Raw genomic sequence first — 68,281 nt, forward strand, 5'->3', positions numbered from 1 at the left:
TATTATTATACAGTGGGAGCAGCCTGTGGTGTCCTGTTATTATTATACAGTGGGAGCAGCCTGTGGTGTCCTGTTATTATTATTATACAGTGGGAGCAGCCCATGGTGTCCTGTTGTTATTATTATACAGTGGGAGCAGCCTGTGGTGTCCTGTTATTATTATACAGGGGGAGCAGCCTGGGGTGTCCTGTTATTATTATACAGGGGGAGCAGCCTGGGGTGTCCTGTTGTTATTATTATTATTATACAGTGGGAGCAGCCCGTGGTGTCCTGTTATTATTATACAGTGGAGCAGCCTGTGGTGTCCTGTTATTATTATTATACAGTGGGAGCAGCCCATGGTGTCCTGTTGTTATTATTATACACGGGGAGCAGCCTGTGGTGTCCTGTTATTATACAGGGGGAGCAGCCTGTGGTGTCCCGTTGTTATTATTATACAGGGGGAGCAGCCTGGGGTGTCCTGTTATTATTATACAGGAGGAGCAGCCTGTGGTGTCCTGTTATTATTATACAGGGGGAGCAGCCTGTGGTGTCCTGTTGTTATTATTATTATACAGTGGGAGCAGCCCGTGGTGTCCTGTTATTATTATACAGTGGGAGCAGCCTGTGGTGTCCTGTTATTATTATTATACAGTGGGAGCAGCCCATGGTGTCCTGTTGTTATTATTATTATACAGTGGGAGCTGCCCGTGGTGTCCTGTTATTATTATACAGTGGGAGCAGCCTGTGGTGTCCTGTTATTATTATTATTATACAGTGGGAGCAGCCCATGGTGTCCTGTTATTATTATTATACAGTGGGAGCAGCCCATGGTGTCCTGTTATTATTATACAGGGGGAGCAGCCTGGGGTGTCCTGTTATTATTATACAGGGGGAGCAGCCTGTGGTGTCTTGTTGTTATTATACAGGGGGAGCAGCCTGTGGTGTCCTGTTGTTATTATTATACAGTGGGAGCAGCCTGTGGTGTCCTGTTATTATTATACAGTGGAGAAGCCTGTGGTGTCCTGTTATTATTATTATACAGTGGGAGCAGCCCATGGTGTCCTGTTGTTATTATTATACAGTGGGAGCAGCCTGTGGTGTCCTGTTATTATTATACAGGGGGAGCAGCCTGGGGTGTCCTGTTATTATTATACAGGGGGAGCAGCCTGGGGTGTCCTGTTGTTATTATTATTATTATACAGTGGGAGCAGCCCGTGGTGTCCTGTTATTATTATACAGTGGAGCAGCCTGTGGTGTCCTGTTATTATTATTATACAGTGGGAGCAGCCCATGGTGTCCTGTTGTTATTATTATACACGGGGAGCAGCCTGTGGTGTCCTGTTATTATACAGGGGGAGCAGCCTGTGGTGTCCCGTTGTTATTATTATACAGGGGGAGCAGCCTGGGGTGTCCTGTTATTATTATACAGGAGGAGCAGCCTGTGGTGTCCTGTTGTTGTTATTATTATACAGTGGGAGCAGCCCGTGGTGTCCTGTTATTATTATACAGTGGAGCAGCCTGTGGTGTCCTGTTATTATTATACAGTGGGAGCAGCCTGTGGTGTCCTGTTATTATTATACAGGGGGAGTGACCTGTGGTGTCCTTTTATTAATATTATACAGTGGGAGCAGCCCGTGGTGTCCTGTTATTATTATACAGGGGGAGCAGCCTGTGGTGTACTGTTATTATTATAATACAAGGGGAGCAGCCTGTGGTGTCCTGTTATTATTATACAGGGGGAGCAGCCTGTGGTGGCCTGTTATTATTATTATACAGTGTAGCAGCCTGTGGTGTCCTGTTATTATTATTATACAGGAGGAGCAGCCTGTGGTGTCCTGTTATTATTATACAGGGGGAGCAGCCTGTGGTGTTGTTATTATTATTATACAGGGGGAGCAGCCTCTGGTGTCCTGTTATTATTATTATTATACAGGGGGAGCAGCCTGTGGTGTCCTGTTATTATTATTATACAGTGGGAGCAGCCCGTGGTGTCCTGTTATTATTATTATATAGGGGGAGTGACCTGTGGTGTCCTGTTATTATTATACAGGGGGAGCAGCCTGTGGTGTCCTGTTATTATTATTATTATACAGTGGGAGCAGCCCATGGTGTCCTGTTGTTATTATTATACAGGGGGAGCAGCCTGTGGTGTCCTTTTATTATTATACAGGGGGAGCAGCCTGTGGTGTCCTGTTGTTATTATTATACAGGGGGAGCAGCCTGTGGTGTCCTGTTATTATTATTATTATACAGGGGGAGCAGCCTGTGGTGTCCTGTTATTATTATTATACAGTGGGAGCAGCCTGTGGTGTCCTGATATTAATATTATACAGGGGGAGTGACCTGTGGTGTCCTGTTATTATTATACAGGGGGAGCAGCCTATGGTATCCTGTTATTACTATACAGTGGAGCAGCCTGTGGTGTCCTGTTATTATTATTATTATACAGTGGAGCAGCCTGTGGTGTCCTGTTGTTATTATTATACAGTGGAGCAGCCTGTGGTGTCCTGTTATTATTATTATTATACAGGGGGAGCAGCCTGTGGTTTCCTGTTGTTATTATTATACAGGGGGAGCAGCCTGGGGTGTCCTGTTATTATTATACAGGGGGAGCAGCCTGTGGTGTCTTGTTATTATACAGGGGGAGCAGCCTGTGGTGTCCTGTTGTTATTATTATTATACAGTGGGAGCAGCCCGTGGTGTCCTGTTATTATTATACAGTGGAGCAGCCTGTGGTGTCCTGTTATTATTATACAGTGGGAGCAGCCCATGGTGTCCTGTTGTTATTATTATACAGGGGGAGCAGCCTGTGGTGTCCTTTTATTATTATACAGGGGGAGCAGCCTGTGGTGTCCTGTTGTTATTATTATACAGGGGGAGCAGCCTGTGGTGTCCTGTTATTATTATTATACAGTGGAGCAGCCTGTGGTGTCCTCTTATTATTATTATACAGGAGGAGCAGCCTGTGGTGTCCTGTTATTATTATACAGGGGGAGCAGCCTGTGTTGTTGTTATTATTATTATACAGGGGGAGCAGCCTGTGGTGTCCTGTTATTATTATTATTATTATACAGTGGGAGCAGCCCGTGGTGTCCTGTTATTATTATATAGGGGGAGTGACCTGTGGTGTCCTGTTATTATTATACAGGGGGAGCAGCCTGTGGTGTCCTGTTATTATTATTATACAGGGGGAGCAGCCTGTGGTGTCCTGTTATTATTATTTTACAGGGGGAGCAGCCTGTGGTGTCCTGTTATTATTATTATACAGGGGGAGCAGCCCGTGGTGTCCTGTTATTAATATTATACAGGGGGAGTGACCTGTGGTGTCCTGTTATTATTATACAGGGGGAGCAGCCTATGGTGTCCTGTTATTATTATACAGTGGAGCAGCCTTGGTGTCCTGTTATTATTATTATTATACAGTGGAGCAGCCTGTGGTGTCCTGTTATTATTATTATTATTATACAGGGGGAGCAGCCTGTGGTGTCCTGTTATTATTATTATACAGGGGGAGCAGCCTGTGGTGTCCTGTTGTTATTATTATACAGGGGGAGTGACCTGTGGTGTCCTGTTGTTATTATTATACAGGGGGAGTGACCTGTGGTGTCCTGTTATTATTATACAGGGGGAGCAGCCTGTGGTGTCCTGTTATTATACAGGGGGAGCAGCCTGTGGTGTCCTGTTGTTATTATTATTTTACAGTGGGAGCAGCCCGTGGTGTCCTGTTATTATTATACAGTGGGAGCAGCCTGTGGTGTCCTGTATTATTATTATACAGTGGGAGCAGCCCGTGGTGTCCTGTTAATATTATACAGGGGGAGCAGCCTGGGGTGTCCTGTTATTATTATACAGGGGGAGCAGCCTGTGGTTTCTTGTTGTTATTATACAGGGGGAGCAGCCTGTGGTGTCCTGTTGTTATTATTATTATACAGTGGGAGCAGCCCGTGGTGTCCTGTTATTATACAGTGGAGCAGCCTGTGGTGTCCTGTTATTATTATTATACAGTGGGAGCAGCCCATGGTGTCCTGTTGTTATTATTATACAGTTGGAGCAACCTGTACTGTCCTGTTATTATTATACAGGGGGAGCAGCCTGGGGTGTCCTGTTATTATTATACAGGGGGAGCAGCCTGTGGTGTCCTGTTGTTATTATTATTATACAGTGGGAGCAGCCCGTGGTGTCCTGTTATTATTATACAGTGGAGCAGCCTGTGGTGTCCTGTTATTATTATTATACAGTGGGAGCAGCCCATGGTGTCCTGTTGTTATTATTATACAGGGGGAGCAGCCTGTGGTGTCCTGTTATTATTATACAGGGGGAGCAGCCTGTGGTGTCCTGTTGTTATTATTATACAGGGGGAGCAGCCTGGGGTGTCCTGTTATTATTATACAGGAGGAGCAGCCTGTGGTGTCCTGTTATTATACAGGGGGAGCAGCCTGTTGTGACCTATTGTTATTATTATTATACAGTGGGAGCAGCCTGTGGTGTCCTGTTATTATTATTAAACAGTGGGAGCAGCCCATGGTGTCCTGTTGTTATTATTATACAGTGGGAGCAGCCTGTGGTGTCCTGTTATTATTATACAGGGGGAGCAGCCTGGGGTGTCCTGTTATTATTATACAGGGGGAGCAGCCTGTGGTGTCTTGTTGTTGTTATACAGGGTGAGCAGCCTGTGGTGTCCTGTTGTTATTATTATTATACAGTGGGAGCAGCCCATGGTGTCCTGTTATTATTATACAGTGGAGCAGCCTGTGGTGTCCTGTTATTATTATTATACAGTGGGAGCAGCCCATGGTGTCCTGTTGTTATTATTATACCGGGGGAGCAGCCTGTGGTGTCCTGTTGTTATTATTATACAGGGGGAGCAGCCTGTGGTGTCCTGTTGTTATTTTTATACAGGGGGAGCAGCCTGGGGTGTCCTGTTGTTATTATACAGTGGGAGCAGCCTGTGGTGTCCTGTTATTATTATTAAACAGTGGGAGCAGCCCATGGTGTCCTGTTGTTATTATTATACAGTGGGAGCAGCCTGTGGTGTCCTGTTGTTATTATTATACAGGGGGAGCAGCCTGTGGTGTCCTGTTGTTATTATTATACAGTGGGAGCAGCCTGTGGTGTCCTGTTATTATTATACAGGGGGAGTAGCCTGGGGTGTCCTGTTATTATTATACAGGGGGAGCAGCCTGTGGTGTCTTGTTGTTGTTATACAGGGTGAGCAGCCTGTGGTGTCCTGTTGTTATTATTATTATACAGTGGGAGCAGCCCATGGTGTCCTGTTATTATTATACAGTGGAGCAGCCTGTGGTGTCCTGTTATTATTATTATACAGTGGGAGCAGCCCATGGTGTCCTGTTGTTATTATTATACCGGGGGAGCAGCCTGTGGTGTCCTGTTGTTATTATTATACAGGGGGAGCAGCCTGTGGTGTCCTGTTGTTATTATTATACAGGGGGAGCAGCCTGGGGTGTCCTGTTGTTATTATTATTATACAGTGGGAGCAGCCTGTGGTGTCCTGTTATTATTATTAAACAGTGGGAGCAGCCCATGGTGTCCTGTTGTTATTATTATACCGGGGGAGCAGCCTGTGGTGTCCTGTTGTTATTATTATACAGGGGGAGCAGCCTGTGGTGTCCTGTTGTTATTATTATACAGGGGGAGCAGCCTGGGGTGTCCTGTTATTATTATACAGGGGGAGCAGCCTGTGGTGTCTTGTTGTTATTATTCAATTAGTTTGGAAAACTGCTTTTTTTTTTCGACATTGGTGAAATCGGACAATTTTTGACAAAAGAAACATCGGAAATGGCTGATTTTCCCCAAATAACAGCGGAAACAGCAAACAGGTGAAAATGGAGAAAGAAGTTTTCTCCATCCGAGATCAGGAGAGAAATAAGCCAAAAGTCTGGGGATTTCTTTCAGAAACCTTTGGACACCCCCCTCCCCCCCTTCATGATAAATTAACCCCCAAAAAATTTTTAAGTTGCGCACATTGGTGAAAAATGACTGCGCAAAATTTGGGTGGAATTGTTTTTTTTAAAATGATAGAGCTATTTTTTTTCCAGGAAATTACTGTCCCACGTAAATTGGGGGAACGTTAAAATGGGTGCAAGTATATTTTCATGTAGTAAAAATGCAATTTTAAAAACCTTTAATAAACCGCCTGCTGCGTCTGCATGTGATGTTTAAAACACTTGACACATCCATATCGCCCCCGAAAAATTAGACCCAATACACTAAAACCATTTTTATTTATTTTTGTTCTCACCCAAGATTTGCGCTGTAGTTTTTCGCCAAAGTACGCAGCTTAAGAAAAAAATTGAGTGTAATTTATCATAAGGGGGGTGTCCAAAGGGTTCTGAAAGAAATCCCCATATTTTTAGCCAAAAATAGGGATTTTTGTTTTTGCCGTTTTCTGGCGAATGTCGACCAATTTCGCCAATGAAGAAAAAAACTTGTTTTCGCCGCTAATTGAATACGGCCCTAACTCTGCAGAGTGTTCCTGTAACAGAGTATTAGGATTCTAAACCAAAAAAGCGAGGAGAAATAGACTGCGCACACAAGCGGCAGCAGTAAAGGAGTGCTAAAAAGAGGTTATCCACCTCTCAAAAGGTACAATAAAACAAAGACCAAGCACCCCTACTCCTACACACAGCTAATAAACAATTCAATATATATTGATCAAAGCTAATGGTATTTGAGTGAACTAATCAATATAAAATAGATGGTAGGCGCTCTCAGGGTATTCCTCTAACTTACTCACTAGCAGCTTACTCTATGAGGTGTTCCAACCTCCTATGATTATGGTAGTAATTATGGGGGAAGGGTAAGCGCTCTGTGGTATAATACATAATATGAATGTATACTATGACATTACAGCCAACACACATAATTTCATAGTATACATTCATATTCTCTATTATACCACAGAGCGCTTACCCTTCCCCCATAATTTCAGTGAACTAACTCTCAAAAGAAACATATAATAATCTCTATATCAAAGTCACTTCTTTTCAATTTGCTCCATATAATGTCGTTGGACGATACGGGACTTCTCTTCTGTCAAATGTATAATGACCCAATCTTCAAAAGGTGGGGTGAATCTCAAAATATCCTCAGGAGAGGGGAAAAGAGAAGAAGGAAAACCAATGGTACAGTACTTCCAGAGCTGTAACTAGACTTTTTGGTGCCCTGTGCCAGAAAGAGCATTGACGCCCCCTCATTTTTCAAATGGACATAATGCACCCAAAAAAGAGCCAAACAGCGCCCCCTGACCTATGGTGCCCTGTGCGATGGCACCGGCCGCACTACCCTAGCTACGGTCCTGAGTACTTCTCAGACAGGCATGTGGCTGTAATGATTCTCTACTTCGAATATTTCAGTATATCAATCACATACCGTACTCACGTTAAAAACAGTGTATATACCACCCAAAAAGGTGAGACACACACTCGACTGGTGAGTGACCTGTGGGGTGGTCTGCAGATCGAGATAAAGACCCTAGGGAGTCCTACAGATCCCTGACATATCATTCCATTCTTTCATTGCAGGTAATCATATATTTGCACCAGGCACCTATTATAGAAAAACCAATGCTGTTTGGAATTCTCTGATTTGCTGGGTATACTGTCTTTATTTAATATCTGTAAACACCAGAGTAACTTTAAATTTAATTATATAGTCAGATCTTATCTCCTAGCTTCATGGGATGCTGTTTTGGCCTTGCTTGTTTGTATTAGAATTTTATGACTTGTATCTGGTGTGGGTGAGGGTAATGAGGGTGGGTGTCATCAGTGACTACACATGTTATGCTTAACTATATAATCAGTAGGTCACAAGGCTTTAGGCTTGTACAAGGCTGCTAGGTTTTATTTCAAAGTGGGTTTTTTCTAAGTGGGACTACATGTACAGCATAACTTAGAGTTAGTCAGGAGGAAGACAGGAGGACAATATTTTAAAAGAACTCTCTATAACTTGGAAAAAAGCAAAGGATCTTCTGAGCTTCTGGAAACCCTGCTACTCAGCCACCAGCTTCCATTATAACCTGGACCCACCTTTTGCCAACACCCTGCTCACTGAACATTTAATACTTGTATGTTTGTGTTTCTTCTCTACATTGTTTCAATCATTCCAATACCACTGTCAATTTATCTTTATACCACTGTAGTACCTACCATTGTTTCACACCTATACCTTTTTTTTTTTTATATATATATATATTCTTACTTTAGACTAATTCTCAAGTCTTGCTACTTTAACAGCTCTAAACTCCTTTTTTGGTTATAATTTACTATTGTAGTTGTGCCTTTACATCTTCCTGCACTGTTCTTTCTTTTATCTGATTTTGACCTTTGACCTGTACTGCTCCCTCATCTCAAACTCATTACTACTACTGACTTTTTCACCCCCAACCGCCTCATCTACACGATGTCTCTTTTATTCTACTCCACCCTCACTCAGCCGCTACATTATTTTCTCCTCTACCACCAGTTTTCACCTCTTTTCTCCATCCATAGTGCCCTCTACGTTCTCCCCCTCCTCTGTCTCTCTTCATCACATATAAGTCTCTCAACTGCATCTCCCACAACTCCAGTATTATTCACTTCTCTTCCACCATGGTCCTGCTGCACCACCACTAAACCCTGCACCCTCTCTTTTCTCCAAGTTACCTATCCTCTCCCCCCCCACACCACACTAAACCTCCACCTGACCCACCACCTGCTGTCACCCTTCCTCATTCGGAAGCCAGCCACATAACCCCACACTCCTTATTCCCCTTCTCTAGATCAGTATCACCTCCACACTGCATCAACCCTAATAATCTCATTCTCCTCTCACCTCTTAACTCTGTCCCTCTCTCCTGTTCCCTCTGGAAAGCCAGTTTTGTCTATAATAAACTGGTCTCCGTTCATGAGCACTTCATCTGCAATGCCTTGATTCTCCTAGCCATCACCAAACCCTGGATTTACCCCTCTGACACCACTGCTCCTGCAAAATTCCTCCATCACTTGGCTTCCTGGCTCTTAATCTTCAAATGGGCCATCAAGACCCATTTCTTCCTCAATGCTTTCCAGCGCTCATCCTAACCCACTACTCTATGCTCCTTCCTCACTATCTAGCCCATCTGTGTCACCCCTGTTTGTCTGACCCTCCCCTCAGAATGTAAGCTCTCGCGAGCAGGGCCCTCTTTCCTCACGTGCTTCTTCTTGCCATACTTTTACTTTCATTCACAATGGTACCTAAAACTGCTTACTGACACCCTGCTGCTTATTTAGGTGTTATGCAGCAATGTTTATAAATCATGTACTTGCACTGCATTGTCTGTACTGTTAATAGCTGTTGTCTTGTGTGCTCATTTGTTTCTGTACTTTGGAAGGCGCTGCGGAACCCTTGTGGCGCCATATAAATAAAGGATAATAATAATAATTACCCATACAGTACAAGCTGACAATAAGGACATATCATTACCCATACAGTACAAGCTGACAATAAGGACACATTATTACCCGTACAGTACAAGCTGACAATAAGGACATATCATTACCCATACAGTACAAGCTGACAATAAGGACACATTATTACCCGTACAGTACAAGCTGACAATAAGGACACATCATTACCCGTACAGTACAAGCTGACAATAAGGACACGTCATTTCCCGTACAGTACAAGCTGACATAAAAGAACATATCATTACCCGTACAGTACAAGCTGACAATAAGGACACGTCATTACCCGTACAGTACAAGCTGACAATAAGGACACGTCATTACCCGTACAGTACAAGCTGACAATAAGGACACATTAGGACACGTCATTACCCGTACAGCACAAGCTGACAATAAGGACACGTCATTACCCGTACAGTACAAGCTGACAATAAGGACACGTCATTACCCGTACAGTACAAGCTGACAATAAGGACACGTCATTACCCGTACAGTACAAGCTGACAATAAGGACACGTCGTTACCCGTACAGTACAAGCTGACAATAAGGACACGTCATTACCCGTACAGTACAAGCTGACAATAAGGACACGTCGTTACCCGTACAGTACAAGCTGACAATAAGGACACGTCGTTACCCGTACAGTACAAGCTGACAATAAGGACACGTCGTTACCCGTACAGTACAAGCTGACAATAAGGACACGTCGTTACCCGTACAGTACAAGCTGACAATAAGGACACGTCATTACCCGTACAGTACAAGCTGACAATAAGGACACGTCATTACCCGTTGTTATGTTCTGGGTTGTTTGTGGACCCGGGGTGGTAGCAGGAGCAATCACAGAAGCAGATTTGAAAATAAAACTAGGATCTTTAATAAGTGCTTGAGAAGACATATAATGTGGCAGTAAATAAAAGTCCAGGAATATATAAATGTGCACAAGAGTTCTGTGGTGGGAGCAAAAGGGTTAATGTCCAAGTAGAAACAATTAGAGCTGTCCAGGTGTGCAGGTAGTGAAACTGAAAATAATCAAGCCAGGTTTGCAGGTAGTGAACTGAAGCGCAGGATGTCAGCAGGCTCAGGCACTCAGGTATGGGCAAGGGTTATGGAGGAAGCGGGGTAGTCCAGTGGGAGCTAGGAGCTGACAGGCAGACAGCGAATACACAGGAACAGGAAAGCACAAAGAACTCCCTCTCAGCTAGGCTGAGATACACGTTGCACTGGCAAAGAAGGAAGGCACTGACCCTTCCTAAATACCCCATGCCGTGCTGTTACTGGCCGGAGGGAACATGTGACTCACCAGGATTGGCCAGCCGCATCACATGGCCAGAAGGCAAGATGGCGGCGCCCATGCCAAATGGAACGGAGACGCCGCCAGGCCTTACCAGCGCAGAGTGACAACAGGCCCGCACAACAACGCGCGCAGCCAAAGCCCCCCGCCAGACACCAGCTCCGCCACCAGACAGCCCGCGCCACAATGACCTCACAGGTAACACTCGCCTAGCGCCATGCTGGAATACCCTGGCCGTGACAGTACCCCCCCTTTTGGGGTGGCCTCAGGACACTCACCAGGCTTCTCTGGATGGGCAGAATGGAATCTCCTGATGAGCGTGGGAGCGTGGACATCACGAGCATCGGTCCAGCAACGTTCCTCTGGACCGTAACCTTTCCAGTCCAGCAAATACTATAGATGACCTCTGCGTAGACGAGAGTCCAAGATCTGGGCGACCTCAAACTCAACTCCTCTCTCCGTCTGGACTCGAGGAGAAGCAGGTAGAGCACTATGGAATTTATTCAGGACCAGGGGCTTCAATAAGGAAATATGGAAGGAATTAGGGATTTTTAGGTATGGGGGTAACTGTAGACGATAGGCCACTGGATTAATGACTTCTGTTATGGAGAAGGGACCGATGAAGCGTGGTGCAAATTTCATAGAAGGAACCCTCTGACGAAGATTCCGGGTGGATAACCAGACCTGGCTTCCAACTTGCATGCGTGGAACTATTCTACGCTTCTTATCGGCCTGGGTCTTATAGCAAGAGGATGCCTTCAACAAATCAGACCGTACTTGAGTCCAAATGGCAGCAAAATTCCGCACCGTGTCCTCCACGGCCTGAACATCGAAAACAGGCAGGCTTCGAAATTCGGGAACACGAGGATGAACGCCATATACAACCTGAAATGGCGTTTGGTTAGTTGACGAGTGGTAGGAAGCATTATGTGCAAACTCAGCCCACGGCAGCAAGGCAGCCCAATTGTCCTGGGAAGATGACATAAAAATTCTTAAGAAAGTCTCTAGATCTTGATTAACTCTCTTGGTGGAGCCGTTGCTTTGCGGATGGTAGGCCGTGGAAAAGTTTAACTTCACTTGAAGAACAGAACACAAAGCCCTCCAGAATTTTGCAGTAAACTGCACACCACGGTCAGAGACAATTTCAGCAGGAAGGCCATGTAGACGAAATATGTGTTGGACAAACAACTGTGCCAGGTCAGGGGCAGAAGGTAACTTCTTCAACGGTATATAGTGGACCAACTTAGAAAATCGGTCTATTACAACCCAGATAGTGTTGAAACCTTGAGAGACTGGCAGGTCTGTGACGAAATCCATGGAGAGATGCGTCCATGGACGTGATGGAGTAGGTAATGGAAGCAATTCCCCAGCTGGAGCTTGTCGTGATAATTTATGCTGGGCACAGGAGGAGCAGGAAGAGATGAACTCCATTATATCTGCCTTCATAGAAGGCCACCAATAGTGTCTTTTCAGGAACTCCAATGTCTTCCGAGTGCCTGAGTGCCCTGCGAAGCGAGAGGAATGTGCCCAAGTGAGAAGCTGCTTCCTTAATTCCGGGGCCACAAATGATTTTCCTGTAGGAGGCTGAACTTGTAATGAGGCAAAAACTCTTGATTCCGAGACAGGGGTATTGCTTTGATTTTCAGATTGATCATCACAGAGGAGAGATCTCGATAGGGCATCAGCCTTCTGATTAAGTGCTCCAGACCGGAAGGTCAGGGTGAACTGAAATCTGGCAAAGAATATTGCCCAGCGGGCCAAACGAGGACTCACACATTGGAGGTTTTTGAGAAATAGGAGATTTCTATGGTCCGTAAATACAGTAAATGGAAACTTGGCACCTTCTAGCAAATATCTCCATTCCTTCAACGCCAACTTTACAGCTAGTAGTTCTTGCTCACCTATGGCGTAGTTCCTTTCGGCAGGTGAAAATTTTTTAGAAAAGAACCCACACGGATGGACTCGGTTGTCCTCATAACGTTGAGACAAGACTGCTCCCACAGCTTCAGATGATGCGTCCACTTCCAACAAAAAAGGCCTGTCCAGATCTGGTTGTCGGAGAACTGGTGCTGAGATAAAGGCCTGTTTTAGAAGATGAAAGGCAGACTCTGCCTCAGGTGACCATTGGGCAGGATTAGCACCTTTGCGGGTCAAGGCTGTAATGGGAGCCAGCAGTGTAGAAAATCCCTTAATGAAGCGTCTATAATAATTGGCGAAGCCCAACAATCTCTGGATGGCCTTCAGTGTCTGAGGTCGGGTCCAATCCAGAATTGCTTGTACCTTCTTGGGGTCCATTTCTAAACTGGAGCCAGATATTACATAGCCGAGAAAAGGTACACTGGGCACTCCAAAGACGCACTTCTCCAGTTTGCAGTAAAGGTGGTTTTCTCTCCAACGGGTCAGAACTTCTTTAACATGTTCTTGATGTTTAGCCACAGAGGGTGAAAAAATCAGTATGTCATCCAGATAGACAACAACCGAAACATATAACAGATCCCGGAAAATCTCATTAACGAAACTTTGAAAGACAGCAGGGGCGTTACACAATCCAAAAGGCATTACTAAATACTCGAAATGTCCATCTCTGGTATTAAAAGTGGTCTTCCATTCATCGCCAGCTCGGATACGAATGAGGTTGTAAGCCCCTCTCAGATCTAATTTAGAAAAAATGACAGAGCCCTTGACCCTATCAAACAACTCAGTAATCAGGGGAAGAGGGTATCGATTCTTTACAGTAATGTCATTAAGGCCTCGATAATCGATACATGGTCTTAGACCACCGTCCTTCTTGCCAACGAAGAAAAACCCAGCTCCGGCAGGTGAAGTAGAGGGGCGAATGAACCCCTTTGCCAGGTTGTCCCGGATGTACTCGGTCATGGCTTGAGTTTCAGGCAAGGACAGCGGATAGGTACGACCACGAGGTGGTATCTTATCAGGTATCAATTCAATTGGACAGTCCCATTCCCTATGAGGGGGTAAGATATTTGCTTGTTGCTCAGAGAACACATCGGCGAACATCTGATATTCCTTGGGAATGGCAGAAGAAACTAATGGAACTGTCTTTCTCACAGGTCGAATTTTTGGAAGACAGGATTTCTGACAGTCCATACCCCATGACAGAATCTGCATAGAACTCCAATCAATCCTGGGATTATGTTGACGTAACCAGGGTAGACCAAGAACCACTTCTTGAGAGGCCTCTGATATCACCAGGAATTTTAAGGACTCAGAATGAAGTGCTCCAATTAGGACCAATACTGGTTGAGTCTCTTTGGTGACTATCCCGTTAGTTAGAGGACGTCCGTCTATAGAAGTCAGAGAGATGGCATGGTTGAGAGACAAACAAGGAATCTGAAATTTATCTATGAAACTAGACGTTATGAAATTTCCGGCTGCTCCCGAGTCAAGTAGAGCAGTAGCAAAGACAGGTTTGGGTTTAAGATCAAAGGCTAGGGTAATCGTGAAATCTTTAATTTTTGGAGACGGGTTCATAACTCCTAACTTGATGTCTCCAGGGTCAGTTAGGATTTGGCATTTCCCGGTTTACGGGGGCAGGAGATCAGCAGGTGACCGGACTCTCCGCAGTACAGACAGAGGTTCTTTTGCATTCTTCTCTGACGTTCTTCTTTGGAGAGGTGTTTATGATTCACCTGCATAGGCTCCTATTCAGTAGGAGAAGGAATGGGTCGGGTAGAAATGGAGGGGGTAAATGACCTTTGCCGGTCAGTTCTGTTTTTTTCAGCCTGACGTTCCCTGAAGCGTAGGTCAACTTTGATACACAACGAAATCATGTCGTTCAGATTAGTAGGAAGCTCTCGAGTGACTAGATCATCCTTTAGTCGGTCTGACAACCCATGCCAGAAGGCCGAGGTGAGGGCTTCCTCATTCCATTTGAGCTCTGATGCTAAAATTTGAAATTGCACGGCATATTGACTGACAGGATGGACCCCTTGTCTCAGTGTCATGATGTTTGATGATGTTGATACAGTACGCCCAGGTTCATCGAAAATCCTCCTGAAGGATGACACAAAGCCTGCGTAATTATCCAGCAGTGGATCTGAGCGCTCCCAGAGTGGGGAAGCCCATTCCAAGGCCTGGCCGGATAACAGAGAGACTATATAAGCCACTTTAGTTCTTGCAGTTAGAAAGTTGCAGGCTGCAGGGTAAAATGTATGTCACACTGATTTAGGAATCCTCAGCAGAGTTTAGGATTGCCGTCAAATTTAAAGGAAGATGTAAGCGGGGAGATGATCTGCCTCCTGTATTCCCAGATGCTGATGCGGATGTAGATGCTGGTACTTCAGGGGTAGAAAAGGAAGTTTGCAAACTATCCTATCGCTTGGACATCTCTTGCTGAAATTTAGCCATCTGATGCTGCATGTTTTCCAGATTTTCTAATCGACCAGAAATGCACCTGAACAAATCCACTCCTGACTCCTGATCCGTGGCCAGCTCCATGGGGCCAGTGCAAACTGTTATGTTCTGGGTTGTTTGTGGACCCGGGGTGGTAGCAGGAGCGATCACAGAAGCAGATTTGAAAATAAAACTAGGATCTTTAATAAGTGCTTGAGAAGACATATAATGTGGCAGTAAATAAAAGTCCAGGAATATATAAACGTGCACAAGAGTTCTGTGGTGGGAGCAAAAGGGTTAATGTCCAAGTAGAAACAATTAGAGCTGTCCAGGTGTGCAGGTAGTGAAACTGAAAATAATCAAGCCAGGTTTACAGATAGTGAACTGAAAATAAACAAGCCAGGTTTGCAGGTAGTGAACTGAAGCGCAGGATGTCAGCAGGCTCAGGCACTCAGGTATGGGCAAGGGTTATGGAGGAAGTGGGGTAGTCCAGTGGGAGCTAGGAGCTGACAGGCAGACTGGCAGACAGCGAATACACAGGAATAGGAAAGCACAGAGAACTCCCTCTCAGCTAGGCTGAGATACACGTTGCACTGGCAAAGAAGGAAGGCACTGACCCTTCCTAAATACCCCATGCCGTGCTGTTACTGGCCGGAGGGAACATGTGACTCACCAGGATTGGCCAGCCGCATCACATGGCCAGAAGGCAAGATGGCGGCGCCCATGCCAAATGGAACGGAGACGCCACCAGGCCTTACCAGCGCAGAGTGACAACAGGCCCGCACAACAACGCGCGCAGCCAAAGCCCCCTGCCAGACACCAGCTCCGCCACCAGACAGCCCGCGCCACAATGACCTCACAGGTAACACTCGCCTAGCGCCATGCTGGAATACCCTGGCCGTGACACCTGTACAGTACAAGCTGACAATAAGGACACGTCATTACCCGTACAGTACAAGCTGACAATAAGGACACGTCATTACCCGTACAGTACAAGCTGACAATAAGGGCACGTCATTACTAGGGGTGTGCACCGGCCACTTCGTGTTTTGGTTTTGGATCTGGATCTTTCTTCGTGTTTTGGATCTGGATTGGTTTTGCCAAAACCACCCTTCCGTGTTTTGGGTTCTGGGTTTTGTGTTTTGGATCTGTATTTTTTTAAAAAAAAGCATAAAAACAGCTAAAATCACAGAATTTGTAGGTTTTTCTGCTCCTATGCTATTATTAACCTCAATAACCTTAATTTCCACTCATTTCCAGTCTATTCTGAACACCTCACAATAGTGTTTTTATGTCCAAAAGGTTGCACCGAGGTAGCTGGATGACTATGCTAAGCGACACGAGTGGGCGGCACAAACACGTGACCCATCTAGGAGTGACACTGCAGTGGCAGACAGGATGGCAGTTAGAAAAACTAGGCCCCAAACTGTACATAATGCAAAGAAAAAAAAGAGGTGCAAGATGGAATTGTCCTTGGGCCCTCCCACCCACCCTTATGTTGTATAAACAGGACATGCACACTTTAACAAATCAATCATTTCAGCACCAGGGTCTGCCACACAACTGTGGCTGAAATGATTGGTTCGTTTGGGCCCCCACAAAACAAGCTGGCAATTAATGTGTCCCTGCACAAACTGGCTCTACGGAGGCAAGATGTCATCCTCATCCTCCTCATCCACCGATTCCTCACCCTCTTCAGTGTGTACATCCTCATCCTCACAAAGTATTAACTCGTCCCCACTTGAATCCACCACCACAGGTCCCTCTGTACCTTCTGGAGGCTGGTCTCCCTGGAAGAGCTGATAATTCATTTTGATGAACATCATCTTCTCCACATTCTGTGGAAGCAACCTCCTACGCCTTTCGCTGACAAGGTTCCCGGCTGCACTAAACACTCTTTCGGAGTACACACTGGAGGGGGGCAACTCAGGTAAAATAGAGCCAGTTTGTACAGGGGCCTCCAAATTGCCTCTTTTTCCTGCCAGTACAGGTATGGACTGTCTGACATGCCTACTTGGATGCTGTCACCGATGTAATCCTCCACCATTCTGTCAATGGTGACAGTATCATATGCAGTGACAGTAGACATGTCAGAAATTGTTGCCAGGTCCTTCAGTCCGGACCAGATGTCCAAACTTGGTCCTGCCTGCCCTGCATCACCGCCAGCAGGTTGCTTAGGATACCTAAGTTTTTTCCTGGCAGCCCCAGTTGCGGGAGAAAATGAAGAAGGAGCCGTTGACGTGTCACGTTCCGCTTCAGCTGACAGTGTGTTCACCAGCAGGTCTTTGCACCTCTGCAGGCTTGTGTCGGCCGGAAAGAGAGACACCACATAGGCTTTAAACCTAGGATCAAGCACGGTGGCCAAAATGTAGTGGTCTGATTTCAACAGATTGACCACCCTGGAATCCTGGCAAAGCGAATGAAGGGCTTCATCCACAAGTCCCACATGCCGAGCGGAATCGCTCCGTCTTAGCTCCTCCTTCACTTTCTCCAGCTGCTTCTGCAAAAGCCTGATGAGGGGAATGACCTGACTCAAGCTGGCAGTGTCTGAACTGACTTCACGTGTGGCAAGTTCGAAGGGCTGGAGAACCTTGCACAACACGGAAATCATTCTCCACTGCGCTTGAGTCAGGTGCATACCCCCTCCTTTGCCTATGTCATAGGTGGATGTATAGGCTTGTATGGCCTTTTGCTGCTCCTCCATCCTCTGAAGCATATAGAGGGTTGAGTTCCACCGCGTCACAACCTCTTGCTTCAGGTGATGGCGGGGCAGGTTCAAGAGTGTTTGCTGGCGCTCCAGTCTTCGGCACGCAGTCGCTGAATGGCGAAAGTGGGCAGAATTTTTCGGGCCACCCAAAGCGTCTCCTGCACGCCCCTGTCGCTTTTCAGAAAATTCTGCACCACCAAGTTTATTGTGTGAGCAAAACATGGGACGTGCTGGAATTTGCCCAGATGTAATGCCCGCACAATATTGGTGGCGTTGTCAGATATCACAAATCCCCAGGAGAGTCTAAGTGGGGTAAGCCACTGGGCGATGATTTCCCTCAGTTTCTCTAAGAGGTTGTCGGCGGTGTGCCTTTTACTGAAACCGGTGATACACAGCGTAGCCTGCCTTGTAACGAGCTGGCGTTTCTGAGATGCTGCTACTGGTGACGCTGCTGCTGTTGCTGCGTAAGGTGATACATCTACCCAGTGGGCTGTCACAGTCATATAGTCCTTAGTCTGCCCTGTTCCACTTGTCCACATGTCCGTGGTTAAGTGGACATTGTGTACAACGGCATTTTTCAGGACACTGAGGACACTTTTTCTGACGTTTCTGTACAGTCTCGGTATCGCCTGCCTAGTGAAGTGGAATCTAGACGGGATTTGGAACCGGGGACACACTACCTCCATCAATTGTCTAAATCCCACTGCACTAATGGCGGATACCGGATGCACGTCTAACACCAACATAGCAGTCAAGGCCTCAGTTATACGTTTTGCTTCAGGATGACTGCTGTCGTACTTCATCCTCCTCGCTAAGGACTGTTGGAGGGTCAATTGTTTAGTAAAAGTAGTGGTGTTCCTACTTCCTCTCTGGGATGATGAACGACTCCCAGCAGCAGCAACAGCAGCAGCGGCAGCAGTAGGCGTAGCAATGCAGGATCCTCCGGAGGAATCCCGGATAGGAGAGTCAGTCATGCCAGTGACATGGCCTGCAGGACTACTTCCGATCCTGACTAAGGAGGAAATTGACGAGGAGGGAGTTGACGGTGTGGTTTGCAGGCGCTTGGATACAACAGGACAACGGGATTTAGGTGTCCCTGGACTGCTTACGGTCTTAGCCAAAGTTTCTGAACTTGACAGTAACTTTTTATGAACGCGCTGCAGGTGCCGTATAAGGGAGGATGTTCCTAGGTGGTTGACGTCCCTACCCCTACTTATTTCACCTTTACATATGGTACATATGGCAAGACAGTTGTTGTCCGGATTTGGATAGAAATATTGCCAGACCAAAGAGGTGGAATGTTTGGTCTTCTGCCCAGGCATGACCATCCCACGGACAACAACTGTCTCCCCCGGAGCCTGATTTAAACAAACCACATCATCAGAATCCTCCTCGCCAACCTCCTCAGCGCCAGCTACACCAGTATCCTCATCCTGTTGTACTTCAACAGTGACATCTTCAATTTGCATATCAGCAAGTGGACTGTGGGTGCTCCTTTCAGCACTTGCAGGGGGCATGCAAATGGTGGAAAGAGCCACCTCTTCCCGTCCAGTGCTGGGAAGTTCAGGCATCGCAACCACCACCACACTTGGACTCTCCTTGGGGATTTGTGATATCTTCTTAGAAAGCACAGTTCTTCGCTGTGCTTTTGCCAGCTTAACTCTTTTGATTTTTTTAGTGGGAGGAGGGCTTCCATCGTCAAGTGAAGCTGAACCACTAGTCATGAACATACTAGGGATCGACCTTAGCCGTTCCTTGCCACTCCGTGTCGTAAATGGCATATTGGCAAGTTTACATTTCTCTTCAGCTGATTTAAATGTCTTTTTCAAGGTCATTTTCCTGAACTTTGCCATTTGGGATTGTATGTGCCCTCTACTATGACATTGGGCATCGGCCTTGGCAGACGACGTTGATGGCATGTTATCGTCTATGTCGTGACTAGTGGCAGCAGCTTCAGCACTAGGAGGAAGTGGTTCTTGATCTTTCTCTATTTTATTTTTATCGGAGAAAGTTTGGTCCTCCATTTATGTTATATCGATTTGATATATACGTGCGGCTAAACACAGAAAATTATTTTTTTTTTGGTTTGGACTGGAGTGTACTTTGGGGGTTACAGCACCCTTTAACGGTCAAGCCAGCCGGCCCTTTACTTATGACACAGGCGCACGCTTGGCACTACTTTGTTGATGCACGTGCGGCTACTGCGCACACAATTCACAAACACAGAAAATAATTTTTTTTTTTGGTTTGGACTGGAGTGTACTTTCGGGGGTTACAGCACCCTTAACGGTCAAGCCAGCTGGCCCTTTACTTATGACACAGGCGCACGCTTGGCACTACTTTGTTGATGCACGTGCGGCTACTGCGCACACAATTCACAAACACAGAAAATAATTTTTTTTTTGGTTTGGACTGAGAGTGTACTTTGGGGGTTACAGCACCCTTTAACGGTCAAGCCAGCCGGCCCTTTACTTATGACACAGGCGCACACTTGGCTCTACTTTGTTGATGCACGTGCGGCTACTGCGCACACAATTCACAAACACAGAAAATAATTTTTTTTTTGGTTTGGACTGGAGTGTACTTTCAGGGGTTACAGCACCCTTAACGGTCAAGCCAGCCGGCCCTTTACTTATGACACAGGCGCACGCTTGGCACTACTTTGTTGATGCACGTGCGGCTACTGCGCACACAATTCACAAACACAGAAAATAATTTTTTTTTTGGTTTGGACTGAGAGTGTACTTTCGGGGGTTACAGCACCCTTTAACGGTCAAGCCAGCCGGCCCTTTACTTATGACACAGGCGCACGCTTGGCACTACTTTGTTGATGCACGTGCGGCTACTGCGCACACAATTCACAAACACAGAAAATAATTTTTTTTTTGGTTTGGACTGAGAGTGTACTTTCGGGGGTTACAGCACCCTTTAACGGTCAAGCCAGCCGGCCCTTTACTTATGACACAGGCGCACACTTGGCTCTACTTTGTTGATGCACGTGCGGCTACTGCGCACACAATTCACAAACACAGAAAATAATTTTTTTTTTGGTTTGGACTGGAGTGTACTTTCAGGGGTTACAGCACCCTTAACGGTCAAGCCAGCCGGCCCTTTACTTATGACACAGGCGCACGCTTGGCACTACTTTGTTGATGCACGTGCGGCTACTGCGCACACAATTCACAAACACAGAAAATAATTTTTTTTTGGTTTGGACTGGAGTGTACTTTGGGGGTTACAGCACCCTTTAACGGTCAAGCCAGCCGGCCCTTTACTTATGACACAGGCGCACGCTTGGCACTACTTTGTTGATGCACGTGCGGCTACTGCGCACACAATTCACAAACACAGAAAATAATTTTTTTTTGGGTTTGGACTGGAGTGTACTTTCGGGGGTTACAGCACCCTTAACGGTCAACCCAGCCGGCCCTTTACTTATGACACAGGCGCACGCTTGGCACTACTTTGTTGATGCACGTGCGGCTACTGCGCACACAATTCACAAACACAGAAAATAATTTTTTTTTTGGTTTGGACTGGAGTGTATTTTGGGGGTTACAGCACCCTTTAACGGTCAAGCCAGCCGGCCCTTTACTTATGACACAGGCGCACGCTTGGCACTACTTTGTTGATGCACGTGCGGCTACTGCGCACGCAATTCACAAACACAGAAAATAATTTTTTTTTTGGTTTGGACTGGAGTGTACTTTGGGGGTTACAGCACCCTTTAACGGTCAAGCCAGCCGGCCCTTTACTTATGACACAGGCGCACGCTTGGCACTACTTTGTTGATGCACGTGCGGCTACTGCGCACACAATTCACAAACACAGAAAATAATTTTTTTTTTGGTTTGGACTGGAGTGTACTTTCGGGGGTTACAGCACCCTTAACGGTCAAGCCAGCCGGCCCTTTACTTATGACACAGGCGCACGCTTGGCACTACTTTGTTGATGCACGTGCGGCTACTGCGCACACAATTCACAAACACAGAAAATATTTTTTTTTGGTTTGGACTGGAGTGTACTTTCGGGGGTTACAGCACCCTTTAACGGTCAAGCCAGCCGGCCCTTTACTTATGACACAGGCGCACGCTTGGCACTACTTTGTTGATGCACGTGCGGCTACTGCGCACACAATTCACAAACACAGAAAATATTTTTTTTTTTGGTTTGGACTGGAGTGTACTTTGGGGGTTACAGCACCCTTTAACAGTCAAGCCAGCCGGCCCTTTACTTATGACACAGGCGCACGCTTGGCACTACTTTGTTGATGCACGTGCGGCTACTGCGCACACAATTCACAAACACAGAAAATAATTTTTTTTTTGGTTTGGACTGGAGTGTACTTTCGGGGGTTACAGCACCCTTAACGGTCAAGCCAGCCGGCCCTTTACTTATGACACAGGCGCACGCTTGGCACTACTTTGTTGATGCACGTGCGGCTACTGCGCACACAATTCACAAACACAGAAAATAATTTTTTTTTTGGTTTGGACTGGAGTGTATTTTGGGGGTTACAGCACCCTTTAACAGTCAAACCAGCCGGCCCTTTACTTATGACACAGGCGCACGCTTGGCACTACTTTGTTGATGCACGTGCGGCTACTGCGCACGCAATTCACAAACACAGAAAATAATTTTTTTTTTGGTTTGGACTGGAGTGTACTTTGGGGGTTACAGCACCCTTTAACGGTCAAGCCAGCCGGCCCTTTACTTATGACACAGGCGCACGCTTGGCACTACTTTGTTGATGCACGTGCGGCTACTGCGCACACAATTCACAAACACAGAAAATAATTTTTTTTTTGGTTTGGACTGGAGTGTACTTTCGGGGGTTACAGCACCCTTTAACGGTCAAGCCAGCCGGCCCTTTACTTATGACACAGGCGCACGCTTGTCACTACTTTGTTGATGCACATGCGGCTACTGCGCACACAATTCACAAACACAGAAAATAATTTTTTTTTTTGTTTGGACTGGAGTGTACTTTGGGGGTTACAGCACCCTTTAACGGTCAAGCCAGCCGGCCCTTTACTTATGACACAGGCGCACGCTTGGCACTACTTTGTTGATGCACGTGCGGCTACTGCGCACACAATTCACAAACACAGAAAATAATTTTTTTTTTGGTTTGGACTGGAGTGTACTTTCGGGGGTTACAGCACCCTTAACGGTCAAGCCAGCCGGCCCTTTACTTATGACACAGGCGCACGCTTGGCACTACTTTGTTGATGCACGTGCGCCTACTGCGCACACAATTCACAAACACAGAAAATAATTTTTTTTTTGGTTTGGACTGGAGTGTACTTTCGGGGGTTACAGCACCCTTTAACGGTCAAGCCAGCCGGCCCTTTACTTATGACACAGGCGCACGCTTGGCACTACTTTGTTGATGCACGTGCGGCTACTGCGCACACAATTCACAAACACAGAAAATTATTTTTTTTTTGGTTTGGACTGGAGTGTACTTTGGGGGTTACAGCACCCTTTAACGGTCAAGCCAGCCGGCCCTTTACTTATGACACAGGCGCACGCTTGGCACTACTTTGTTGATGCACGTGCGGCTACTGCGCACACAATTCACAAACACAGAAAATATATAATTTTTTTAGCACTTGGGGGGAGCACCCCTGATGGACAGAGCACCCCCTGGACAACACTACAGCACCCCTTTAGGACTGGGACACTGCACAGGACTTTGGAGTGGACACAGCCCCTATGGAGAACTGACTGCACAACACAGTCCAGCCAGCCCCTATGGACTTTGAAGTAGTGGACACAGCCCCTATTAACAACAGCAGCACAACACAGCCAGCCCCTATGGACTTTGAAGTAGTGGACAACAGCAGCACTACACTACACTACACAGCCCTAACTCCCACCCTCCCTCTTCACTGTCCACAGCCGAGTGAGACAATGGCGCCGACGCGGGTACCTTATATAGGATCCAAAACCCGCGAGACTCGGAAGGCAGGATGATGACGTTTTGCCTCGATTTCAGATCCAAGTCAGGCGGGAAAAGTCGAGCCTGACTCGGATCGGACTCGGATCGGGGGGGCTCGGATTTCAGAAATCCGAACCCGCTCACCCCTAGTCATTACCCGTACAGTACAAGCTGACAATAACGGCACGTCATTACCCGTACAGTACAATCTGACAATAAGGGCACGTCATTACCCGTACAGTACAAGCTGACAATAAGGGCACGTCATTCCCCGTACAGTACAGGCTGACAATAAGGGCACGTCATTACCCGTACAGTACAAGCTGACAATAAGGACACGTCATTACCCGTACAGTACAAGCTGACAATAAGGGCACGTCATTACCCGTACAGTACAAGCTGACAATAAGGACACGTCATTACCCCTACAGCACAAGCTGACAATAAGGACACGTCGTTACCCGTACAGCACAAGCTGACAATAAGGACACGTCGTTACCCGTACAGCACACGCTGACAATAAGGACACGTCGTTACCCGTACAGCACACGCTGACAATAAGGACACGTCGTTACCCGTACAGCACAAGCTGACAATAAGGACACGTCGTTACCCGTACAGTACACGCTGACAATAAGGACACGTCGTTACCCGTACAGTACAAGCTGACAATAAGGACACGTCGTTACCCGTACAGTACAAGCTGACAATAAGGACACGTCGTTACCCGTACAGTACAAGCTGACAATAAGGACACGTCGTTACCCGTACAGTACAAGCTGACAATAAGGACACGTCGTTACCCGTACAGTTTAAGCTGACAATAAGGACACGTCGTTACCCGTACAGTACAAGCTGACAATAAGGACACGTCGTTACCCGTACAGTACAAGCTGACAATAAGGACACGTCGTTACCCGTACAGTACAAGCTGACAATAAGGACACGTCGTTACCCGTACAGTACAATCTGACAATAAGGGCACGTCATTACCCGTACAGTACAAGCTGACAATAAGGGCACGTCATTCCCCGTACAGTACAGGCTGACAATAAGGGCACGTCATTACCCGTACAGTACAAGCTGACAATAAGGACACGTCATTACCCGTACAGTACAAGCTGACAATAAGGGCACGTCATTACCCGTACAGCACAAGCTGACAATATGGACACGTCATTACCCCTACAGCACAAGCTGACAATAAGGACACGTCGTTACCCGTACAGCACAAGCTGACAATAAGGACACGTCGTTACCCGTACAGCACACGCTGACAATAAGGACACGTCGTTACCCGTACAGCACACGCTGACAATAAGGACACGTCGTTACCCGTACAGCACAAGCTGACAATAAGGACACGTCGTTACCCGTACAGTACACGCTGACAATAAGGACACGTCGTTACCCGTACAGTACAAGCTGACAATAAGGACACGTCGTTACCCGTACAGTACAAGCTGACAATAAGGACACGTCGTTACCCGTACAGTACAAGCTGACAATAAGGACACGTCGTTACCCGTACAGTACAAGCTGACAATAAGGACACGTCGTTACCCGTACAGTTTAAGCTGACAATAAGGACACGTCGTTACCCGTACAGTACAAGCTGACAATAAGGACACGTCGTTACCCGTACAGTACAAGCTGACAATAAGGACACGTCGTTACCCGTACAGTACAAGCTGACAATAAGGACACGTCGTTACCCGTACAGTACAAGCTGACAATAAGGGCACGTCATTACCCGTACAGTACAAGCTGACAATAAGGGCACGTCATTACCCGTACAGTACAAGCTGACAATAAGGGCACGTCATTACCCGTATAGTACAAGCTGACAATAAGGGCACGTCATTACCCGTACAGTACAAGCTGACAATAAGGGCATGTCATTACCCGTACAGTACAAGCTGACAATAAGGACATATTATCCGTACAGTACAAGCTGACAATAAGGACACATCATTACCCGTACAGTACAAGCTGACAATAAGGACACGTCATTACCCGTACAGTACAAGCTGACAATAAGGACACATAATTACCCATACAGTACAAGCTGACAATAAGGACACGTCATTACCCGTACAGTACAAGCTGACAATAAGGACACGTCATTACCCGTACAGCACAAGCTGACAATAAGGACACGTCATTACCCGTACAGTACAAGCTGACAATAAGGACATGTCATTACCCGTACAGCACAAGCTGACAATAAGGACATGTCATTACCCTTACAGCACAAGCTGACAATAAGGACACGTCATTACCCATACAGTACAAGCTGACAATAAGGACACGTCATTACCCGTACAGTACAAGCTGACAATAAGGACACGTCATTACCCGTACAGTACAAGCTGACAATAAGGACATATTAGTAAGGTCTGCTGATAGGACAGTCTGTGATCTCTGTGCCAGGTACATGACATATTATATCCCCTTCTACCAATGATCTTATTACTGACCATGTATTAGCCCTGACTCAGCTATCGCACAGTAACTCTCTTCTCTCTCGGGCTAGTAATGATTATAGTCAGTGGAATGTGGCTTTTATACCTTGTGTCACTATGTACAAACGTATTACTACAATCCTAATACTCTGTTACAGGAGCTCTGTGCACAGTTACTGGGTGTGTAACTATATTTCCTTGTAACATAGAGATCTACACCTGAGAGACTGACATTATACATCTAAGTGCATTGGTTTGTTTTATGTGTTATTGTCTATAATAAATGTAATGTGTTATTATTATATACTCTTACCTCACTCCTATTATATAATAACACCTGACAGCACAACCACAATCTCCCCTGACTCCCTGAGCTGAGACTGTCTGTCAGGGCGTCTTGTTATCCTGAGCAATAGAGACTCTCTCAGAGACAGCCAGTGGCTGTGACAGTCCCCAGATCCTCAGAGTGTCACTGATTATCCCCCAGGACATGTCTCACCCCACCCTACGCTGCACACACACGGCCGGCAGGCTGGTCACACATGTAACATACATCTGAGGTGCCGTCATTTGTCATTTCATCATTTGTGCAGAGTGACTGATGGGATTCTGTATTGTGTAACCCTTTGTGTGTCCCCTGGGCTGTCTGCTGTCCTATCCCTGTGTTATTAACCTCTTCTGTTCCCTTCCCCCTCCCCTGTGTTACTGACACCTCTGTACAGCTGTTACACCCCCTGTTGTGTGCTCTGTATTCCTACGTTACTTCCCCTCTCCCCATATCTGCACCCCTCCTGCTCTCCTGTGTACTCTCCCCTCACACCCCTGTTATCTGTATGACCTCAGTATAGTCACAGACTCTCTCAGTATCTGGAATAAATGTAAAACAAAAGTAAAAAATCCCCAAATCCCTAATTCATGTGTTTGTAAAAGATTCACGTGGAGCAAATTGCACCAAATCTGTGTCTGGGAGGAATAAGACCCCCGGCCAGGAGAGGAGCATTGGTGTAACCTTATACAGTACAGCATTGTGTGATGGCCTCTGAGGAGCCTTATGGGGCTGGGTCACAGGACCCTCTGACAGACACTGACCAGGGCTCTATGGCTGGGGGAAAGGGGAGACTTACTGGTCACTCAGTGTTACATGTCTGACTGTGTTATGTGTTCTCTGTGATATTTATTATATTTATTCCTAGATAATCCTGCTGTGAGGAACCAAAGTCTTTATTACACATCACACGTTCTGTATTCTCACTGATTCATTGAAGATGGACAAGGACGGGAGTCACAGGACTGAGAGGATCTTACATCTCACCCTGGAGATCATCTACCTGCTGACTGGGGAGGTGAGAGGGTCTGGGGGTGTCACAGTGACATCACTTATATCTATAGTAATAATACAGGGAGATGACTTGGGAGGTGAGAGGGTCTGGGAGTGTCACAGTGACATCACTTATATCTATAGTAATAATACAGGGACATGACTGGGGAGGTGAGAGGGTCTGCATATGTCACAGTGACATCACTTATATCTATAGTAATAACCGAGCAGCAGGGAGCCAGTCTCGGATTGTATTATCAGTCCCACAGTCCTCACTAGAGTTGGTGTTTAGTACAGCGTTCACAATATGTTGTTGTCACTGACATACAGATGTCAGAGCTGCAGGAGATATTAGATACTCTACATTTTTCTATATATAGAAGATTGTTTCAAGACAAGTATTTGTAAAATAGAGTTTTCTTTAATATTATGTAAAATGAACACCTGAATAAACAGCCTAATTTAGATGGAGTTTAAGCGACCTTTCCATTGATGTTTTTCCAATATATAGGAGGATTACACAGTAGTGAAGAAGACACCCGGTGACTGTGAGACACCCAGCAGCCGTCTCCCTTTGTCAGGAAGACTGAGCAGGACCCAGAGCCCCATCACGGTGCCTCCACCTCACTCACTGATACATGAGAGACACAATGACCAGAAGATCCTGGAACTCACCAAGAAGATCATTCAGCTGCTGACTGGAGAGGTGACTGCTGGGAATGGGACATTATACAGTAACACCAGGGGATGTGTCTGGGTGATGACTGGAGAGGTGACTGCTGGGAATGGGACATTATACAGTAACACCAGGGGATGTGTCTGGGTGATGACTGGGGAGGTGACTGCTGGGAATGGGACATTATACAGTAACACCAGGGGATGTGTCTGGGTGATGACTGGGGAGGTGACTGCTGGGACTGGGACATTATACAGTAACACCAGGGGATGTGTCTGGGTGATGACTGGAGAGGTGACTGCTGGGAATGGGACATTGTACAGTAACACCAGGGGATGTGTCTGGGTGATGACTGGAGAGGTGACTGCTGGGAATGGGACATTATACAGTAACACCAGGGGATGTGTCTGGGTGATGACTGGAGAGGTGACTGCTGGGAATGGGACATTATACAGTAACACAAGGGGATGTGTCTGGGTGATGACTGGAGAGGTGACTGCTGGGAATGGGACATTATACAGTAACACCAGGGCATGTGTCTGGGTGATGACTGGAGAGGTGACTGCTGGGAATGGGACATTATACAGTAACACCAGGGGATGTGTCTGGGTGATGACTGGAGAGGTGACTGCTGGGAATGGGACATTATACAGTAACACCAGGGGATGTGTCTCGGTGATGATTGGAGAGGTGACTGCTGGGAATGGGACATTATACAGTAACACCAGGGGATGTGTCTGGGTGATGACTGAAGAGGTGACTGCTAGGAATGGGACATTATACAGTAACACCAGGGGATGTGTCTGGGTGATGACTGGAGAGGTGACTGCTGGGAATGGGACATTATACAGTAACACCAGGGGATGTGTCTGGGTGATGACTGGAGAGGTGAGTGCTGGGATTGGGACATTATACAGTAACACCAGGGGATGTGTCTGGGTGATGACTGTATCATTGTGTGTGTCAGGTTCCTGTAATGTGTCAGGATGTCACTGTCTATGTCTCCATGCAGGAGGGGGAGTATATAGAGGAACACAGGGGTCTGTACAAGGACGTGATGATGGAGAATCACCGGCCCCTCACATCACTGGGTAAGTGGAGAATGTAATTTATTGTACAGGGGAGAGCAGGTTGGGGGCCCCTATATACACACATCACCTGATAATCACATATATACAATGTACTCAGTCACTGTGTGTCTCCTACAGATGGACCCAGTTTCAGAAATACCCCAGAGAGATGTCCTCTATATTCACAGGATTGTACAGAGGAGAATCACAGGACCCCACAGGAGCATCAGGTAATATAGGCTCTTCCCAATGACCACAAAAACCAAAGTGACTTTTCATTAATTGACCTGTATTTATTAATTATTCTTCATCTAATCGATTTTTTAACATGCTGATATTATACTATTTATTCTCAAATAATGTACTCAGACATTATTAAGGTGTTATTTTATTGTTTTCTGTGAAATTTAGAATGAAGATCTGACTGATATTAAGGCAGAAGATATAGAGAAAGAAGAAAAGACCTATATGACAGAAATGAAGGTAGACGATATGGACGGAGAAGAAGAAACGCATGTGACTTATATTAAAGCTATAGAGGAAGAAGAAAATATGTATGTGACTTATATGAAGGCAGAAGATATAGAGGGAGAAGAAGAGACGTATGTGACTGATATGAAGGCAGAAGATATAGAGGGAGAAGAAGAGGCGTATGTGACTGATATGAAGGCAGAAGATACAGAGGGAGAAGAAGAGACGTGTGTGACTGATATGAAGGCAGAAGATATAGAGGGAGAAGAAGACACGTATGTGACTGATATGAAGGCAGAAGATATAGAGGGAGAAGAAGAGACGTATGTGACTGATGTGAAGGCAGAAAATATGGAGGGAGAAGAAGAGACGTATGTGACTGATATAAAAGTAGAAGATATAGAGGGAGAAGAAGAGACGTATGTGACTGATTTTAAGACAGAAGCTACAGAGGGAGAAGAAGAGATAAATGTGTCTGATATGAAGACAGAAGCTACAGAGGGGGAAGAAGAAATGTATGTGACTGATGATAATAAAGCAGAACATACAGAGGGAGAAGAGATGTATGCAAGAGGTGATCAGCAGTGCAAGGAGGAGGAAATCCCTACAGATATCAACACAAGTAATCAGCATTTATATTTTTGCAGAAGAAAGTCACATATTGGCTTTGCTCAGCCACTACAGCAATCTCTTCTACACCATCCTCTTCCAGCACTAACTAAAGAGGGAAAAGTATCTGGACAGTGAGGAGTCAGGAGCCATCAGCCCCTATTATACTCCTGCTCTCCCCATCACATCATGTCACTGTGTGTTACCAGCCCAGAGATCTGACCAGTCTCCTCCTTACACTCTTTGGTATATCTCATACATCAGGAGCCATCAGTCCCTATTATACTCCTGCTCTCCCCCTCACATCATGTCACTGTGTGTTACCAGCCCAGAGATCTGACCAGTCTCCTCCTCACACTCTCTGTTGTATATCATACATCAGGAGCCATCAGCCCCTATTATACTTCTGCTCTCCTCCTCACATCATGTCACTGTGTGTTACCAGCCGAGATATCTGACCAGTCTCCTCCCCACACTCTCTGGTGTATCTCATACATCAGGAGCCATCAGCCCCTATTATACTCCTGCTCTCCCCCTCACATCATGTCACTGTGTGTTACCAGCCCAGAGATCTGACCAGTCTCCTCCCCACACTCTCTGTTGTATATCATACATCAGGAGCCATCAGCCCTTATTATACTCCTGCCCACCCCTTCACATCATGTAACTTTGTGTTACCAGCCCAGAGATCTGACCAGTCTCTTCCCCACACTCTCTGGTGTATCTCATCCATCAGGAGCCATCAGCCCCTATTATACTCCTGCTCTCCTCACATCATGTCACTGTTGTTACCAGCCCAGAGATCTGACCAGTCTCCTCACACACTCTCTGGTGTATCTCATACATCAGGAGCCATCAGCCCCTATTATACTCCTGCTCTCCCCCTCACATCATGTCACTGTGTGTTACCAGCCCAGAGACCTGACCAGTCTCCCCCCCACACTCTCTGGTATATCTCATACATCAGGAGCCATCAGCCCCTCTTATACTCCTGCTCTCCCCGTCACATCATGTCACTGTGTGTTACCAGCCCAGAGATCTGACCAGTCTCCTCCTTACACTCTTTGGTATATCTCATACATCAGGAACCATCAGTCCCTATTATACTCCTGCTCTCCCCCTCACATCATGTCACTGTGTGTTACCAGCCCAGAGATCTGACCAGTCTCCTCCCCACACTCTCTGGTGTATCTCATACATCAGGAGCCATCATCCCCTATTATACTCCTGCTCTCCCCCTCACATCATGTCACTGTGTGTTACCAGCCCAGAGATCTGACCAGTCTCCTCCCCACACTCTCTGGTGTATCTCATACATCAGGAGCCATCAGCCCCTATTATACTCCTGCTCTCCCCCTCACATCATGTCACTGTGTGTTACCAGCCCAGAGATCTGACCAGTCTCCTCCCCACACTCTCTGGTGTATCTCATACATCAGGAGCCATCAGCCCCTATTATACTCCTGCTCTCCCCTCACATCATGTCACTGTGTGTTACCAGCCCAGAGATCTGACCAGTCTCCTCCCCACACTCTCTGGTGTGTCTCATACATCCTACATACATATACATGATCCTAACTGTGTTCAGGGCCGTAAAGGGCTGTGCTGAATCCCAGTGGGGGCCCCCACACACAGACAAGAGGCTACTGTTGCTCAGCTTGTGCTGGGCTGGTGTGAGGTAAGAGGGAGTGATGGGGATGGCGCCGGGCCCCTCCAGCAAGCCTGGGTCTGGGTAATTAGTACCCGGTCCCACCCCTCTGCCCCCATACCTGTGTTCTACCACATGTGAGATTAACCTCTTGAATAATGATACCTTACTAGTTCATTCTTTATATGTGTATACTAACACTGCAATACTAAAGCTCAATAAAACTTACTACACATCTAAAGATTATCTGTCCATCCAGCCAACTAGTTGATTGGTTGGAATGAAAATCTGGTAATGTATGGGAGTAACTGATGATCAGCAATTTGCTCCTAAATGCCAGAAAACAGATGAAAATGGCTGTCAGTTATGTTTGATCTAAACATTTTGTTCAAACAACAGTTTTTGTCCATTTTCTGGCGTTTGTGAGCAAATTACTAATTGTTATTTGCTTTCATACTTTACCAGATTTTCATTCTAACCAATCAACTAGTTGGCTGGTTGGACAGATAATCTTTAGATGTGTGGCCAGTTTAAGAGGCGTGACTTTATATTGCATTCTTGTGTAGCAGAGTTAGTGCACATTTTGTGATGTTTTCACAAAATGTGCACCAACCCTCCACTGTGTTAGAGGGCCGCCAGAATTGTGTCCCCCGCTTATATAAAGTGACCATCATCTAATATTAGAGACTAGTGTAAAACATCAGCAATAAGGTCAAAATGGCCGCAAGCGGACTTCCTATGACTCCACCTTAATAGAGGTGCCATGTTCTAGATATGGAGGTCTTAGGACTCCGGATATACGTTTTAAAACAAAGTATTTACACTGGTATCTAATTTTAGATGATGGTCACAGTGTAGAAGAACTTAGGCTTGTTGTTATTGTATATAACCCTGAGGAAGTCATACAGACCACACTGGTGGTCAGGACGAAACGCGTTGTGAAGACTGATGGAGGCTTTTGTCAGTGTCTATTATCTTCAATCTTTTAGAAAGATTTTTCAGATAAGTGATTCATAGGGCTCGATTCAATTGATCGCAAAGTAAATAGTGCCGGGAGGGAGCTCCCGGCGCTATTCAATTCTGCGCCGTGAAGTCGGGGAATGCCCGTTCTCCCGTCCCTTGTGCCTTAAACAGGGTGTTTAGTAGCGAGAACGGGCATTCTCCGACTAAACTTCCCGGCACGATGCTGTTTTCTCGGCAGAAAACAGCAGTAGCGCGTAGACTTTTGTCGGATTTCTGCTCGCATCCCAGGAGGGGTGAGAGAAGAAATCATTATCCGGGCTTTGCAGCGCGCTGAATTGAATAGCTTCGGGAACTAATTTCCGGCGCTATTCAATTCACGTTGAATTGAATCGAGCTCCTATATTTTAATCATAGTACGTTTGGATTTATCTTGTTTTTCCAGTGATATTGGGTGCACTGGAGTGGATATTTTAACCATTTTTGTGAGATGATCATGTGACCTGTTTATTTTTGGGACGGGACCACGTGGTAATTACACATTCCCCTTTGGATGTATTGGTGATTTTATGTGGACAATATTGCACAAATATATAGAGACACACACACATATAGTAATGTATGTGAGGCTTTGTCTTTTTGGGACATCGCAAGACAACTGCAGATGGAGTAAGAAGGTGCTTATTAATTATCTTGGAAGAGTAAAGCTTGATTCTCTATAGCCCTGAGGATGTTGTATTATACAATGAAACGCGTAAGGATTAGTGCACATGCTGGAGGGTCCTCTTATTCTGGATGAGGATTTAGGTTTCCTGAATCCAGAAAGATCTTTTTTCTGCTATTTTGTTCTTAATTATTGTATATTATTTATAAGACAGCACAAAGTGCCCACAGGACCATACAAACAGGGTAAACAAAAAAAAACCATGTCATTGGGATATTTCCCGTAAGGACAGAAGAAAGGATCCTTTTTGGGGGCACACTGTTTTAATGATTGCAGAAAAAAATAATTAAATAAAAATTATAGGTAATATCTCCATGTATTAAGATGAAAAAATGTCCGATTTAAAATAAGTATTAAATGTAGTATATTTTGTAAGGGATATCAATACTTGCCGTAGCCTGAGAAATGGCGAAAATATTTAACGCATATATATGAAAACGGGTAAATACCTTTAAAAGTCTATGGTTATAGAATAATAAATGATGATAGAAGAGGCTGGTAGAGAATTTTTAGATGCTTAGAATATATGGAAAATTTTGGGGAAAGAGGGCCTGGCCTGCACACCCTAGCTCTAATGGGATGTGCTACCTAGTTGAGACTTATTACAACAAAGAAAAAAGAGAAACCAGATGCACCCGAAACCACGCTGGGGGCGGTTTGGGGGTGCCCCATGCCCCAGACATGAACCCCTATAGTGTTAGGGACTTACCCGAAGAGGTTTATTTTGACGATGGTGGGTAAGCTCATATATTTGGCCTAATTTCTGCCAAAAACCTCGTATATTATGCATAATTATTAATGGTTGTATGGTGCATCTGGTTTCTCTTTTTTTGTTTTAATATATGGAAAATACCAGAATATATTAAGATTAGAGCAGCATGTCAAAGTGACAGATAGACACAAATGAAAGATCTAATTTACTCCCAGATTTAGTATAAAATACAATTGAGCAGCTGGATCTGCTCAAGGCTTGGCAAAAAAAAATAATTTAAACACATGAAGTTTCTGCAGCCCATAAATTGTAACGTTTGTAGCTGATAATTGACAATGGCCCGTATTCTATTTGAGGCGAAAAGTCCAGACTTTTCACCTGCTGGACTTTTCGCCTCCTTCACCTGCTTTCCTGGCGGAAAAGTATCGCGCGCGTTCCTTCTATTCCCCATATTCAATTCCAAAGTAGGCGAAATTGGGAACCGGCGAAACTGGGATCCGCGAAATAAAAAACGTGAATTTCCGGGAATTAATCCTAGGACCCCCCTAAAGATGTCCAGACATGGCGGATCACTATGGGTACCTGCAGAAAAAAGTCGGGTTTTTAAATAGCCGCAGCAGGTACATAAATGCGGCTTTGAAGAAGGTGATGCAGAAGAGCATTTGGAAGTTTTAAAAAACAAAAATAACTATGCCCATCACATTTGGGGTACTTGAAAATGGGTGCATGCCTATTTTTAAGTCCCGTAAATGATTTTTAAAAATTCAGCAAAAATGCACCTGCCGCTTCTCCCGCAATGAAAACACCTGCCGCATATAAGGGAACCCCTCTGGACTCCATTCCGCTAATTTAGAAATGTGATTCCTATTTCTTTTTTTTAAAACCCAAAATTTTAATAAATTTTTTGGGGTGTCCCTATTTTTTTTTAAACTTAACACAGATTATTTTTAGGGACTATTCCCAGGGGTGCAGGCTATTTTTTTTAAACCTGCACCCTTAGACCCCGTTTGTACACTTTTGTCGCCTGCTAAAGGCGAACGATAAATTATCCCCGTTTTTTTACATTGACTTTTCGCACCGGCGATAAGTCAGTGAAATTGAATACGGGCATAATGGAAATAGGCAAAAATTACAGACTTTTCGCCCCATTTTGAATATGGCCCTATGTGTATTATGTAATCGCAGCCCTGTGATGATAGGAGAGGTGCTGTCCTGAAGTAGGAGTTGAAAGGTGTAGTTCCAATACCTATGTCCCGCTTCTGCTGTCCTACCATGTGCAAGCAGTGAACGGGAGGAGGAGAGAGCGGGTCATAGGAAAGAAGTCACTTCTGGTGCAGGGCGAGTGTAGCTGTGAGCACCGATATCCAGGAGCATGGAGGGAAAGGCAAAGGGCCTGATTCAGCTGCGGAAGTAGTTGCTATTGCAGCTGCTAACATGATAGCAGTTGTGAAGCTTTATTATGGTAATGAAGCAGGAGGCGTCCATTTGTCCTGCATGCATTACTTTTCCAAGCAGAGTCCAAGGACGCAGCATCGGATCATCTGCGATCACATTGGCCGGCCTTGCTGACCATGGGGTCAGGCAAACCACGCAGATGCTCAAAAGAGACCTGGCCTCTCCAATCCTTCCCACACCGTGGTGACACTCCTTAATATCGGGAAAACAGAGGCCGTTGCTGCCCCAGACTGTTAATCATTGACAGTCTGCTGCCAAACTCCGTCCAACAGACATGTACTGCACATTTGCATTATGGGTCTGGCACATGCGCATATTCCTGACCCTTGGGAGTCTGCGATCAGGCTCAAAGTACCTGATCGGGTTGTGCTATATATGCTGCAACCCATGTGCCCCATGGGGCAGGTTGGAGGTGCCACCACTCACTGCTGGGATCACCCCATGTGTATGGGCCGGTTGGAGGTCCCACCGCTCACTGCTGGGATCACCCCATGTGTAGCGACATGTGTTTCGCTTAAAAATATTTTTTAATTTACAATCATTAAGTTATTTCATCCATACAGCTCCACAGGATGACAATGGGGTGTAGGTGGTACTTGGAGGACCAGACACCAACAGCAAAGTTTTTTTCTATAACAGGATGCTCCAGTCCTTCCCCCTATGCCCCGCCCAAATCCCAAAGGCAACTCAGTTTCTTTGGTGTCCGGCAGAAGCTGGATCACCGTTATACAGTGGGGCTGTTATAAGCAGCCCAAGCTTTATTTTTATTATTTCTTCTTCGGGTCCTTGGGGTCCACAGCCATTACGTTGGGGTATGAATCCTGGTCACCAAACAGTTAACACAAACGAGCTCTCTGCTCCCAGGATGCACTGGGGTTCCTCCTCATATACCCCACCCCCTGCCTCAGGTAGCCAGTTCTTCCTGTTTGGTGTGTACACCACATAGACAGTGGGACTGCAGGAGCAGTCCTGCAGACGAGTAAAAAAGAAAAGAGTTCTACTCTCTATCTCAGCGGGTGGTCTGAGCTGTCCTGGAAGCAGCCTCGCGCCTGATCGGAGACGCACCGGCCACGCGCTGCAACTACCTCCTCCGGCACCGCACCGCTAGCCTTGGCAGGTCCATGGCTGGGCTTCGGCAGGGGCTCTCATGCCCTGGACCACATCCGGATCAAGGAGATGGCGGGTTAGCAGGTGGTTGCGGCGGCCGCTGACGCCGGGACCACGTGGCGGTCCGGCCTCCGTTGGTGAGACTGGCCGGAGGCGCTCTGCAGTCGGGAGGCATACGGCTTGTTTCCTACACTAGACCGCCGGGATATGATGTTCCTGACCAGCCGGTGCTTGTGGCAGCGGCCAGGTCAGTTTACCGGGCAGGTCCAAGCAGCATAGGGGAGGTACGCTTCCCCGGCGGCCCCTCCCCCAATCCACATGCTAGTTCAGTACTCTGGCACAGTGATTGTGGGTTGCTCCTCCCAGCCTCCATATAAGGCAGCCAGCGTGTCTGTCAGTTGCTCTCTGATCGCTGCTGCTTCAGGACGCTGGGCAGTCTCCCTGTATACCTTGCCTACTGCTAGTTCAGGTTTTACAGGGCTCTATCCCTACCTAAGCTTAGGCTGATTGTTGGTAGTGAGAGCTTATATGCGTATGACTCATAGAAGTGTTTATGCATGACATGTGATTGTTGTCTATATGGATACTGTAATTCCTGTATACTGTCACTCTCTCCCCTTCCCTTGCTATGGGTGTGTGGGTTGAGAGTAGAATGCAGCACTTATACACTCACAACCAGTGGCATAGTGTTATGTGTAAGGAGTCTGAGGGTCAGGTGGTGGGAGCCCCGTTGCTGATATCCTGTGTAGCCTGCAAGGCAGGATTGTCCCCACGGGACTTTCTACAAAATGGGCTTTGTGGGAACTGCTTTAGACAGCCACCTCACCAATTAAGTTTGCCTGTTACAGGCCCTGAGCCACCTTGGGCATCATTTTCTTAGGTTATGGCTCAGGTGGCGGAGCGGCTGGCTGCTCCGGTACCACCAGTGTGGGGTTTGCCTCAGCAGATGCATCCTATGCCCATGAAGTGGCCGCCTTGGATGGACCCTGGTGCTGGTAAGGTTATGGCATCCTCGAGGGTTTTTCAGCCTCAGGCTGTCAAACCAAAGCAGCCTAAATCTAGGTGCCATTTGCCTTCTCGCATGGGTGAGTACTCCAGTGCCTCCTCCGAGGAGAAACAGGCACAGGACTCTTCACAGGAGTCTAGCTCCGAGGAGGGTGATGATCATTTCCCAGTAGCCGAAGTCCCCTTTCTAATAAGGGCTGTAAAATCAGTGTTAAATATCGAAGAAGGGGATCCTCCGCTTGGGAAGGCCCCCTGTTTAAGTGCCAGAAGGTGGTTAACGCAGAATTCCCAAAGTCTGAACATTTGTCAGAACTTATGGAGGAAGCGTGGGTCTGTCCGGATAAGAAAAGCCATTCTTCTAAAAGAATGGTGCTTCTATATCCTTTTCCAGCAGAGGACTGTGCCAGGTGGTAGAATCCACCATCAGTTGATGCACATGTGGCGCAGCTGATTAAACGTACCACACTGTTAATCCCAGCGGCTTTGCTGAAGGAAGCCACGGATAGGAGACTGGAGACTTGTCTCAAATCAATTTTCTCACTGACAGGAACGGCCACCCGCCCAGCTATGGCCACTGCCTGGGTAGCAGGAGTGGGCCAAAACTTTAACGGAGTCTTTACCAGATGCCTCTAAGAAGCAACTGGATATGATCTCCTTTATTAGAGAAGGGGCCTCTTATTTGGCGGATGCTGCCTTGGATGCAGGGATCCTTTCCACCAGGGTTTCAGCGGAGTCCGTGGTGGCACGTAGGATTCTCTGGTTAAAGGATTGGAAGGCAGATGCCGGGTCCAAAAAGGCCCTTCCATTCACAGGGGGTGTTCTCTTTTTGGTCCAGAATTGGACAAAATTGTATCCTCCATGGCAGCCTCAAAGACGGCAGGTTTGCCATCAGCAACCTCGTCTAAACTGAGAGGGGCTTCCTTTCGGGGGTTTTGGCCGCAGGGCAAGGCCAAGGGTCAGCCCTCAGTGAGATTTCCACCAAAAAAGGCAGGACCCAGGAAGCCCTGGCAGAACAAACGTCCAGGATCTAGGGTCCAGGATAAACCAGTGGCCTGATGGGACGGGCCTCCCCCTGGGGGATCCCAGAGTGGGTGGCCGACTGCTTCGGTTCTCGGCGCCCTGGCACCTCACAATGGAGGATGCCTGGGTTCGAGGAATTGTCTCCCGAGGGTACGCCCTGACGTTTTGGAGGACTCCTCCTCAAAGGTTTTTTTGTGTAAACCCACAGGAGGGTTCAGAAAGAGCTTTGGCCCTTCAGAAAGCAATTCTTGTCTTACTAGCATCGGAGGTAGTGATTCCGGTGCCAGAGAATCAGTTCCGAGAGGGGTTTTACTCCAATCTGTTCTTGGTTCAAAAACCGAACGGGTCGTACTGGCCTATTCTGAATCTGAGAGAGCTCAACAAATTTGTTCGAGCCCCCGGGTTCAGGATGGCAACATTGCGATCGATTATGTTTGCAATGGAGCAGGGGAACTATATGGTATCCTTTGATATACAGGATGCCTACCTCCACATAACAATCACAGAGGCTCATCAAAAATGTCTTCGTTTTGCAGTAGGAGGGGAACATTTTCAGTTCCAGGCCCTACCTTTTGGCCTGTCCACAGCCCCTCAGGTATTCACCAAGGTGATGGCGGTGATGATGGCATGCCTCAGACGCCAAGGCGTCAGGATTTTGCCTTACATGGACGACCTCCTGTTGCTAGGGCAGTCCCCGCAGCAGTTACAGGATCATTTGAGGCTGACAGTATCATGTCTGTACAGTCACGGCTGGATCATAAACTGGCAAAAGTAGTTACCCTGTCCGGTAAAACAGATGTGTCATTTGGGAGCAAGATTGGACTCCGTGGTGCAGAAAATATATCTGCTGGAGAAGATTCTTGCCTTACAATCATGAATACGCAGGTTGCTTCGCAACAGGCAGATATCCGTTCTAGTGGCCATGCAAGTCCTGGGGTCGACGGTGGCAACCTTCAGGATGGTGGAATACGCTCAATTCCACTCCAGACCTCTGCAGCAATTAATTCTGTCTCGCTGGGACAAGGATCATCGCACGATCAGGTCTCAGTTGCTGCGTCTCTCTCCAGAGCTGCGGTTGTCCCTGTCCTGGTGGTTGCACACAAAGCATCTCAGGCAGGGTCACCCCTTTTGGGTGTCGGATTGGACATTGGTCAAAACCAACGCCAGTCTTCAAGGTTGGGGGGCGATGATGGGGTCACACACTTTCCAAGGAAAGTGGTCAGTGGCGGAAAGCCGGCTACCGATAAACATCCTGGAACTAAGAGCTATATTCAAAGCTTTAGTGCAGGCTCAGGAAATCTTAAAGGGCAGGCCGGTGCAGATACAGTCGGACAATCGCACCGCGGTTGCCTACCTACATCATCAAGGGGGCACAAGGAGTTGGGCTGTCTTAGCAGAGGTATCAAAAATCTTGGTCTGGGCAGAGACTCATCTTCCCACGATATCTGCTGTGTTCATTCCGGGGATTCTGAATTGGGAGGCCGACTTTCTCAGTCGGCAGGAGATAAATGCAGGAGAGTTGGCCCTACATCAACAGGTTTTTTGGAATCTTGTGGACAGGTGGGGTCTACCAGAAATAGATCTGATGGCATCAAGAAGGAACAACAAGGTTCCCAGGTACGGATCCTGGACAAGAGATCCGAGAGCTGAGTTTGTAGACGCACTGACAGTAAAGTGGCGTTACAAGCTGGTATATCTGTTCCCCCCGTTTGCTCTTCTTCCCAGAGTGGTCAGACAGATCAAACAAGAGGGTAGCACCGTGATATTAATAGCTCCGGCGTGGCCGAGACAGCACTTGTTCACAGATCTACGGTCTCTCTCCATTGACACTCCATGGCCTCTGCCATTGAGACCGTATTTGTTGCTGCAGGGTCCCTGCTGGTACCCGGATCTTCATCGGCTATCGTTGACGACATGGCTCTTGAGGAAGAAGGGGTTTTCCGAGTCTGTTATACGGACGATGCTGAAGGCACGGAAACCATCTTCAGCCCGTATATATTATAAAATTTGGCATACTTTCTTTCAGTGGTGTGAACTGAAAGGGTATGACCCACAGAAATTTCTGATATCCAGAGTGCTTGATTTTCTTCAAAGCGGTCTGGAAAAAGGGCTCCGCCTGGTCTCTTTGAGGGTACAGGTGTCTGCTCTTTCAGTCTGGTTCCAACATAAAATTGCTCTGAGACCAGATATAAAGACCTTTTTTCAGGGGGTGTTGAGGTTTCAGCCTCCCTCCGTTTCCCCGGTTGTTCCGTGGGACTTGACTCTAGTTCTGAAGGGTTTACAGGCTCCTCCGTTCGAGCCTTTAAATTCAATAGACATCAAGTGGCTAACAGCAAAGACGGTATTTCTTCTTGCTATGGCATCTGCACGTAGAGTGTCGGATTTAGCTGCGCTTTCCTTCCGTGAGCCGTTCTTGATATTTCATCAAGATAGAGCAGTACTACGTACTAGGGAGGGTTACCTTCCGAAAGTAGTGTCTAAATTTCCTATTAATGAAGAAATAGTAGTTCCAGCATTTCAGGGCTCTAGTCTCTCACCAGGTGAGGCTTCCCTGAATGTGGTCCGTGCGTTGAGAATTTATGTGAGCCGCACAAGCAAATGGATTGTGTTTCTGTTTGTTGTTGGTTTTTTGAGTTGTAATTATTTAGTTATTTTCTTCTATTTTTGAGATATTGTCTATTTATTCTTGTAATTCTGTTTCTTTGTAGCCCTTTTGGATAATTAGTTTTCTTCATTTCTCTGCAATGTTCAATGAAGATTTGGTCACCTGTACAGTTTTGTCTTAAGCATTGGAATTGTCCTTCTGGAATATTTACCCATTGTCTGATGATTACTGTTGTACGCCAACATATTGTTTCCATTCACTTTCTTGATATGGGGTCTTGTTTGGATACTGTTTTTTCTTTTATGTAAATTTCAAGATCCAGGAATACCACCGTATCTGTGCTGTAGGTGGTTGTGATCTCCAGATTTAGAGAATTACTGTTCATATAAATAAGAAATTCCTTCAGCTCTTCATGGGACCTGTGGCCGGAGGCTGACCACACGTGAATCATGGCCGCGGCTCTGAAAGGGTTAACCCCTGTGCTGCGGCGCCATTTTTAAATGTAACAATAGGTGCTAGGCGCTCTGTATTTAAATGTTTTAACGGTGCTAAGTGCTGGGTGTGTATTAAAATGTATTTATATAGTCTTCCGCAGCCCGGACCTCCTCTGACGACCGCGGCAGTATTAACCCCTCGTTGCATGGTGTCGGGGGGGAGGTTGTAAGGAGCCATTGAGTGCTCCATGCTGGGGATGGGAGCTTAGCTCCCGGTGGCACAGCTACACAGCAAGGCTGCAGTGCTGTGTGCTGACTGCCTGGAGCCGTAAGCACAGCTCCCTGGGCTCCAGGGCAGCAGTAAGCTGCTGCAGCCAGGACAAGTGTCCCAGACTGCAGGGCTAAGCACTGCATGCAGGGGGGACCAGGCTAGCCGGCTCCCTCCATGGCGCTGGTTAACCCCTGGTGCACGGTACCACGGGGCACTGTGCGCTGACGCTGGGGGTTGGCGGCCTCCCGGCGCCCCAGATCCACGGCTCAGCGTGGATGCCAGTTAACCCTTGATGTGCTGCACCGAGGGGAGGACTGCGGCAGCTGCACGCTGGGGATCGGTACCCCAATACGGAGGAGAAGCTGGCAGAGAGGGGGCTGTGTGCCAGCTACTGGGGACCGGTGCGCTGTCCCAGGAGTCACCAGTGCCACCAGCCCCAGGAGCTCCAGAGGCTGCGACTAAGCAGTGGGGGTGGAAGCGCTGGGGGACCAGGCAAGCAAGCTTCTGGTAACCCCTGGTGCTGAGAGAGCCCCAGCCCTGAGCTCAGTCTGCAAGAGTGCCGGGCTAGGAAAGCCCAGCGCTTAGCCCAGAGTATACAAAAACAAATGGGTTTAAATAAAAATGTCTTTAAACTGCATGTGCAGCACTGAGCTGGGCTCACAGAACCCAAGCTGCAGGGCTTCAGTGATTAGAGCCTGATGGGGGGGCACAGGCACAGAGTGCATATGTGTACAATATAAACATTTATTTTAACGGTATATACTTAATGTATGATTGTAAATGTATTATTTAAGGAAAATTGCACTTACCTTTGATTTCCCTGGTTGGCCAGGGATTCCAGACTTCTCAGTGGGCTGCTGGATCCTCCAGCCCCTTCCAGAGCAATAAATGTGCCACCTATGCAGCCTAATGCCTGGAAGTGGTATGAGGAGGGTGCATAGGAAGCTAATGCAGCCAGCTAATTATTCTCAGCGAGCTCCAAAAGAGCTTCCCCTCTGTGGCCAGGAAACCATGCCTAGGGACCCTGATGGTCCACCTCTGGAGCTCAGATTCAGGCAGGGGTGGCAGGCTTGGTCCCTTAGCAGATTCCTGGAAGACGGTTTTGGGGGTAAACCTCCCCCGGCCCTAGATGAGCCGACTCCTGGGTGGCGACTAAAACACCAGGTAGGCTCGGGCACAGGGGAGTGATCACTCCTCCTTGTCCATAGGGGACAATGTTAAATGTGCATGTGGCCAGCACATGCACAGGACATGCACTTAAGGTGATTGGTTGGAAACCACAGGGCGGACTTACCCCCTGTGGTAATGTGTATTTGAGTGGCATAAAAGAAGGCTGCATACCTGGTAAAAATGTGAAACCTTGTATATCTTTGTAATATCAAGACTGCTGTATCATCTATGTATGCTATACCCCCGTAAAGCTAAAGGGAAGATCTTTTTCAAGTCTGTGAGCAATAAACATCTTTGCCGTACAACTACATCTGAATCTTGCGACCAACAGAATTGCAAAAAGCGCTATTCCATTCTCCAGCTGTTCTTTATTGATCCAAACGTCTCCAAAGCTCAAACCCTTTGCCAGCTACCCTGCAGAGCCTGGTTCTTAGCGAGGGATCAGGAGAAATCAGCCGACACCAATCGGGGTGTATGGCCACAGCTAGCTAACGCATACGCAGCAGAAGCGGTTCCAGGTGCCGGAGGTAGGAGTCTGAGTGTACATAAGGAAAAGCGGTTCCAAACGACAATGGTGGGATGCTCGGAGGTGGCAGCTATATACCCTCCCACTGCGCAGTGGTTGGAGTCAGTGACAAGCGGTCACTGATGGTAAGCAGGGATCCCTGATACCCCAAGGTCCAGTAATCTGTGATCGGGAGTAGAGGCTGCGGCCATCTGGTCACAGGACCAATTCTAGACGAAAAACAGATTGTCTATATACTATACCTATTCACAATTTTATCTATGTAGATAATGCAATGATACCAGCATCTATGCTTTTTATTGTATTTCATGAGGCTTATAAAAGCTAGAAGTTCTTATAGTCTTGAATAATTTTTTTTTTATATATATTTTCTATCTTTGTATATTCTTATTAAATTTATATTATTCATTTGCAAACAACATGGGTGCTTCCTGATTTCTCACTGCCCTACCATATGTATGGTACTTTGTAATGCTGGCACACCCATGCTTGCCTCCGGTACTGCGCCCGGTGACCTTCAATTACCTCTCCCAGTCAGAAGAGGCATAAATATATAGCATCTATATATAGCAGCACTCAGGACAACTAGTAAAATAGATATACTGTGACAGAAGCACTGGTAAAGTGCTAAATGGCAAATATATTTCTCCAAGGTTTCTGACCTATGTATTTTAAACCCTCAGGATTAGTGCCTGCAGCTGTGAGATAAGCTGTGTCAGGTTTGGCTCTTGTACTACTTTTAAATACTGTGCCTATGCTTGTGGTGAGGGAAATAGGCCCTACCACTTTGAGAGGGGGAATCTGTTTCGTGCTAGGATTTGTATATTTTCCATTTTATACTGCACAATAAAAACTAGCTGAGGCTAGCTTGTAGGAAAATCCTGGACTCGTACTGTTTCCTAAATGCTGTGTGTTTGCAGGTTGCATCTACCCCAGGAGTGGGACCTCCTGCCCCAATCTTATTACAATAGGTAGAGCTATATAACTAGACAGATAAAGTTTTATATATATATATATATATATATATACATACATACATACATACAGATTCGGAGGTATAGGCGGCACTCCTCCAGACTTGTAATAAGTATAGAATACGTCCATTATTTCCAACGTTTTGGAAGGAGTACCTCCATCTTAAGATGGAGGTACTCCCTCAGATAGTTGGAAATAAAGGACGCATTCTATACTTATTACAAGTCTGGATAAGTGCCGCCTATACCTCCGAATCTGTATATTGAGTGGGCAGACACTCTAGGAGGGCACCACAGCAAGATATATGATTGAAACCACACAGAGTGCCAGCCTCGCAGGGTTCGTTTATCTTTATTAGTACAGTTTTCATCTTTTTTTTTACTTTTTGTGGGACTATTACTACTCCTCATTTTACCTAGCCGCTGTTTTTTCCCCTATAGACTAATATACAATTTTCTATTAAATTTATATATAGGATATATTACATCCTTAATCTATTAGTATTTTGTACGTTTTTTATTAGCACTAAGGAATTTTTTCTGCCTTTTCTTTTGTGTCAAAAGTGAGGGATAGATCTATCACCCTTTGCCTAGAACTTGGGAACCGGGTGAAAGTTCTCCCTTGGGCATTATCTAGGGCTGGCTGGCTCCTGGGATAGTAAAAAGAGCCTAGAGTCCTAGGGGTCTGCTCCATTTAGTAAGGTTTGTTTCTTCTCCTATATTATGTGTATGAGTGTGAATGGTAGAAGCCCAGAGTGTTCTGCATGATATTGTACTAAGCACAAACCTCTGGGAATAGGGGTGAGAATAATATTAATGATGCCTTTTCTGTGGGATACTTTGATAACTATTTTATTTCTACCAGGTGGAGAGAATACAAGGAAGACCTCGGAGGAACATCTCGTTTTGTCTCCAGATTTTAAATTAGAAGATAACCACACACAAGGATCTCCAGAAGAAAATTACATAACCCTAAATATACATCCATCACTTCTTAGTGCAGATATACCATCTGATCCCTCTATTTTTGAAGAATGTACTTCTGGTTACTCACATATTGTTGCACATAGTACAGATCATAGCAGTGATACAGTCACTTCTGATTGTGGAAAATGTTTTACGCCCAAATCAACTCTTGTTAGACATCAGATAAGTCACACAGGTGAGAAACTATTTCCATGTTCTGAGTGTGGGAAATGTTTTACAAAGAAATCAAATCTTGTTATACATCAGAGAATTCACACAGGTGAGAAACCATTTCTATGTTCTGAGTGTGGGAAATGTTTTACAAAGAAATCAAATCTTGTTATACATCAGAGAATTCACACAGGTGAGAAACCATTTCTATGTTCTGAGTGTGGGAAATGTTGTACAAAGAAATCACATCTTGTTATACATCAGAGAAGTCACACAGGTGAGAAACCATTTCCATGTTCTGAGTGTGGGAAATGTTTTACAAGGAAATCAAATCTTATTTCACATCAGAGAAGTCACACAGGTGAGAAACCATTTCCATGTTCTGAGTGTGGGAAATGGTTTACAAAGAAATCATATCTAATTACACATCATAGAAGTCACACAGGTGAAAAACCATTTCCATGTTCTGAGTGTGGGAAATGTTTTACAGAGAAATCATCTCTTGTCACACATGTGAGAAGTCACACAAGTGAAAAACCATTTCCATGTTCTGAGTGTGGGAAATGTTTTACACATAAATCATCTCTTGTCACACATGTGAGAAGTCACACAGGTGAGAAACCATTTCCATGTACTGAGTGTGGGAAATGTTTTACAAGCAAATCAGAGCTTATTGCACATCAGAGAAGTCACAGGTGAGAAACCATTTTCATGTTCTGAGTGTGGGAAATGTTTTACACAGAAATTAAGTCTTGTTACACATCAGAGAAGTCACACAGGTGAGAAACCACTTATTCTAATCAAGTATTAATCAATTTGGTATGAAAGGAATAAGTGTTAAAGCTCCCGTTCTCCAGTCCTATAAATGGAGGAGAATCTAATAGTGGTCGTAATTCTCGATCGAATCCTTACCACCTAGTGCGTTCCAACATTTGAAACGCTTCCACCACGTGGTGGAGCACTGGAAATACATCATCTAAAGTGCGTCATCGGCATCGAGCATTTTGTGAACACGTGGATCGTTCCGCTCACGTGATGTCCACACGCCTGGAATGTATCATGCATGTGTGGGGCTTCATGCCCATCAAGTCACATGGTCAGTATGGGGGGGAAGACCTTCCATCTATTTAGACAGGATGGGTAATGTACTTAGGAGACAACACTTTTCTATAAGAAATGGGATAGATAATAAAAACCTACCACTTTAAAATGACATTACCATGGTTTAACTGTTTAAAAACACTGAATAACATCACCAATTTAAAAATAAACATTTAAATGATATATAAAAGGAGAATACATTTGTCATAGTGAATTCCATATCTACTATAGAGAACAATCATCTAGCATTACATACGATTACATAAATACTTATAAATATGAGTAAAAAATATTTAAAAAAAAAAACGTAAGAAGCCGATAAGATAATTCATGAATTTATAAAAACCATTTAAGCTCAAAATCGCTGTTTCACCCTAAAGGTTCCAGGGTCCTCAGCTCGTATATAGTTTTCATTTCCGTTTTGGCTAGACAGATATCTGATTTTTTTTATTCTCCAGTTTCCCTCAACTTTTTTAATACCTATAATATGTTTGATGCCTGACGTAGAACATTCATATTTTAATTTAAAATGTTTAGTGTGTGATTTTCGGACCCTCTTTTAATACTCCTCATGTTCCCCCATCTATCTTTTAATTTCCTTTTTTGTTTTTCAAATATATTGGAGATTACAAGTGCATTCTATAATGTATATACAATTAGTGCTTTCACAGGTAATGAAATCCCGTATTTTAAAAACCTGTCATGTGGTTGTTGATGAATATGTCTCCTTACATTTTTGATGTTGATGGGTCCTACATGGGATGCACTTTCAACATCGATGGAATCCAGTGGTTTTTATTCTATTGCACCTTTTTTCTGGGATTGCACTTTTCACAATTTTATTTTTCATATTTTGCGCTTTTCTTTATGTGAAAGCAGGTACAGGGGTAATATCTTTTAAAAGGTTCAAATATGCCAATGTTTTTTAAAAATCTGTTCTACTGAATGATACTGATTGTTGAAAGTGGACACGAAAGGGAGTCTTGGATGATTATTCTGCGATTGTGGTTTTCTGCATTCCAGCAAATTTCTCTGGGGGATTTTTTTCATCTCTTCAATATTGTCTTCAATGAACAATGAACTTATTTTTGAGTTCTGCTTGTTTGGAATACATTTTCGTTGGTACAATTTCTTCTAATTCTCTGAACCTGGCCCTTTGGGACATTTTTTAACCACCTCGGGTGATGATTACTGGTGGTGTATATGTAGGTGTTACTGTCAGTTTGTTAACTATAATTTTTGGTGTTTAATTTATCTCCTTTATAAATTAAGTCTAAAAAATTCATCTCATATTTATTCTTGTTAAAAACTAAATTAATATTAAGAGAGTTTTTTAAAATGTCACAAACTAAAAGAAGGTTGTCCTCTGTCCCGTTCCAGATAAAAAATATATCATCGATATATCTAACCAATAAAATCATTATTTTCCCATATAGTTGACTCCTCCCACCATCCCATAAATAAATTGGCATAAGATTGTGCAAAAGGGTGCCCATAGCAGTCCCCCTAAGTTGTAAATAGAACTGTCCATCAAACCAGAAATAGCCATTTTGTAAAATGTATAAAATGGCTTCTTTAATAAAATTTATCTTTTTATCATTAAATAGAGGATTCTTTCTCAATGCATATTCTACACCCTTAACTCCTGCCTCATGGTCAATAATGGTGTACAATGCACTTACATCTGCTGTAACCAAAAACCTTCTTCCATAAGGTTAATTCCCTATATTTTTCTAATTACATCCATTGTATCCTTTACATAGGATTTCAGTTTGATAACTTCTGGTTGTAAAAATGAATCGAAGAAGTGTGATAGGTTAGGGGAAACTAAGTCAGTTCCCGCAATGGGGCGTCCCGGTGGGTTTTGTTGATCCTTATGTATCTTTGGTAAGATATAAATTACTGGGAGAACTGGATTTTACTTAATTACATATTTGGATTCTTGTTCACTTATTATCTCATCATTTACTGATCTTTGTATCATGATTTTTATATATTCAATTTTTTCACTGGGATTTCCGTTTAGAAGTTTCTCTACATCGGACCCATGCACACAATAGTGGTTGACCTGACCCTCCCGCAGAATTGCTAAACTTCCTGCACGCAGTAAGAGCTCAGGCTGCATCTTCCATCGCAGGGGCTTAATTATTAATGTGCCTGTAATGGCCGAATGGTCACTTCCTGTCAATCAATGTGCAATGACACTGCGTACAAATTCGCATCTGTGTCCTTTGCTGAATCAGGCCCATAGTGTGTTGTAAACAAACAGTGAAGGGTTAAAATGTGTTATAACACATTTTTCCTTTCTAACACATTTTAACCCTTCACTGTTTATTATATATGTACTTCACTTTTTATTTTCATTCTTTATATGCAGCCTAGGCTGCTCTTAACATCTCTTTTACACTGCACTTTTCTTACTATGGCGGTGCCCTGGGGTGGCTTGGCTGGGCCAGTTTGGGGGTGTCCTGCGCTCTGGATTTGAATCCTAGTATGTTAGGGACCTACCCGGCAGTGGTGGGTAGGCCCATAACCTTGGCCATGATTATGCCAAAAACATCTATTCATTGCAAAAATGTATTTATTTATATACAATCAGTTAATTTGGAGTTGAGCACCTGTACTTCTTTTTTTTGTGCATATATCAATTGTCTCCACAGGTAGTATGTCCAATTATATATATAATATATATATATATATATATATATATATATATATGTTCAAGGTGTGCAGTCTGAAGCCCATTTCCCATATAAACATCCATAACTATGACAATACCGATCACAATACTGACAAGTAAACAATCTCCCTTCACTGTCACAATACCGACAAAAGCCAACCAAGAAGTCACATCAGTCAGAGGAGTCTCGCTAAGTCCCGTAATTGTCCAGATCCGCCATGTAACAGATGGCAATGTAGATGGCTAACCCCAGGCTAATGCGCGAGTTCTGTCTTCATACACCATCTAAAAATAGCCGGCCATCCCGTTTACAACGGCCATACCTGTCCCTTATTAGAGGGCAAGTTAGATAGATAATATACCGAGAAACCAAATAGAGAATGCTAACAAAATCCCATTTTCATACCTAACTATACCCTTTTTTGTCTGTTTTTTTTTTAAACAAAGTTTTGAAACACGCTTCCTGTAATTACATACTGTATATACGGGATACGTATCCTAATCCTACAAGGGGGATGTCTAAACATAATCCCCCCCTTCCCCTAGCCTAATCTTAAACCTCATGGGGGGCCTAAAACTAACCCTCCCCCCATAGCTAACAGCTACTATAGTTTTGCTTACCTGCATTCTGGGAGCCGTCCGTCGGGGTTCTGGCATCTAGATCTAGACAGACCTTTGAATATAGACGTCTGTCTTTAGTCCTGCCTCTAGCTTTAGAAGCAAATATGTAGTAGGCCTGCTTTTCTGCTGTGGGCATTTTTAATACACACACATATCTCTCTCTCTCTCTGTGTATATATATATATATATATACACACACACATATAAGGGTGCACTGCATTAACCATCGATAGCGTGTCCCAGTGCCTCCCTTAAATATCTTGTGGAAGCCGTCACTCAGCCCAAAAAAATGTAACATCAGGTAAATTAAGTGTTTTGAAATCCAGAACCACATAAAATACATTGAAAGAGCAAGGTTCACTTAATACACACTTCAGCTCCTCCATGTGTCACTCCAGTCCCCTCCCTTACCATTCCAACCCTACAGCTCACAGGCGGCCTCCCCCACTGGCTCTCAGGCAATAGTGCCCCCGTGTATTTGTGGCCCTTATGCAGTGCCTCCTGTATTTATGCCCCTTATGCAGCGCCTCCCGTATTTGTGGTCCTTATGCAGTGCCTCCTGTATTTGTGGCCCTTATGCAGTACCTCCTATATTTTTGGTCCTTATGCAGTGCCTCCTGTAGCTTTGACCCTTTTGCAGTGCCTCCTGTAGCTTTGACCCTTTTGCAGTGCCACTTATGCATTGTCCCCTGTTGTTTTTTTCACATATAGTAGTGCCCCGTATGCCGCGCCCCCAGCCTACTTAGTATAACTTACCTGACCACTTTGTCTTCTCCAGCCTCCGAGCGCTGCTGCTGCTGCTGCCGCCTTGTGCCTCTGTCTTGATCTAACTTTATCCATCGGGTGTGCAGGGTAGGCTCTGCACCGCGTGGGTAACAATGATTTCACTCTCCTAGTGCACTACTGGGAATGCTGCTGTTCTCTGCAGTAAATGCTTCTTTAGCCTCCAGTAGCTTCAGAGGCCAGCATTCCTGACAGCAGGGGTAGGAGCGGAGCGCCCTATGCAATTGCACGGGTCGCCTGCCCCTATAAACGGACCTGCATTTGTGTTTGTATACACAAACACACGCATGTTTAATTTTATATGGCAAGTCGATATTACATATCTTGATAAAAATACAATAAAGTCTTATGTTTATTATTTTTTATTTAAAGTTAAAAAAATAATGCAAGCCATGTTTTATTCACAAAGCAAATCAACATAAATTTAGCAAATCAACATAACATTTTAGTTTAACATTTACAAGCTAAAAAATATGAAATATACATTATTTCTTATTGATGCAAATAAAAAAGAAATACTTTGCTTAAGACAAATTAAACAATACATTATATGTTTTTCTTTGTATAATTTTGTTATTGTATTTGTATAAATGTTTTTTATTTATTGACTTGTATTTTTTAAATCCATTTTCACTAGTTCAAATTCCTCTATTAGCTATGAAAAAAAATAAGATTAAAATCTAACTATACTCCAATATGTTATTTAAAACAATAACACACAGTCCTAAATTATTGAAACAGTTCTTCTTTCGTATAATAAATATTTAGCCAACTATTTTCTATAGCTTTGTGTATGAAATTCTGACGGCTGGTAAGTATCTCACTAAATACTGACGTTGCAATCACAAACTCTGAAGATCCTGACTGGGCATGGTAAGTATACTAACCCTCCCCTTCTCCCCCAACCCCTAACTGGAACCCTCCCTTAGTGGTGCCTAACCTCCCCCCTATGGTACCTAACCTCCCCCACTGTGGTGCCTAACCCCAAGTCCCTCTTGGTGGTGCCTCAACCTAAAATCCCCCTCCCGCAACTTAACACTAACGCACCGGTTGTGCCTAGACCTAACACTCCCTTAACCTCTGAAACTTACCTTCTGCATGCCTATGTTTTGCATTCTGTAGCTGGGTAGCTGACACTGGGCTTGATTCAGCACGGATAGCAATCCTGCACACGCACGCTGAAATGTTTTTGAAATGAATGCCATCACAATACACTTGGCTCAATACTTAGAGACGCAGCACAACATAAATCCTTCCCTTCACACAGTGATTGCTCAGGCTGCATATAGGTTTGCAATGGATAAATTATACACGCCCCTGCAACTTTATTCAAATACACTGACACGTCTGCACTTGCTTGACCACACTCCCACACCACCCACCAATGATACTTCGTGTCAATCACTTCCAGGTGGGCCTGTGTATACATTGCAATCACATTCCCTATTTTAGTGACTAGTTTGCATACACACTGTAACTAAGATGTATATACGAAGAATGCAAGAATCATCTGACTGCAGAGTTGCACTTGTGTTACTTGTAGAATTAGGGCCACTGTTTGTATTCTAGTAATGGTAATTACAGTGAGCATCCCTTAAGCTGGGATGATGACTATCCCTTTTTTATTCAAGTATTACTTTATCTTAAAACAAAATGTTGTGGGGGAAGCCCCAGAGAATCTTTGCGCTTACCGTCTGCCCACCGCCTTTTCAGCTCTATGCCAGCCTCATTGGTTCCTCCCCGTCTAGTGGCAGGCTGGTCCCTTCATGCCGCCCCGCTTCTCCTGGACACAATGGCGGAGGAAAACAAACATGGCATGAAGCTTCAATCTTCCCGAAAGAAAAAACAACCAGCACCTTGTCCCCAAGTCCTACTCTCAGCCCGATATCCTTGTGCTGTCATCACAGGGTCCTGCGCACCAAAGTAGGATGCAGACCCCTTACGCCCAGTCTAACTCCAAAAAAAACACCCCCAACAAAACATCTTTTACCCCCAAAAAATAAAAGGAGTGTAACAAAACACATCCTCAACCCCTGACAAAAAATCAATCAATACATTTATAGGGTTACAATCAAAAATCTATTTTACTTTTAAAAATCATGGTTCATCAGTTCTTGGTTCCGGGTCCTGTTCTTCCTGGCTTGAGAATTGCATCCGTTCCATTTCCATCCTCATCCGAAGCTCTCTATTTTCTTCATGTATTTGCTGGACTCCACTGTATGTTGATGGCATTGCAACCTGTTCAGTTTGTAGATGTGGATCTACTTCAGAGGATCTTTTGATATTGTCCGTCAACAGCTACAGTTGGTTGGCAATCAATCTTGTGTTTGTGTTGCCTTGATGCTGTCACACTATCATATGGTTAAAGTGGCTGTCCATCTGTTGGAGATGACTAAAAAGCACATCAAACGTTGTAGTCATTTGACCAAAGTACTGGCCTATCGTTTCCCAACTGCATGAGTGATTTAGCTGTATATTTGAAATCTGGTTCATGCTCTGCGCCAGGCTGTTAAAATGTTGTTCCATCCATATCAGATCTTCTGTCCTTTGTTCTTCTATCCATTCTTGATCTTCTCCTTTATTCAAACCATTCCTGATCTTCTCTTCTCCTTTGTTCAACCATTCCCGATCTTCTCTTCTCCTTTGTTCAAACCATTCCCGATCTTCTTTTCTCCTTTGTTTAAACCATTTGTGATCTTCACTTATTTTCTGTTCCTTCCATTCACGATGCTCCTATTATTGCAGTATTAATATAACAAATTTAAAATTATGTAAATAAACGCAAAGATATTAAAAAATAAAAACGTCTTACTTTTTTTTATGTATAATATTTATTGGGTCCTTACTAATAGTCTCTCTTTGAGGTGCATTTTCTTCATTTGATTGCAAGTTTGGTGAGGATGATGCTCCAGATGCAATATCTGTTACTATCTATTGTACTTTGTCCTCCTGCAATTATAAAAACAATTTTATATATATATATATATATATATATATATATATATACACACATACAGTATATTTAAAAAAAAAAAAATTATATATATATATTTTTTTTTTTATGTTGATTAATAGAAAAAATAAACAATTTAAAAAATGAAAATTTAATAACATTACATTATAACAACGGTATGTAGTGATTATGTCGATGTAGAACAGTACAGTGAATGAAACTTTGATTATTTTGAAACAGACATACCTGTGTCAAGAAAACCTTGTACTGTGGTTATAGTCCTGGCTTCCCTTTCACCTACGGTTTCTTCCTGGTCAGAAGGAACTGTTCTTTCTGTGTTTTCTGCTTTAAGATTCCAACATATTAATGTTTTACCAATGTCATATTCTGTTATGAGTATTGATAACCCAAGAAAAATCACTAGTGGAGTGTGTGGTATATGTACTAAATCAGATTCCCTTTATGTAATCATCAGTTCTTGCAGAATCCCACAATGAAGAGTTGATGAATAAAAAGTGGCATACTCCACTCACTATGCAATAGGTGTTCTCAAGTATTTTAAGTTTAATTTAAACAAATGTGTACTGTACTCACATACAATCTAGATGTTTTATTTCCATAAGTCTTTTTCATTGATGAGACAGCTTTGTGATTTCCCAAAAAATATTGTGGATATTCACCAGAGTTAATTATAAATGTTCATTAAAAAAAATTACTGCTGGGTGTAAGCACAACAGATAACAGGAGTTCTCATACACTTTTCCAATCTACTGAGAATAAGAAAACAGTATTTTCCTGTACCTTAGTTGAAGTCCAGTATATTTAATCTTGCATCATGCTGCAATCATTTCATAGTAAACAAGATTACTATTCTCACTGCGCTTGTCCCTGAGGGACAGATGTACTAAGCTGTGAAAAGTTATACACTGGAAAGTGATAAACAGCCAACAACTCAGCTGCTAACTGTCATGTTTCAGGCTGTGTTAGAAAAATGATAGTTAGGAGCTTATTGGCTGGTAGTTTATCACTTTCCAGAGCTTAGTACATCTGGACCAAAGTGTTCAAGTGCACAGCTTCCACATTTCACAGTTAAATTTTATCCACAAGTCTTTAATTGACAAAATTCTCTCAGCAATGAAAGATACTTTTATGGGAATAGAACATCTGTCTCATTTTGGATGAACTAACCACTATGAAGATGAAAAGTTAACCATATCATCGAGTTTTTACATATTTATGTCCAATTTATACATATACCCAGAGTGCAATTTTCTTTAGCTCGTGAATGAACTTTCTAAAATTTAAATGTAATAAATGTTCCCCACTCCAATTAACTAATGTAGTTGGGGATAGGGTTGGATTTAGGCACTAAGGAACAGGGTTAGGTATAGGGTATGGTGAGTGTTAGAGTAAGTGTACTTACTAGGTGAGATTTTAGGCTCTATCACTAGGTAATGAGGGTTAGAGTAATGAGAGGGTGAGGCATATAATATCGACCAAAATGTGTAGTAATGTTTGCATTGTAATTCTGACTGACTATTTCAAGCACAACCATAATGGACAAAACACTGCTTTATGTTTTATAGCTTAAAAATTAATTATAATCAATAATTATTCAATGTCTCTACTAAGTAAATACATTGTACATTTTGGTTAAACATGCATACCTGTGTCCAACATGGTTATTGCCGCGTCCGCTGTCCTTGGTTCACTTTCGCTGTCATGTTCTTCCTCAACAAAAGAAACTCTTCTCTTTCTCTCTTCTCCTGTATATATACAATATATATATATATATATATATATATATATATTTTTTTTTTTAAATCATTTAATAATTTTATGTATAATGTTCAAACATTTTTAAAGCAAAGTAAATAACTATATTATTTACCTTCTGTTTCTGATGGTGTCGTTGCATGTTTCTTTCTTGTAATTGTTTCCTTCTTTGTTGGTCTGGATTTTTTACTGCTCTTCTTTAGCGTTCTTATACAATAACCACAATGAAAATTGGACATTTAGTTCTGACAATTACAAGTCTTAAACCTCACTACTTATAAAAACAGAAAAAAACAACCAAATAATAATTATAAATGACATACATACCTTGTGAGCTAGTGCCTGGAACTTCTTCCTCCCTGACCATATCGAAGTGTGTCTGTATCTTCTTTTCTCATTCTTCCTCCAGGTCATTTCCATCTTGGATTTTGGTATTAGTTGTCCTTTTACAGTCACGATGGCTCTTCTTTCATTTTTCCGGTGTGCGTTCTGTTTTACTGACTGAAGAAACGGCTTGTGAAATCTTTTCCCATGTTGAATTTTTGAATTTGTGGTGCATGTTCTTTGCCTGCGAACCAAAAGCAGAGAGGTGTGAAGAAATACCTGGTAGATGAGGGTCTCCATTTGCCTTGTGCTGAAATTCGGGGCTCTCTGCCTTGATCCTTTATCTTCAGACTCATCTTCATCATGTGAAACATTGACAGTCTCCATTGTTGAGGTGTCTTGGTTTGCTTCTTCTGGATCGATCCTCTGGTCACGTTCAGTTTCTTCTTGTGTCCTCACCTCCACGGACATGGTTTAAATAGCTATTAAAAAAGAAACATTATTTAAAGACTTACTCAAAAAAAAGCAAAAAATTAAATGACTACTCAAACAGTTTCAAAATTACACATACACTTTTATAAAGTAAAAAGACCTTAAACAAGGTAAATCAGGTTGTGTACTGGATCACAGACCAGGAATACTCAGTGACATCCCACACGTCTAAAGTTAATTAACAAATCCCCTTCCACTAACCTTTAATAACCTTACATCAATACGTTACCCTTCACTTCACCCTTGCGATTAACCCTACCCCACAAAAGTTAGTATAATTTGACATAACTGGATTGTAGCCACAGTTATACTGGCGGCAACATTCAAGCTCCATAATGGTGAGCGTTGGTATGATGTGATCCTGATACAAAATTACATCCTGTTAAAAATAAATTATTTATATCCCATAAAAGCGATTAAAAAATAATGCAATCTGAAAAATTAAATCTGTGTAACAAACTAAACTTATTATTTTAAATGTTTTCAAAATTTAAAATGTTGAACTTATAATGTTGTTTACTACACTAATTACGTAATGCATTTATACAGGTCATGTTTTAAGGATATCCATGGTTTCACTACCTGTCTAAGTTAAGCATTATCAAATTCTTCATTATGTATTTTCTTTAAACTAGGACTGTTAGACTGGCTTGAGGATTGAGGGCTTCTTTTAAACAGACGGCACCCTGGCCTTCAGTATTACAACTACATTGCATTTCAAATATATACATTCATCCAATTATAAATGTATATCTCTCCCATGTTACCAGGCATTCATCTGTGCATTAAACGTGTTTTGCAGGTGCTAAAAGTGTATTAAAATTATTGTTGTACCAAAATATAAATGTATTTTTAAACTTTCATCATTTAAAAAAATAAAAATATTTAGTTTTCTCAATACCATATTTTTGGATACATGCATTAGATTATCTATAAACACACACACACTAATCAATAATCCCACCAACAACAGAAACAAAGATTATTAATTTAGATATTATATAGACCATTGATTATAAAATTGGGTCACCACATAATACACATTTTCTATCTCACACATCAGGTGCACATCTGTGTTCATTAAATTGACACAATTCAAATGATCCATAGGTATAGCTAATTATGGGGTCTATTTACTAAGCATTGTTAGGAGACAGAGTGAAAAGTGATAAGGTGCCGGCCAATCAGCTCCTAACTGCCACCTCACAGGCTGTGTTTGAAAAATGACAGTTGGGAGCTGATTGGCTGGCACCTTATCACTTTCTTATCACTTTTCACTCTGTCTCCTAACACAGCTTAGTAAATAGACCCTTATATGAGGAAACCTAGAAAATAGGCACAGTATGGGGTGCTAATTCCAGAGTATGATAACATTTGAATTAACTAACATATAAGTGATGTAGTTAATATACCACCGGACTAAATGCCAGCAGTATATTTACTGACACCTAAATTCCAGAGGATTAAGAATAGGCGTCAAAATACCAATGTCTTTCTCAAGACCGACGCTGGAATGCTGAAGGACACCAGACCAAACGAAGCGTCCAGTGTCCATCTGTATGGCATCGGGGGGGTGTTTGATTTACTGTGGGTGTGGGTTAGGCACCACTAAAGGATGGTGTGGTGGGGGGACAGGGGATACATGTAATATTTATAAAAGTATTTTATTAACTCTCCCAAAAAAATTTTTTAATAACCGTAAACACTTACATTGATAAAAAAAACTTTCAGGAGCAATATGGTATTTGCTATCTCGATCAGTTAATCACCAGTTAGCAGTTGTCAATAAAAGAGCTGATTCCCTCAATGCTGTCACCAACAGTTTCAGTGCAAGGAAAATGGCAACTATGCTAGGGCGTGTCAAAGCTTTTATATTAAACACAAAGCGTGAAAATATGAGCAATCCCCTTGTTCAACTCTAGACATTGTTATTGGTTATCTCACAGGCTACAGAACATGTCACTTCATTCATCCCCTAGGAACGGCAAAAATAATTGGTAAAGGAAAAATAGGTTCCGATATGTTTGGTTTGCAGGCGGCCATTTTATCAGGGCTGTGAATAAAACTTTACATTTGCTTCCAAAATATTTATGTAATATCTAAATAATTCATACACCACCGCAGCTCACAGCTAGGATGGCGGATGATTAAGTTATGGCATCGTGATTTAGGCAAATATTTTTTATCAGTGGTGAGGCTAAGGGGGTGAGGGGTTATGGGCCCTTGGTGCCACCGGGGGGAGAGTTAGGGTTGGGGGTGTTAAAGGTTAGTTTGTCGGTATTTCATTTCATATAAGTTGATTTGCTGGTGTACGTGATGCTGTACATCTTCATACCGACTACTACTACATCTACTACTAAAGACAGATGCATAAACCTAGACGGGTGTACCTAGATGGGGTGTGAGATGCTGACATCTAAATCGACACGCCCGGCATCCCTTACCATGCTTCAGCGGATTAGTATAGTTTTACGGGGAGGTAATTAATATTCCGTCGGACTAAATGCTGTCATTAGATTTACTGATGCATAAATTTATATGAGATAATTAAGATATGTGTCTAAATACTGACGCCTATCTTAATACCGATTTTAGAATGCCAAAAGATGCCAGACCGAACGAAGTCAGTCCGGCGTAATTCTGTATCCGCGGGTGGCAGGGGCACGTTAGATTTAAGTACTCCTGGTGTGAATTAGCATTAGGAAACCCCTCTGGGAGTTTGAGGTTTAAGGTGTGGGGGGGAAGTTAGGTTTATTCAGCCCCAGTGGGGGGGGGGCTTTGGGTCAGACACCACCCCTGGAGTTTTAAGGTTAGGCACCCTAAGGGATGGTTAAGAGTTAGGGGGGTGGACAGTTATGGTATGTAACAGCCAGCATCGGGATCTCCTCTTGTCGGGATTTGAACCTGTACTTCACAGCCATCACCCGTAGTGCGAGCAAGGTTTAGGAAACCAGGGGGGATGGGTTAGGATCAAAATCATTGTGACTAACCCTGTATGTACAGCTGCTAGGGTTATCCATCTAGAATACGCAGGATATGCATGGTCTAGTGGTTTAGAGACTGGAAGATGACAGCTATCGTTAGCAGTCTACAACAGGTTGGATAGATATATTTAGATGCGTATCTGAAGTCCACAATGGGGATTTAGGTGTTGGAATATAAACCCCGGTGGCATCTCGGGCGCAGGTTTATTATCTACATTCCACTCAAACACAGACTTGTATGTACTGTAGGTGCAAAACAGGTAACATATGTCAGGTGTTTTGTAATTAAACACAACCAAATTATAAAAATTATACTGATTCACCTATACTTTGTCCACATACCTTGCATTACTTATTTAATCCTAGAAAAAGATGGTGGCTGCGGTAATAAAATATGTTTTAAAAAAAAAAAAAAAAAATTGGAGTATGATTGACATTTTAAATATAATCATAATAAATAAGTATTAAAATATAAATATATATTTTAAACTAAGTGTACATTTAAAAAAAAAAAGCCAAAGCAGTAGTAAAATCAAGTTATTTATTTTGTATTTATATTCTGTAAAGTGCAACTTCCTTAATATTTAGATTTTAAAGTGAAAAAATTAGGTTATAATCACATTATGAAAGAAAATAAACAATCTAAGAACTCAAGCATAACACAGGTCAACTTTTACTTAACATATGCAGAAAAGTGCGGCAGATTTATGCTATATTTTAGCATTAACATAAATATTTAAGGTTTCAAATTGTGTGCAATGCCTCTTAGAAATGTCATTGTGTCCACTGTATCTCTAGTGTGGATGCAATTCTGCAATGCTCTTTCTTTAGTGACATTTTCTTTACGTGGGGGGGTTTGGACACATTGGCTACAACTCTTTCGCATTGAATGATTGTATTGCACTGTTCCTTGATTAGATTTGTAATCAGATTATAAATTCCCAATTTGTTGTGTCCTAGAATATTGTTCCAGCGGCGATGCCAACCTTCTCATTTATTTTGTGTTCTGGGTATACCCAGGTCATTATTTACTGTATTACTGACCAAATTGAGGGGGGACAAGTTGGAGGGATTCTGGCTGAGTTGCTCCACGTTCCTGTTTTGCCAAGTACATAATTTCCCTCAGAGTATTAAAGTACTGGTTGAGCGTTAGCAGGCATCTGAGTTTTTCATTCAATGAAGGCAGATGGGATTTCACTTTCTGTCAAGAAAGCAAGTGCTTGTAAATGTCTCATTTGTAATGGAAATTCAGGGTCTGACCCATATTGTTCTGCTAGTCCGGTGTCCTGTATGTTTTTCCAAATATTTTGGGACAAGTGGAAAAGACAGCATTTGTGTACACTGCTCCCAAACTCAGTGTTAGTTGCATGAATGACACCCAATTCCAAGTCAGTCATGATATAATGTGGCTCCAGTTGGATTTCATTTTCATCTGCAAAATCCTGCAAATCTGAAAAAAATTGCTTGTAGCATTCCAGGGATTTGCTGGAGAGTAAACCATACACCAAAGGTAGGAATCTTTGGGAGGACTCATCTGTCCCAACCATGGCATGAATAGTATATAATTAATGGAAAAGAGTGGGGCAGGTATTAAAAATCCCATCCATAATCCAGTATGGCGCCTCTTGAAGTTTAATTAAGTTCTCTACTATACAAAACAATAATATTCTGTTACCAGCAAAGGCTGTATCTTTAGTCAGGAAAACAGCACCATCAATTTCTCTTACATTTAGGGGCACATTTATATCTGTGAAAGACTGAGCTTCTGTAGGTAAATTCTCTCTTCTGGCCCTTTTTATAACTTTCCTCAAAGCATCTCGATTAGGCATGGCAATAGCACTGGTAGTTGGCATTTCTGTGGTGACATTCTGAATTATTTGTGCAGGAGATTCTGTTGTACATCTTGCCCTTTGTTTCAGAGCAGCTCTGGTGATTAGTACATCAGTCTGTCCGGCACGAGGAGGATAATTGTGCTCTCTGTGTGAACGCACTGCAGGTTCTCCAAAATCAATGGTTCTGTGGTTCTGGCATATGACTAACAGTAGCCACTTCTTTCTCCACACAATTCCAATAAGAAATGTCACCTCTCGTCTTGTTTTTAGCAAACAAATATCCATGTATGTTCAATAACACCTCCCTTTTGTGAAGGAACAAGCATGCAGGAGAGTTGCTGTTGTTGTTCCATTTTTAGGTCGTTAAAATCCATGACCAACTCCAAAGCAAAATTTTCTAGTTTGGCCTATTTGTGGTGAAAGGCGTGGTATTTATAGGTAGGCTGTAACTGACCAAATTATTCATAATCACATGCTCTAGAATATAAATTCTATTGGATTTTATTAAAGTCCATCCCTCTGGGTTCATGCTAAATATCGCAAAAACAGTAGATGGGCTGGACAGGATCTATTGGGTGGTATAGGAGCTACATCCATGCCATGCATAAAATAAAAAAAATCCTCCTATTGTCTAACCCTCCACCTAATACTACTACGCCACCATCCAGTTTAAGGTAATTATTTAAAAAAATAAAAAAAATCTACAATTAATACTTGTTATATTTCAATTGGTTAATGAATATTAAACAACAAAGTTATTTATACAGATATACTCCTAGTGGGATGTAACTAATACACTGGCGGAAAAGATTCCACTGGTCTATATCCTGACGCCTAAAACACAAAGCTGGAATTAAGTTATTGGTCTAAATCCCGACGCCTATCTTTTGCTAGATGCCAAAATCCAGACTACCGGCATCTTTAACAAAAGTAAAAGAAGTTTGCCGCATGTGTGGGAAGGTTAGATAGGCACCCCCCTTGTAGGATTAGGATACATATCCCGCGTATACAGTATGTGTGTAGTAGGTAATACCACCGGCTGCTTGGCCAGCGGTTCAAATCCTGACAGCAGAAGCCCGTCAAAGTTGAAGATACCGATCGCTGAGTAAGGTAAGTATACTAACCCTATTCTACCCCCTAACCCTAACCCCCCCTTCACCTAGTCTAACCCTAAGTACCCCCAGGAGCCCTGACACCTAACCCTCCCCCCCTGCAGCTGTCTGCAGCCAGCGCCCAGCTTACCTCAGTTCAGTATGCCGGGCGTCTGGCTCCCGGCGTAGGTTTGATAACAGGCGTTGGGATTTCAACGCGTCATTAGTACTTTGCAGGGATTAAACAGTTTGGGCATCTAACTTTCCGTCTAATAAGGGACGGCTATTTTCAATTTTAGATGGAGTATGAAGGCAGACTCACGCTTTAGCCTAGGGTTAGCCGTCTACATTGCCATCTCTTACATGGCGGATCTGGACAGTTATTACGGGACTTAGCGACTCCTCTGACTGATGTCACTTGTTGGTTGTTTACTTGTCTGTATTATGAGGATCGGTATTGTCATAGTTATGGATGTGTCGAGATTAGGTTTGTTGGTATTTTATTTGCTGATATTTTGGTTTCTGATTATTATGATAATGAATGGAGGTTATTTACTTGTCGGTATTGTAAATATCGGTACAATAACAGTTTTAGGTGTGTTGAGATTATTTTTGGTATTTCAGTTGCCGATAGTTTATAAATGTAAATTATTGTTGGCATTGTAAAAGTCGGTTTTATGATATGTCGGAGTTCTGTCAGTAAATTCATTTGTCGGTAACTCAGTTGTCAGTTAATGTCGATATTGTATTTGTAGGTATTTTAACCTACTTACATTGTGGTTTTCGGTCTTTTGGGCTTTCGGATTTATTGCAATTTTGGTATTTCAACTTTGTGAGCATAATGAATTGTTGTTATTTCATTCATATCGAGTTTACAACCCGTCTGAGTCTTGACATTCAGGATAACAATATACTGGTATAATGATACTGTCTGGATTTTACATTTTGGTATAATGATTGTAGGTCTATGTTGAGTGTCTTTGTTACGGTGTTCGGTATTTTAACACAATCAGGTCTCCACTGTCGCCAGGTTTAATGACGGTATTAGCTTTGTCGGCAAATAGTATCACACCCGGTATAAGAAATGTTACTGGTATTAGCAGTCAGTGATGATGGCATACCTCACTTACACTGACAGTAGTGACACCAAACATGTATGGGTGTCTATGCAAATGGAAGATGGAAATCACATGTGTACCATACTCACCACTATGCATACTCTGCCTCTCATATACAGGTATCATTAGCTGGTATAAGTAATGTTACTGGTATTTCCAAAAGAATATACAAATAAAATGTTTATAAATCATACAATGTGATTTACGGAATTTTTTGTACTGATTTTGTCTCACAGTTAAAGTGTACCTATGATGGAAATTACAGACCTCTCTCATCTTTTAAAGTGCAACAACTTGCACCATTGGTGGTTGTCCGAATACTTTTTTGCCCCACTGTATATATATAAATTGATAAAAGATAGAACTGTGGTGCTTGATCCTAATTCTGGTTTCGTATTCCAAAACAATTAGTATTTCACACTAGAATCCTTCTTATCAGAAGTGGCAGCTCAGTCCTAGTCACCATTAGGTTAGGCTGTATAGTCTAGGGATACAGTAAAAAAGAAGAAAGGACAAGAGCCCAATAGTGTGGTATCTCGTGATACAATTGGATAAAATAGAGAACAATTGGCTATTGCCCGTACCATATGTACGCTTGTTATATAACCGTATAATGCAGAACCCCATTGTTCAAACAGTTCAGAGTGATGAATTGGCCTTTGTGGAACCTTCAGACTCCAGAACGCCCCACATGGACAGCAATCTTATGAGTGAATGGTGTCCACAACGTGATGTAATTAGCATCCAGTTTTATTCATATGTGAAGCACAAATATTACATACAGTTTAAAATGAAAAAAGAAAAAGGTTGCTTAACTGAAAGGGGTAGTGGCTGGAATAGCTCTAATTTAGCTTTAGTTTCCAGAGCAGTTTTAGCTCTAGTGAACATTGGGCACTATGCCCTCATGTAAAAGCAGCTTTAGGAGCCTGTAGTCTCCATATAATGGTCACTTCTGGTTTTCAGATGCCGTGAACCAGAAGTATTGTCATTTTGGCACCAATAACCCGAAAGTAACATCATTTTGGTGCCAAAACGGCACTGGGCAGTCTTGAGGCCCATTACTAGTATATAAGGAGTCTCTGTGAACACATCCCTCATCCCTGAGGAATCCTATATAGTGAAAAGCATAGGGTATTGATGCCCCTCTGCTACAACTACCACTACTTACCTGCTGTGTGCCTATGGGTACCCCCTGCAAGACCAGCACCACATCTTTCAGATAAGCAACCTTTTTTTTATATAAACAAAATTTGTTTCCCAGTAGGTCTCATGCTCTTCCTGGAGTGAGGTGACCAGTGATGCTGTTGGGAATCACTAATATCTGATACAGGTCTAGTATCTATATACTAGATGGTGCAAACAAAGGGTCTTCTCTCCTTCCAGGGTATCAGAATGCAGCTCCCCCTGGTAGTCCATCCTATAGCCAACACAGTCCCAGATATTATCTCATTATTAAGGCATGGAGGGTAACTTCCAAAGTGCTCATTTTTATAGTTACAGTTTTCCTTTGTATAATGGTGTCACTTCCAGTACCGGTGTTGCAGAGCGGAAGAGGAGTCCATCTTAATGTGTAAAATAAGCATCTTTAGGGGTGTGGGACAGTAATGGCTTGTATCATAGTGTTGGTCTCCTGATAGAAAAGTGATCTGGGGATCTCCAATGTAATAATAAACCCTGATTGGGTTGGCAGAAGTGATGTCACCATGATCCCGAAAATGAATAGGTCTGATATCGGAGGCATCTTCAGGGAATTGTGTGATATGTAGTTTTCTCTTGCGTCTGATAATTAGGTCCGGCTGCCATCTTTAGGGTGCTTTGTGCTTGAAAGAAACCCGGAAGGAAGTGTCAGCGTCTGGTGGTCAGGAAGTGGTGTTACTTGTCCTCCAGGAATCATGGGAAATGTAGTTCATTGGGCCATTTCTTTTGGAATCATACTGAAATTAGATCTGAGAGACCATTGATGTATCTCCCACAATAAAATAGGCTAGACATTTAAACATATAGCTGTCAGGATACGGCCTGGGATCGGCCGCTACTCACCTCCATGCCAGTATCCTTAGGTGTTCAGTCAATGGGAGTGGAAGTGAGTGGTGGCTGAGTATTCTTCCCAGGGTCTGCTGAGATTCTGTGCATGCATCCTGGTCCCCGTGGTGGCGGGCATGGGCACAGCTATGCTGGTCCATATCACCTGACTGGTCTCTCCCAATGGTAGTCCTGCGGTCACTGAGCCGATCCTCTGATGCAATCACCAACTCCCTAATGGTATTTAGCCTGACTCCAGGAACAGGAAGTTGCTGTTCAACTTCATTTTTCCAGTGACTGTGTGTACAGTACCAGCTGCTGCAGCTTTCCAAGTTCTTTCCTACCAGTGTTATATCCTAGCGTCTGGATTTGCTCCTAGCTTTATACTGTTTATTACCAGTAACTCTTTCCAGAGTTTCCCAGGAACAGACTCCTCCAGTGATTTCTCCAATACTTGTCTCTGTGCTGAAACTCCAGCATTAATCACTGTCTAATTTTCCTGTGTATATTTTAGCACTAATTGGCATCTAATTCTCCTGTGTATATGTCATCATCTGGCTCTATGCTGAAACTCGTTTTGCTTCAGTTAATCCTCTTGTTTTTACCCAGCTTTGCCTCATTTACCAGTTTCTGTGTCTCCTACTGTACCATACACAAGCACTAGTTTCAGTTCCTTGCACCTGAATTCACGAAACAACTTCTGTTATCCCCACAGCTGGATCTACAGTGTATCAAGTATATTCTCCAGCATCTGTGTTCCCTGCAGTTACTTGTATTCCATGACTATCTACAGTGTATCAAGTTCATTCTCCTGCATCTGTGTTCCCTGTAGTTACTTGTATTCTGTGACTGGATATACAGTGTAGCAAGTTCACTCACCCGCATCTCTGTTCCCTGTACAGTTACTTGTATTCCATGACTGAATCTATAGTGTCTATGCACTAACCCGCTTCTGAGTTACCTGAACAGTAATCTCCATTCCGCGACTGGATCTAGAGTGTCTGAACACTACCCTGTATCCTGAGTAACCCAGAGCATCCAGTATCTGACCTTTCATTAGTCCTTGTCACCTTGTATTCTGTGCTTGGATCTCCTGTGTAATTTCCTGGTGTAACCTGCCTCTGAATCCTGCAATGATTCATGGAGCATACCAGTGCATAATCCACTCATTATACTAGTGTCAGTACCTAGTCTCCGTCACTCCCAGGTACCTAACCAGAGGGCCGTGACCTGCTCACTCAGTGCGGCAAAACCCAAATCCCAACAGTAGGGGTCACTGGTGAAGACCACAGAGTGGGTTATACTCTGCGCCTCTGGTTAGATCTAGCCAACACCTGGGACTGACCTTTATTGAGGGAACTAGTACTGTCACTTCTCTAGCTGCCTCCTAGCCATGCTATCCCCCCGGCTCCCTGCCTGGGGGAATTCCTTGCACTGGATTGTGACAGTAGATTTCCAGAATTCTGTATCTACATGTCTGATGTGGTTTTTCTACTAATCACGGGATATGTGCAATCATTTATAATTTTGGATAGGATTCCTAGGGTAAATTTTGCTTCAAGCCACTTGGGTGCTTATTTTCTACTCTCCATCCATTACTTGCAGTATAATTCCCTTGTATGCCGCAATATTTAGCAATGTTAGTGCTCATAGTGAAACCCCGCCTCCAGCGGCACGCAGCCACGTCTGAGGCAGGAACATGAGTGGGATCAGTGATAACGGCTGAGTCTGGATAGGTCGCAGAAATCAACTTTTTTTAAAAAAAGTCACATATTGTGATTGGATTTCCGCCTCAATCTGAATAAAGCCCGGAATCTGCAGACCATTGTCGGGATTATTCTGTATATTACCTAGCACCATATATAACAAATGATAACATAAATGCTAAGTGCATGGGGGTAAGACCATAAAATTAGATACTCATGTTACAAAGATTATTCTATATTTAATTTATTTATTACAATATAAAAAAACATGTACACAATTGCAGGGTTTACAAAGAAGAAAACAAGTTAAACAGTAGTACAATAACAATCCCCCGAATAACTAGTACATAGAATTAATACAATATGGTTATGTATAAAGGAATAGTCTCACTTTTCTCATTCTACAGTGTAACACAATATCAGACAATACTGCAACTATACAATCAAACTAACCCTAAACTGTAGCTGGGCAAAAAGTATCTCAATTGATTATAATATTTAGTTTAAGAGATGCTGAGCCCTTTATAATGAATATGATTCTATTAATCTCATATCTATCTAATATTTATTCATCTCATCTATCTCATATCTAATATATATTTTTTTCAAATCTATCTAATATCTATTCATCTCATATATATCTAATATCTATCTCATATCAGTGTACTTTTTAACTAATTTTACTTTTTTTCTATTTATTAAGATAATTTGATGATGTGA

The 68,281-nt window shown here is 43.7% G+C and overlaps 1 protein-coding gene across 1 annotated transcript; it reads left to right on the top strand.

The window, feature by feature from the left end:
- The first annotated feature begins 28,181 nt into the window (after nucleotides 1-28,181).
- LOC148504710 (uncharacterized) lies at nucleotides 28,182-46,852 on the top strand. Its single transcript, XM_088448576.1, has 7 exons — nucleotides 28,182-28,210; nucleotides 29,193-29,271; nucleotides 29,389-29,480; nucleotides 29,662-30,343; nucleotides 39,569-39,577; nucleotides 45,813-46,025; nucleotides 46,104-46,852. The coding sequence occupies exons 2-7, from the start codon at nucleotides 29,238-29,240 to the stop codon at nucleotides 46,775-46,777; spliced, it is 1,704 nt and encodes a 567-aa protein (XP_088304702.1). The 5' UTR covers nucleotides 28,182-28,210; nucleotides 29,193-29,237; the 3' UTR covers nucleotides 46,778-46,852.
- The last annotated feature ends 21,429 nt before the right edge of the window (nucleotides 46,853-68,281 follow it).

The sequence above is a fragment of the Taudactylus pleione genome, unplaced genomic scaffold (genome assembly GCF_031769625.1).
Source record: "Taudactylus pleione unplaced genomic scaffold, aTauple2 ptg000459l, whole genome shotgun sequence".
NCBI lineage: Eukaryota > Metazoa > Chordata > Amphibia > Anura > Myobatrachidae > Taudactylus > Taudactylus pleione.

Coding starts and splice junctions, on each gene's coding strand:
- LOC148504710 (XM_088448576.1), top strand. CDS start 29,238: ATGATGGAGAATCACCGGCCCCTCACATCACTGG. Junction 29,272..29,388: donor CCGGCCCCTCACATCACTGG/GTAAGTGGAGAA, acceptor TGTCTCCTACAG/ATGGACCCAGTTTCAGAAAT. Junction 46,026..46,103: donor ACATAGTACAGATCATAGCA/GTGATACAGTCA, acceptor TAAGTCACACAG/GTGAGAAACTATTTCCATGT.